Below are 72,089 nucleotides of genomic sequence, written 5' to 3'. Positions count from 1 at the left end.
AAGTTCAAAGTCCTGAATGAAAGATCTGATAATGAATCCTCTCCAAGGAGGATACAATGGTTTCCTTATGGTGCTTGTAAAAGGCTCCTATATATCTGTGCTTCCTTGTATTTCTTCCGGATTCCGGTTGCTTTCTGTGCCCATTTATAAAAATGTTTTAAAAGTTGGGGAAATTGCCCTAACCAGTTTGGCTGAGTGGATAGAGCGTCGGCCTGCGGACTGAAAGGTCCCAGGTTCGATTCCGGTCAAGGGCATGTACCTTGGTTGTGGGCACATCCCCAGTAGGAGGTGTGCAGGAGGCAGCTGATCGATGTTTCTCTCTCATCGATGTTTCTAACTCTCTATCCCTCTCTCTTCCTCTCTGTAAAAAATCAATAAAATATTAAAAAAAAAAAAAGTTGGGGAAATTGAGGCCTGAGCAGGCAGCGGTAGGAATGAGGGGAGACAGCCAGAAAATAGCTGTGTATTGGCAAAGATCCCAAAAAAAGACAACTATGGGGGAGTGTCTGGTGGTCTAAGCCATAATAAAAATAACTAGCACTTAGCAAGCATCTACTATTCCTGAGTACCAGACTCATGGATCGTGTTCTTTAATCTTCACAGCAATGCCACACAGTCATCGTATAATTATATGTGTATTTTACAGATGAAGGAAGGAAATGAAGGGTTAGTGGCTTGCCCAAAGTCACCTTGCCAAGAAGTGGCAGATGAGCAATTTGAACTCAAGCCTGATTCCACGATGCTGGTTTAGCTTTGATGCTTGGCTGTGATGAGGTCCCCAAGGCTGGAGCAAAGCAACTGAATTTCTCCAGCCCGTACATCCAGGAAAAGCCAGAGCCCAGAAGGCTGAGTGTGGAGGCTCCCGTGTCCCTGTTAGGCCTTAAGATGTGGAGAGGAATATATATATATTAATAAAAGAACCAGTTCCTGTGACACAGGAGAATGTGGGGAAGCCTTGCAGACACAATGCTGGGCAAAAGACGCCAGACGCAAACAACACACTTCCCAGGTGATTCCATTTAAGTGAAGTTCTAACGGGGACAAAGCCACTCCTGTGGTAACAACATCAGGAGAGTAGTTGCCTTTGAGGAAGCCTCCTGCATCATAGAAATTGCTCACGTCTTGACTTGGGAGGCTCTGACCCACGTGGACATACGTGGGAAAGGTCATCAAGCTACACACTCCAGATTTGAGCTTCTATTGCATCTAGTTTGTACCTTGATTAAATTAAAAAAAAGAAACCAGAGAAGATTCAATAAAGAGTGGTGATTGGGAACAAAGGGATAAGCTAAGCTCCCTTTCAATAGTAAAAGTGTGGTCCTGGCCAGGTAGCTCAGTTGGTTAGAGTGTCGTCCCCATATTCCAAGGTTGGAGGTTTGATCCGGGTCAGGGCACTGTAGGAGCACAGCTCCTCAGACGCCAGGTATTAGACGAAGACATGAGAAGTCATAGGCACATACAGAAGAGACTTTATTGTAGACCAAGTAGCCATTGCTTTTACAGGAGCCATCAGACAAAGTAGTTCTTCAAAGCAGACCCACAAAGCAGCCCAGCCCAGCTGGCTGGTCAGTAGCAACTTATGTACACGCTCAAACAGAAGAGGCCTCGTGCCAATTAGTGATACACACTCAAACAGAAGAGGCCTTGTGCCAGTTCGTGATGCTCGTGCTACGGTAACAAACAGGTTACATAAGGGTGCGCTTGAGCAGTAGTATACTGCTACTACTGAGGCATTGCCCTCGCACATGCGTAGGGCAAAGGGGCCTTTCACCTAATAATACTGCTGTGTCCTCACCTGCATGCATGCGTATGGCAAACTGGCCTTGATCATCCGGTGTACTCTGATTAGGGTTCCCATAGGCACATACAAGAATTGGCCAGTGAATGCTTAAGTGAAACAACGAATCGATGTTTTTTCCTCTCTCTCTAAAATTAATTTTAAAAACTTTTAAAATTCATTTATGCATTTCCTCGTTTATCTTTTTCGTGTTCAACAGGCTTTTGTAGAGGGCTTGCTGTGTGCCAGGCACCATGCTGCATCCTGGGGATACAGCAGTAAATAATTTGACAAAAACATCTCGTGTTGCTGTCCTCCTAGCCAAGATTGAGATTATTGTTACTTTAAAATAATAAGTATACAGTATGCTTGTTGAAGAAAAACAGGGAAAGGGGTGAGGAGTGAAGGGCAGGTTGCATCTTCAAGTAGGATGGTCAGAGAAGACCCTGAGAAGGTAACATTTCAGCAAAGATTCTGGAGGTGTGCTCCGGGGCGGCTGCAAGTGCATATCCCTGAGACAGGTGTGGCATGTCTCTGGCCCCAGGGAAGCAGTGAGGGGTCAGGGTGGCTGGAGGGTGGTTGAGGGAGAGCCATAGATTGAGGTTTGGGAAGTGACAAAGGGTGAGACCGTGTAGGGTGTTCAGACTTGGGCTCTACCAGACTGAGGTGGGGTTTTGAATGGAGGGCTGAGTTGATCTGGCTGAGTATTTGTAAAGGGAGACCGCTGCTGGCTGCCACCCTGGAAAGAGACTGTAGGAAGGCCAGGAAGCCCGAGGCCAGTTCTGGGCTCCCTCACTGCACTGCATCTCTGCTCTCCCACCTGGGCTTCTCCAGGGGGACCTTGACCTCTAGGCACTGAGAGAAGAGGAAGGGGCCTTGTTGTCCCCTGTGGAGGCCAACAGGACAGGCTAGAAGAGGGGGAGGAGCAGCCCCGCGCCTCTCTGGACAGCGTGTGCGAAGGCCATTGGAAAATGCAAAATGCAGATATGGACTGCTTCCTTGTGATTCTCCTGGAGGCTTTCCAAGGAGGCAGAGGTTGCTCGACAAGGCTCCTGGCTGGAGCTAGAGCAGCAGAGGTGAGATGGAGACTGACATCACCTCAGGCAGGGCCCCCTCCCCCTGCTTTGGGAACTGCTGACCTCACCTCTCCTCCTCCAGGTGGTAAAGGTACAGAGAGGCCCTAGCTGGTTTGGCTCAGTGGATGGAGAGTTAGCCAAAGGGTAACTGAAGGGTCCCAGGTTCAATTCCAGCCAAGGACATATGCCGGGGTTGCGGGCTTGATCCCCAGTGGGGGGAATGCAGGAGGCAGCTGATCAGTGGTTCTCTCTCATTGTTGATGTTTCTATCTTTCTACCTCTCTGAAATCAATAAAAAAAATTTTTTTTTTTTTAAAAAAGAAAGGTGCAGAGAGCCCTGTGGGGGCGGGACAAAGGGATCCCACCTATAGCAAGGCCCTTTCTCCAAGGGCTGGGAGGTGTTCTTTCATAGTGAAGTCTGGATTGAAGGGAGGACCCCTGCATCTGCAGGCCTGGCTCTCCCACCGCCTGCCTGCCTGCCCTGTGGCTTGTGGACATCAAGCTGTGACTGAGCAGAAATTCCATCTCTTTAACATGACCCTTTCTCCTTTCTGTCCATCCCTTCCTTAATCATTAAACCCTAGGACGGTGGTCGGCAAACTGCGGCTCGCGAGCCACATGCGGCTCTTTGGCCCCTTGAGTGTGGCTCTTCCACAAAATACCACAGCCTGGGCGAGTCTATTTTGTAGAAGTGGCGTTAGAAGAAGTTGAAGTTTAAAAAATTTGGCTCTCAAAAGAAATTTCAATCGTTGTACTGTTGATATCTGGCTCTGTTGACTAATGAGTTTGCTGACCACTGCCGTAGGACATCAGAGTCAGGTCAGCATCAAACTATCTTTAGAACAAAGCCTCAGGTCTGTGGACCACAGAAACAGAGCTGTGGTCAAGCTAACGATAACTTCTTGACTTCAGTTGTGTTTCAGCCCAAGGCCCATGAAAGTGGAACAATCCTACGGACCACACCCTCATGAAACCAGACAGAACACTGACTGGCTGACGTGAGACCTGCTACTCCCTACTCTGGCCCTGTGTAGGCAGTTAGACGTGAGCAGAGCTCGGATGATGGGCCAGGTACAGAGGTCACCAGGGTGGAAAGCCCCAAGTGCCTAGCAATGGACAATCAATTGTAGGGAGGACCTCACCCCCAGGGTGACTCTCCCTCCCCTAGCATAACCCTGGTTGTGGGGTTTGGACCCTCTGACATTTCCTCCCTAGAGATAACTAGGCCTTAGTTGAATTTCAACTCCAGGCCCAGATAAGCAACAAAAATCAGCCTCAAGGACCAGCTGCATTGAATCAAGACCCCCTGCCCTGGTGCCGGCCAATCAATCAGTGGAGACCACAACCCTGAAAGGACACACCTGGAAAACTGCTGAATATTCTATTGAGATCTTCCCCCAGAACCTCACCTAAACTCTCTGCCCTTAAAAGCCTTAGGGGAGGACCAGGTGTGCTCTCCCTGCAGGGAACAGGCTCTCTTGCTGCTGCCTTTCCCTTCTCCCTTCCTCTCTCCCTTCCCAGCCCCAGGCACTTACCATTAGTTCCCTCACTCCCAAGCTCCAAGGGCCCCTCCTTTACCACTATAACTTGTTTCCTATGTCCATTTCTTTTAGGAATTATTTTTCTACCGCTATGATTTACCAAATAAATGTTCTTTTACAGTTTGAGTCTTAGCTCTGAATTCTTTTCTAGCCAGAAACCAAGTACCAAGGTTGCTGAACCCAGGGTTGGTCTGACCCCACTGGTCAGACACCTGGTGCCGGTTCACTGCCTCCAACAGCCCCAGCCCATCAGTAGAGCCCATGACCCCAACTCTTTTAACGGTTTAATGGTCTTTCCCCCTATGTAACTCATCCTTTGGAAGCCATCAGGGAACCAGGTCTTTTAGACAGGCTTACCTGTGACTCCAGGCTTGGCACCACTTTCTCAACTAATAAACTACTTTCTTTGCTACAGACTTCTATTTGAATATGATTGGGCTTTGATGCACCCAAGTGATGCACCCCCTTAGTCCGGTAACCAAGCTCCCACTCTGGGCTCTTCTCCCTCCTGCAAAATATAGGGCCTGGCCAGAGTCTCCAGTGTTTTTTTTCTTTCATTTTACAACCGTATCCAGAGAGCCCACTGCACCCCGGTCTCTTCCCTGGGATCTGGGCCTAAAGGAACTCGGTCCAGGTGTGTCCTAGAGCCGAGCCTAGGGTCACCCACTGGCATCTTTCCTGAAGGGTGAAGGGGGAGGCTGTTACCTGCTGTGGGTGTGTCCGGGGTAGGCTGATGTTTTGCCTTATCCTCATGGTCCATGTCAACTCCCCAAGGAAACAGGCCAAGCCTTATATTTGAAGACATAGTAGAGCCCTGCCTTCCAGAGCCCTGAAGTCAGCCCTAACCCCTTGCAGACACACTGACAGGCTCCTGGTGGTCTACGATGTAAAAGCTTGTTTCTATCATCTGGTCTTCATGACCCACACAGTTGAGGCACCGCCCCATCTTTCCTCTTCCCCACCTGCACTCAGCTCTTCAGAACTCTCCTTGGCCTCCTCAACCCTCAGAGGACATCCCTTTCCACCCTCAGCCCTTGCTTTGGCTCTGCCTGGAAAGCCCTCAACTCCACCAGCGAGACATTTGCAAAGTCCTTTATATTGACCTGTTTTACAAAACGTTGAATTCTCATAAAAATTTCATGGATCAAGTGTCACCCCCTCCTTTAGAGCTGAGAAGGTGAGTGATTTGCCTAAAGTCAAACAGCTAGTGTGTGTGGGGCTGGAAGCCACGCCCAGACCTCCCTCCCCACCACCAGAGACTCCAGTGCTGAGATCTTGACCACACACAAGCTTCTCCCAGCTCCTGTCTGCAGGTGGGTCTCTTTGCTCCAATAGACCTGAGTTGTCCGAGGTGAGGCCGGGGCCTCCTTTGGCCTCGGGGTGTGGCCTATGGTTGTCTAGCACATGCTCTTTCCCCAGGGCCACTGGGAGCATTTCCCATTGCCCATCTCAGGGCTGAGAGCAGGCTCTTCCCCGGGCAGCCACCCCGGGCTAGACTGGCTTTCCAGGTGGCCCCAGCCTTTTCTCCATGAGGCAGGTAAGGCTAACTGCTGCCCAGGCATGCAGCGCCCATGACTCATCCACAGCAGGGCTCCACCCCAGCCGCCCCCTGAGAGCTGGGGAAACCAGCTGGGTGGGTCCAGCTGGCAAAGCAGTTGGCCTGCCCACTTTCCCTACCAGCTCAGACCTCAGCCATGTGGTCCTTGCTATTCCAACTGGGACGATGATAAGCTTAACATTTCAATCCATCAAAATCCACCTAACCTACCATGTTCCCCAAGATCATAAGAAAGATTTCCTAGTGAACCAGGCCTCAAATTCCAGGCAGCGCCTTCCTCGTGGATATTAATACTGGCAGCTAACATTAGTCAACAGCTCCCTGTGTGTTTGGCACTGTTCTGAACATAGCAGAGCTTTCGCCTTCCCCTTGATCCCAGGTAGGAGGATAACACAGAGCAAAATTGTGTATCTCATTGTTCAGATGCAACAACAGAGTCTCTGGTGGAGAGGCAGCTAACCTGGGTTACCGTCGGGAACAGAGTGAAGTCTAGCAAACCTCATCTCTGTCTCCACTAGTATTTCCAAGGCCTCAGTCAAGCTGCCTTCCAGAAGCTCAGAGGATTCTGCTTTTGTTTCAGATCAAAGGTTAATGCAAGAGGAAGTTACTGATGTACACACACAGCTTTGATGTTTATGACTTCATCTTTATTAGAAATGGGAGCCAGCCAAGGAGAGTGAGTCCTGGTGAAACCCGAGATAATGAATGTGGTCAGAAAGAGGCAAGAATCCAAGTAGGTTTAGATACAAAAGCCAAGTTAATGTGAATGCCCTGAACGAAAATGCTAACGGAGGTGAGTTGGGGCCAGCGCCACAATTCTCTAGAGTGGTCTAGTGCAGTGGTCGGCAAACTCATTAGTCAACAGAGACAAATATCAACAGTACAACGATTGAAATTTCTTTTGAGAGCCAAATTTTTTAAACTTCTTCTAACGCCACTTCTTCAAAATAGACTCGCCCAGGCCGTGGTATTTTGTGGAAGAGCCACACTCAAGGGGCCAAAGAGCCGCATGTGGCTCGCGAGCCGCGGTTTGCCGACCACGGGTCTAGTGAATGGGGTAGAGCCAGCTAGTTCCCTATGCTGTGTCAGAGCTGATTGTAAATGGCTCAAAAAGCTGGCACTGAAAGCTTTCAGGAGGTGAATGTGGTAGGTGAGCTCTCAGAGGCCATCTCTTTGTGGATGCTGTTTTTGAGAGCCACAGCATCATTTCAGATGTCTACTTTGATTTGCTAATTACACAGGGTGAGTCTTTGTCCCGCGGAGAGAGTCAACTCGGAGAGAGGTGGTTAGAGTGGGAGGCAGAAAACAATCCTGGTTTTCAGCTCAAGGGAGTTTCTGGCACCAGATTCAGAGATTTAAACCTGGAAATGGAAAGGAGTAAAGACAGAACCAGAAGAAGAGTCCCAGGGACCCCAGGAGGGTAGGCCCCTGAGGGCTGAGGGCAGCCAGGCCCTAGAACAGCCGTGGGCAAACTACGGCCCGTTCGGCTGTTCTATCCGGCCCGCGGAGCCGAAAGAGCAGAGGGTTCTCTTGCTCTCCCCTCCTCTCCTTCACCAGCAGCAGTGTTAACATGGCAACGTCGGGAAACACGGCCACATCTCCTTCTTCTCAGTGGGCGGATTTATATCCGCCCATTCAGTAGAAGGAACAACCTCTCAATCTTCCAGAGGCTCCTTGTAATGCCCGCGGACGTGTCCCCCGACATCACCCTGGGAATGCGTAGACATGTTATCGTGGTGATGTAGGGAGACACGCCCCTGGAGAGCACAGTATCAGAGCATTAGCTAAAAAGGAGACCAACAACACTGTTCCCACTGAAGTTGATGTTTTAAAGACCAAAAACCTTTCAACCCAGTCTACATTGCCATCTACATCTACGTCCCAGGCATAATTTGGAAGTTGCACTAAAGAAAATGTTTAATTTACTGTTTACACATTTTGTTCTTTTCTATTTGTTTTAGTTTTAAATTATTTTATTATATTTAAGTTTAATTTGAAAGGCTTTTGTACCTTTCCTTTGTTAGGCAATTTTATTTTGCCTTTGCCATCTTCAATATAAGGTATGTTATTGTGCTATGATTCCTCCATTTTTTGAAGTTTCAAATTATAATAATTAGTGTTTACATTCTTCTTGTTAAAATGTTTGAAATGAATAAAACTATTGAAATAAAAAAAAAAAAAGACCGTACCCTTTTATGTAATGATGTTTACTTTGAATTTATATTAGTTCACACAAACACTCCATCCATGCTTTTGTTCCAGCCCTCTGGTCCAGTTTAAGAACCCATTGTGGCCCTCGAGTCAAAAAGTTTGCCCACCCCTGCCCTAGAAGCTTCTACTCTCCAGTGCCTCCAGCCAGTGGGCGTATTGTAAAACTGCTCCACCTTGTTCTAGATTTAGAAGCTCCTTAAGGGAAGCAGCCGTAGAGAAAAGAGGTCATGGCACAGCACTGAAGAAGCTCTAATGGAGTTGCTCACTGATTTCCGATCAAAGCGCTCTAAGTGATTTTTGGCATCTATAGTATACACAGGAGATACTGCGGCTTCGGTTCCAGACCACCGCAGCAACGCGAGGATAGCCAGCTTAGTTTGGAGGAAGAGAATGGAAGCTGTCAGATTAGGCCTGTAACACACTGACCCTTGGAAAACTTTCTTAAACACAACATATACATACACATGCCCAGGATGAGGCATCGACAAAATTCCTTTTACAGCAGGGAGATGATTACAATTCTATATGCAGGAAGCTGAATCTGGAGAGTTTAGGTCTACTTTGGGGGTGGTGCTGATTAATGTTGGAGCCATTTAAAAGTTTTGAATCTAAAATCAGCATGTAAGAATTTATTTTATTTTATTTTTTTGCATAGGTCCAAGATTGATGTGGCCTGGCAACAGACCTTGAAAAGAAATAATGCAGGATTTTAATTGACCGCAAATCCAATGACTCAACAGCTTACTGGTGTGGAAAGAAAGCTAATACTATTCTAGTCTGCATTAATATTCAACAGCAGCTTTACGGGTCACCTTTTTGTACGAGGCTCTATGAACACAAGGGAAAAAAGAAGCTATGGCTTCTGCCCTAAAATACGCCTCTTCCAGCAGGGGAGACCGTCTTTCCTTCCGAATTCTTATGCCGAAATAGAACTATAGCTGCCACCTCCTCCCGACGTCAAGCAGCTGTTGGTCATTTATGGGAAAGTTGCAAGGCTAAACCCTCAGCAAATACGCAGGTTATTTCTTGCTGTGTTTACACATTTCCTAGCAACGGGAATGCATGGCTTGCTTTCCTGTGTGACAAGCCCTGAGGAGAGGCGAGGAGCCTTGCCAGAGAGCCATCAGGGTTAAACTCCAGGCTCTGCCTTCCTGGAAGATCTAGCCTGCATACCCGCCAGTTCCAACAGCAGGTCCCTGACACACCCAACTTTCTCTACAACAGCACTTGCAAACAATCCGTGACCAAGAAGATTAGAACTTCCTAAATACTTGTCCTTTTCCCTATATTGATTGATGAGGGTTCTTGGCAGATACATTTTAGGTCTGACTAGGTCTGGCCAATGGTCGTTGAAAAAAAAAAAAAAAGAGGGATACACATCACTCCTGCTGAGGCAGTTCATTGCTGGTGTGCCTCCAGATCTAAGGAGAAATGCATTTTTTAATAAAGTCACTATTCTAGAATTTGTCCATGCCAGCAATTAGCACGAAGTACCTTGACTAATACAGCTTCTTCCTCCACCTCCTGCTGACTTTCTGGAGGCCCTCTTTTGTAACTACTCCCCATCCTCCTTCAGTAACTCATCCTTCTTTATCCTCGTTTGCCCCAGAGTTCTGTGTTCAACCTTCTTCACATCCAGATCAAAACAGCCTGGAAAAACTCACTCCTAGTTCCAACTATCGCCCTTGTAATGACAATTCTCCACTCTACTACATCTCTCACCTGGGGCACTTCTGACCCCAGGCCTTAGTTATTAAAAAGTGTGAGGCTTCACAGGACTTACAGAGGAGTTGATAGAAAATGAAGTCGTTAGGTTGTGTAAGTCAGACTTTTCTCCTAAATTAACTTTTTTTAAAGTTTGCAACTTACAGGGATTCTAACAATCATTTAAAAAGTAATTTTAACTCAAGTTCTGAGAGTTACAAACCAGGACAAGCAACTTTGTAATCGAGCCGGTGGAGGGGTGGGGGTGGGAGGGCAGGGTGACAGCGGGTGGGCAGCCCTGGTTATATAGGGTTTTCCCATTTCCCACCACAACTACTTCGAGTTAACATGTCACCAGGTGTTAACAGCCTTCCACTGTCTGGGGCAAACCTTTTGACGTATATGGTTTTTCTGACCACTCCAGACTCAACCAGCAGCATGGTGACAACCTAGTGATTATTCCCTTTTTATAGATGAGAAAACTGAAATGATAGATCTTTACACTTAGGTCTCTTGCCAGTTCATTTTGGCCAGTGTTTCTCACTTTAGTGCTGATTCTGCAGGTCTGGAGCAGGGCATGAGAATTTGCATTTCTAACAAGTCCCCAGCTGCTGCTGGTCCGGCAACTAAGGTAACTGCCCTGGGCTTAGAGTAGTTTAGTGACAAAAAGGCGCCAGCTGGGTTCCGTCCTAGCCCTGCCACTAATCAGCTGTGACCTTGAAGAGGATATTTCATAGGCAGGTCAGAGCTTAAAGATGCAATTATCTTTGTTTACTTGCCATGCATTGCTATTTTCTTGCTTATCCATCTTAGCTTGTTACCACTCTGTATATAGTATCTGGAGACAAAAGGCATAGGGTTGGGTATCTCTAGACTTTGGAAGCTGCAAAATCTTATCAAGGCTCCTGACAATGCACACTTGAGTAAAATTAATGTCTGGAATTTCCCTTCCTGATGCCCAGTTATAAATATAGCACATTTCCCACTAAAGATAGAAATCAAAGATGGACAAGTGGCATTTAAAACATTAGAATATATTTAGACCATAGGAGCAGATTATCAGCCTTAGCATCCAACAGACTTGCTTCAATGTGATTGAACCCAAGGAGTCCTCACCACCACGGATTTGAGGCTGTTTTCACTTTATCCACCTCCTCTGTCCCCACCATTTACCTCATTATCATTCAGATCTCCTTGTAGACCAATAACATTCTCTTTAAATAGACATGGCTGGCTGAGACTTTTACTCTAAACTTGACTTACATACTACTCAGGACAATCTCATTATCTGATAGATGTGAACCTCTAGCACTCACCACCTGTATCACTCATCTTGGCTTTATTACATTATTCACGCGGGTGTGTTTTGCTATACCATTCTTCCAAGATTAGTTTCTTCAAGGTGAGTCTACTAGGCCTCATAAAATCATACTCATCCTTCAAGATGCAATTCTGAGATTATCTTTTCTGGTCTCCATCTGCTCCACAAGTATTGCATTCATTTTGGTAAACATCTCATATTGCATATACCCCAGGGAGTAGCAGTTTCTGGCACCTGAGACTCAGTAAATGCTCCTTAACCACTCATCTATTTGTGAGCAAAATTAATCCCTATCACTGTTTGTGCAGAACTTGCACTTTTGTATATAGGCTAAAAAAATGCATGCTGTCACAAAACTCAAGAAGCAGTTCTTCACTATTTGACAGGGGCAGTGGGGTAAAGGATGTTAAAAATTGTTCAAAAGTATTTATTTTCAGATATTTTTGGGGGTGGACACACAATCCAGAGACTAATTTATGTTTTTGTCTACATCTATACTAAAACACCACTCTTAACAGAGCTGCATGCTAGCACAGTGCAAACCAGTTTTGCAATTAAAAAATATTTACTTAGCAACTGTTGAAAGCAGTTTCTAAAAATATTCATCTCCCCCTTTCTTCCAATCCTAAATGTCTAACGTAGCACTTTATCACCACTATGACTTGTGCCACTGTCCATTGGCAGAGAACCAATGGACGGCTGCCTGACATCCCAGGAATTGTTTCCAATGGTTATTCAAACTATTTTACTTCTTTGAATCAGTAACATTGCTGACTTAATATGGTAATGTTAAGAAAGGCTACATTTTTTTTTTTTACCCAGACATTCTACTCCATAAATGACATTATCATCAGGACAGTAAAGTACTTTAGAACTTGGGGGGAGAGAAGCCCCTTCCAGTATATTAGAATAGCCTATATAATCCTAGTTACATGGAAATGCTCCAAACATGGAAATATTCACAATTGCAAGCAAAATTTGATCAAATTTATCTAGAATACAAATTTTATTAATGCATCCTACTCCTGAATATCATAATGTATCTTAAATTCACCTCATTAAAATTTTTCATCAAGTTAACTGATTAAAAAAAACCTAATTTCAATTTTTATTAAGACTGTGTAGTAGCAAAACTGGCCTTTTTTGCTATCAATATACAGCTGAGTTACTTTGTGATAAGTAGGTAAAGGTTGGCTGACAAATGCAATATAATTGCTCTGGCTTAATGGTGTCACTAAAAATGTTTTTAAAGAAAATGTGAACAGTACTATTTGGCCTGGTGAAGGTCCTGGTTGTGGGAACCTTAACACACCTGTACATCTTTTTGGGCTTTACTTTCACCAACTGATCTCCAAAAGGCCCAAGAAAACAAGATCTAGCATTTAGTCCTAAATGTGGACCCTGACAATCATTTGAGTGGATGACTTATTTATAAAAACCTGCCCATCACATCATCCTATTTGATATTCATTTAAGATACACAGACAATATCTTTTTTTAAAAAATATATTTTATTGATTTTTTACAGAGAGGAAGGAAGAGGGATAGTCAGAAACATCGATGAGAAAGAAACATCGATCAGCTGCCTCTTGCACACCTCCTACTGGGGATGTGCCCGCAACCAAGTTACATGCCCTTGACCGGAATCGAACCTGGGACCTTTCAGTCCGCAGGCTGACGCTCTATTCACTGAGCCAAACCGGTTTTGGAGACAATATCTTTTTTTAAAAAATATATATTTTGTTGATTTTTTATAGAGAGGGAGAGGAATAGTTAGAAACATCGATGAGAAACATCGAACAGCTGCATCCTGCACACTCCCCACTGGGGATGTGCCCGCAACCAAGGTACATGCCCTTGACCGGAATTGAACCTGGGATCCTTGAGTCCGCAGGCTGATGCTCTATCCACTGAGCCAAACCAGTTAGGGTGACAATATCTTTTAAAAGGGCAAAAGTTCTCATTTAATAAACCAGAGAACTTAAGCACCCCCTCCAATCCTGTACTTCAGTATACTTGAATGTAAAGTGGGTCCAGACTTACCTCGTGGAAGCTGAGGATTAGGTAAATTAATACATGTAAAAAACTCAGAAAAATACCTAGCAGATAGCACTGAGTGACATATCACTTTGTATTTTAAATGGTGATAAAAAATAAAAAGGGGACATCATGGTTTTAACTGTATGAACACTTAAGGAAATCAAGGTTCAGTCCTGGCTATGAAAAATTTACCAACCCATCTCAGCTTAAGTAGTCCCACACTTTTCTTGGTTATCTAATGGGAATAACAGTTAACCATTTCTTGCAAGATATTCTATAAAAGCATAGCAATCTTTAAAATGGGGATGATCATACTTCCCCACTGAGAATGAGGATAAAAAAATGTTAATGTCTGAAGCGTTCAGGCCAAGTATTTTTAAGCAAGTCCCTCAATGGCCCTGGTCGGGTAGGTCAGTTGGTTAGAGTGTCATCCTGATGTGCCAGTTTCAGGTTCACAGGTCAGGGCACACACAAGAATCAACGAATGAATGCATGAATAAGTGGGACAAATTGATGTTTCTCCTTTCCTCTCTAAAAATCAATAAAAAATTGTTAAACAAAGAAACTCCCTCAACAAGTAATGTGATGTATAGATATTTTTAAGACAATGTATATGTTCTGCTCATCAAAGTTGTACTTGCTTTTAGGTAAACGATTGTCTGATGCATTATTACATTTACCTTTATTAGCTGACATTCTAAGAGCTTTCCCTTCTCCCCATTTTTTTATCAATACTAGAGGCTCGGTGCACGAATTTGTGCATGGGTGGGGTCTAGTTGGCCTGCCCAGATGGGGGCCCATTGGACTGGGCTGGCGGGGGGCAGGCTGTGGGGCCCCACCCCCAGTTGGGGTGCTGGGGGCCGGCTGGGTGGGGGAGCTGATTGAGGCCGGGATCAGGTTGGTTGGCTGCTGCAGTGCATGTCATAGCCACCAGTCATTCTGGTTATTCCGCCATTCCGGTCGCTGGACTTTTATGTATATAGATGAGAATTTTGGGTTCTCATTCACTGAGTTATGTTACTACCATTATTTGAATAATGCATTTGATGTAGATTTGGCTAATAAGAACCCTTCAAGTGGTTCCCATGCCCTTTGGACATGTACCCATCCTTTTTTGAGATTTCCTTTCTTCCCAGGAACAACAGAATGTTACAGGTTCATCTTGTACTTTCTCTGTCCCGGAATTAAAGTCAGACATTTCTCCAAGAAGCATGGTTCCTTTCTGTATTTAGAAATTGAGATCTGGATATTAGGTGTACTCATTGCTGCTGTAGTTACTACAGGTTTTAGGTCCTCAGTGAACACAGCTGGGAAATAAAACATTACATACACAATCGCAGTCATGAAAGACAAATTAAGGTGTAGAAAAGACCCATTCAACAACTGAACACAATACATGATCCTTGCTTTGGACCCTAGACAGAGTTTGAAACTGAACAGACTGGACTACAAACCTGTGTCAATATTAAAGTGTCCTGATTTTAGTAATTGTACTGACCACACTAAAAATATTAGGTGTTTAAAGGGACAAGATTTGTAACCTATTTTCAAGTGGTTAAAAATTATAGAACAAATGAGACAAAATGTTAAACAGCCTAAGGGAGAACCACTGTACTATTCTTGCATTTTAGTATCAAAATTGAAAGTTACAAAAAGCTTAAAAGCAACTTGTAAACTGAAGGATTACAAACTACAAGTTATTTCTAAGGGTAATGACTCAGATCACTGAGATGGCCTAGTATGAAGCTTATTTGTTTTGTGAAAGTTTGACCCACGATTGCATTCATTATTTAGTAGATTAATGGGGCTATTTATTCTTTCTTCAGAGACAAAAGCTTTTATCTTAACTGAGGATAAAGTTAAAACTATTTATATTAATATTTAAAATGGTATCAAAAGAAACTTTTACATTTTACTACAGGCAGTTTTTGAGAGTAACTGGAAGTAGTTCCATACAGCAGCTCAATTTCAGCCTAACAGGGAATGATCCTTTAAAACTTCCCCCAGATGAGATAACTGAAGTTGGAGAACTGAGATTTGGAACTGAAACAGACACAAACCTCTTTTAAACCCAACTATGATTCTTGTCACCTTCAGCAAAGATGATGCTTTAGTCTTTTTCATGATTTTGACAGAATATGGCATGAGCTGCAGATTCCACCCTGTCCTCTTTTCACTACCAATGGATGAGCTAATCCTCTGTTTTTGTCTAAATTTCCTTCCAAAGGGCACTTCCAATTTTGTCCATCCCTTTAATGGCCTTGCAGTTATTTTATTCTCTTTCTGACATTCTCAGTCCTATCCTTAGTTCAGATTTTTCATCTGCTGCTCTCACCTGTCTAGATTTCTAACCTACTCTTTCCAAAGCCTTAAACAACTTCAAGACTGAGTTGGCTGTCCTTGCTAGGTGCTCCAATAGAACCCTAATACTTCCTCCTTTGCAATGTTTATACTGTAGTATAAAATTGCTCTCTTTTCTACACCGTAAACTGTTAGGATGGGATTGTTTTGATCACTTCTGAGTTCCCTATAGCTGGCACAGCTCCCGACAGCCCAAAGGTACACTGTGAGGCCAAAGCAGCTCACTTCATTTCTTCAAACTCTTCTGCATATATTTACCTATGAAAAAGTACATGCTTGGGAGTGATAAATGACAGTAAAACAGAAAATCCTAAATTTAAATAACTATAACATACACTCTGGGTGGCCACCTCACTATGAAGAATGTGGATCTACTGGTCTAATAAGACTTTCTCCACATCCATTTTATTCTTCCATTCATTCAGAAATCACCCAATGTATCGGGTGCTCTGACTCAGGTATTGGGGTAGTACGGACACCAATTAACTCATCACTGTTCCCAATACTTAAACCAATATTACAAACATTTCTTCATTATTTGATTGTACATTAGCGATAACAGAAGTACCTCAAAAAACCTCTTCAAGGGATCTGGTTAGACAAAGGTAAAAGGCAGACTGAACCCATTCACCCCACCAGGCTGGAAAGGAGCACTGAACCCATTCACCCCACCAGGCTGGAAAGGAGCACTGAACCCATTCACCCCACCAGGCTGGAAAGGAGCACTGAACCCATTCACCCCACCAGGCTGGAAAGGAGCACTGAACCCATTCACCCCACCAGGCTAGAAAGGAGCAGAAACCAAACCAAAAAAATTAAGTGGGAATTCTCAGGTCTCTTAAACTTGCTGAATCTGTAGGACCACAGAATTCCAGTCACTGTGGGTCCACAGTGTCAATCAAAATAAAAGGCATTTGATCAACTTGAAATGTGTCTTGCAGTTACTGTAATAGCTCTGATACTGCTCAATATTTTCATTACATTTTGCATATAGAGTATCCTCATTTCAGAAAACAATCATTTTACTTCAATTATATACTGGTTAATGATTAAATACAGAATGCATAGCCTGATTAAACTTATACTTGACTCACCATCTCTAGCCTTTCCGGATAAAAAGTAGACTAAAAAGTTTGTCATTATTAAATATATTCTAAGGAGGAAGTGGAAAAATTTGTTTTGGGAGTTAATCCCCAAAATGTTGTGAGCAATAGAAATGTGATTAAAGAAAAGCAGTCTCACGAGTCTACTTTAAGGGGAGAGCACATCTGAGATATACCGCAGACTGCTGAAATGCAGGAGCTGAGCTGAAGCGTCCAGGCCACCACTTCTTGAAATTCTCATGGTTCACTCTAGACAAGTTAAGAACTTATTGATAGCTGGTTCAGCAAATATCAGGGAAAACTAGCTCAATGGCTCGGGTTCTAAAATCCTTGTTTGTTCTCTTTTATTATAATGAAATTAAGTTTGTAATTGTTACAGTATACCCTGCTTAAAACATTAAACAGTACTGCAAGGACTGGTAGAGATTAAAATATCTCTTAATATTTGTTGATAAAATATAATAAAAGCAACCCCCCAAGATTCTACTCGTAGGCCTTACGAGCATGAGCACAACCATATGGGGAGGAGATAACCAGTCTCTCCCTTCATATATATTTTTTTATTTTCTTGTTATACCTTCCCAAAACAGAGACATTCGACAGTAGTTAGAATGGCCATCTCCCAACATTAAAAAAAACCTGTACCCACCCCCCCACACCCCCAATGGGTGAACAAAGTAAATAGTAGTAACCTAGAGTTCAGCTGAGTGAGCCATTGTGGAGCCTTAAGTGGTGAGGTCTTCCAATTTCAGAGTGATGTGTCTTCAACTTGTATCATCATTTTAGTGGAAAAACATAATTTAATTTTGGTGAAATGAGATTCATCTCCCAACAGAATTAGTAAACAGCATTCACCGAGTTTCACATTCTTCTTTTGTGAACTGTGAAGAAAATGAATGGTAGCTAGAAGATCAATGGGATTCCAGCTCCAGCTGCAGATGGAATGACGATATACCAGGACAAAAACACCTATATTTTGATTTACAAAGCTAACAGCAGTTATAAATCTGCAACTTAATTACAGACCAACTACACCACAACCTTTTCAAATGGCAAAAATACAAAAAAGTGTTACAAAAATATTTCAGAAAAAGTGCATAGTCTAAGTGCATAGTAAATAAAAGCACTGAAAAATATCTTGCTAGAGGGAGTTCAGCTTGGAAAAGTTATTACCAAAGCTAAACATTTTTATTTTACACAAGCTATACTCAAAAATAGCTTTATGAGACTGATTTCTGGCTAAAAGTTTCAAAGGGTTTATTAGTCAAGAAACAAACACCTTAACTGACATGGGTGGATAGAAAAGAAGCGAAGCTGCCTACCCCACAAGTTCATACTCATGATTTCTGCAGTGTGATGGTGCTAACTTATCCTTTAATAGCAGAATGTAGTAATCACGGAATTATTGCTAAAGTAGTTTTCAAATAAAAAAGAAAAATTAAGCTTGACACAATCTGACCAAACTAGTGTCAATTTACAATTTCAAGATTATTTTACAAAACACCTATATTTTTTTACACAATAGGCTCCTGGCAGCATTTTCAGACGAAAGTACTTTTAAATTTATTCTGACATGCTCTAAATGAATAAATTACAGTTAAAAAAAACTGTCAACAAACCAATCTTTCTCTTGGGTCAGAAAAAGAAGAGCGGCATATAGGATTGAGGGGAGTACAGAAAAACTACAGAAAATGAGTGCGTTAGGGAGGGCCAGTGATCACATTAATCTCACATAATGTGATGTTCTCCAAGGTTAAGAATCAATCTGCTCAGAGCCAATTAACAAAAAATTTAAAGAAAAACTTCATTCTGCAGTTAAACCCTTTAACGCTTTCATTTATTCAGAATCAGTCCCGCTGTTCGTCTGAGGTGCTGGAGTTACAATAACCAAGTCCTAGCAGTGGTAGCACTAGGTATTTGTGCCTGCAAGTCATTAAAAAAAAAAAAAAAAAAAAAGAACAATGCCTTTCTCCTCCAGACCAAAAAAGTTTGAGTAACAGTTTTAACACTAAACCTAAAATGATTTGCAAAGGGGTTTTATGTAACAAGTGGCTTGAAGTAGTCTATTAAAAAATTGGGGAGATTTTGATTTCATAGTGACTCAGCAAGGCATTTTTGTTGTTTAAAAAAAAAAACCCTCATTTCCTTACAGAAACAGTTTTTAGTTTTTAATGAACTTGTAAACAAAAAAGCTCCCATTTCAAAATAAAAACAAAATCCCAGATCATATAGATGTTTACAGTGATTACATTTATCTAAGCAACATACATACATATTCAGTTTTAAGATGTTAACTAAATTTCTGTGACAAATATGCTTTTTTTTTTTTTTAATACCAAGAACATTATAGAGTTAATGCAGAGTCCTAAGGATAATCTAGTAGTCACTAAGTTTTTCTTAAGTCTTCACTTTAGATGCTGTTATTTCTAGCACAGGTAAGCAGGCAGTCTTTCATATGCTCAAACACTGGAATCTTTGGTTGCTACCATATCAGCTGGCTTGCAAACAAGAAGCCAACCATTTTAAGAATGTTTTAAGTGAACAACTTGCAAACCCCAGGGGTGGATAAACCCTAAGAATGCACAATTGTGAGCATTTACAACCATCACAACTGTGGCTGAAGACTGTTCATGCCGTTCTTCTGAAATGAGATCTCAAAGCAGTATAGTTCAAAGAAAAAGATTTTAACAAAAAATTGGCATATGCACAATTTCTCCACCAATTTGTGGTGTCAACCATTTAGTTAACTTTTCCACTTGAAAAAATGCAATAGAAAACTGGACACCATGTTTCACTATCTCAGTTAATATTCACAATTACAGCGGCTACAACTCGGGACACAGCATCACCAATGCTGCCCAGAGCCAGTTTATACTGAAATTAAGTTCTTTACACCAAGTAAATGGTTGTCCACAACCACTGGCTAGTGTACATATGAACTAAAATTTCTAGATTTTGGGAGAAACAAATGCTGCTCCGATCATCTGCACTGCTTCTTCTGTTCCTTGATTCATGCTTAGAAACCTGTTCAAAAAAATAAAAAACAGGAATAAAAGGTTAAAATTCTAAGTTAAAAAAAAAATCTTAAGCCACACCCAAATTAAGGAAATTAGGTAGATCTGAGCCAATGATTACTTTAGAAGTGTGACTGTTGATTTTTATCTATTTGAAAATCATGAGCTCTTTTTAAAAACAAAACAGAAAAACAAGAAACATTTTTGTTCTTGATACTTCTAGGTAGGAATAGTGTGCAGTGACTTAAAGCCTCCCAATCAGCATACAATCCTCAAGCTAGAGAAATAATGGTTATTCCTATAAGCCTGTTTTTTAAAATTTGTGTTTCTAGTACCTAGAACACATTATGTTTACAACTATTTGTCAAATAGATGAAAAACAGATTGCTCAACAAATGGAAAGTATAGTTTTAATCATTCTATGTATGAGTAGGATTTTTCTGCACATTATTTCTGATACAAATAAGGAACAATAAGTTTTAATAAATGTATTCAAGGCATAATTATTTGAGTTATTCCACTGAACACAAAACTGATTATGGTTTTTTAAAAGAAACCTCAGACTCTAAAAATTTTTTTTATCTCCAGCAGTTGCATTAAAAAGGTTAGGTTTTGTCTCTGATTTGAAAAAGTAGACCAATTGCTCTTTTGGCTTTATTTACTTCTCATGCCTTCCCACCCTGCAAACACTCTGCTCTCAGCCACAATTAGACTCTAGGCCAGTGGCCCGCATGTTTGACATGCTTGCTGGGCTTCCACATAAAGGCATGTTACCCTGATAGCCAGCTCTATTTGATCTCTCACTTTCTTAGCACAAACCATGTTTCTGTCAATCACAAACTGCTCCTTTTTTGAAATATTCTCTCACTTGCTAACTAGGAGTTTGTTTTTTGTCTGAAGCCAGAAAGTCATCTTCATTCATTTAATAAATATATTGTGCTAAGGCCTAAGGACAAGATGTCAGTGCTATACTTCCTTGCTCTCCATAGTGCCTTAACACAAGGCTAGGAACAGAACAGATCTTTATTGCCTATCCCAAGTAATATGTTCATAAACCAAATGCCAAAAATAAAAGATAAGAAGCTTTCTGAAAATGTACTTTACCACAAGGAATATCATTATCTGCTATATATTATTAATAGGATTAGCAAGGTAAGCCATTAAAAAAAAAGCTATCAAATCAAACCTGATTTAAAAATCTGACCATATTCTGTAATCTAATCCCAATTTTAAAATAGAGTATTTTAAAGCAAATTAAAACTATGTATGGATTAGCAAAATAAAATGACCTTTTTTGTGATAAGCATTTTGATTTAAAGTACTGCAATTATTGTTAAATGCCATAAAAAGTTTTCACAACTATGAAAATTGTTGGGTTTTCTTTTATCATAGACTGCTTACATAATTATATGGAATAATTACTATGTTGAATATCCAAACAGCTTTAAATGGAAACCATAGTCACTAACAAACTAAAAAGGAAATATGTTACATTGGAGGCAAAATATAAAAAAAAACTTGTGTCTTCAACAGGGATAAAAATTATATCTTGGTAAGAATTTTATCTGTTCATCTTTTAATCTGATTTGAAGAACTGCTGGGTAAATTAATGATTACAATTGTTACAGATTGGTTAAAGGCTAGCCTAATAATATTCCTGGTACAATACAGCAGTCAAATCCAGATTTAACTCTTCAGGTTAGCCGGTAGTAGGTAGGACACTCCATCCAGGGATCAGTGTTTCTCCAGTGAATTGTCCTAAGATGTTACTAAAGTTTGTTCAGAAAAAAAAAACTCTCAATAGAAGCATCCAGGAGGTATCCGACATTCCATCTTCAAGTACTAAGCATTCTTTTCCCCAGTGTGCTTGGTTTTGATCTTGTAGTTTAGGTGGCGTCTCCAGGCTTCTCAAAGTCCAAACCCATCTTCACTGCAACAACAGTTAAAGTAAAAAATGGGTGCCTTTGTTCCTAAAACAAGAGGGGAAAGAAAAGTTAAAACAGGTTTGGAGGGTTAATGTGACAGATTCAAGAGTTAATAGCTATATTTAAGTTTCTTTTCAACTCTGCAAAAGAAAAAATATTTATTTTTATATAACTAACCAGGAGATTCTATCCCTCAATATGAAAAGTATGTATCTGCTCCTATTTGTGAATTAAATTCAGATGTCCCTGAATATTTTTTATAGACCCACAAACTAGTTCAAAGGGATTTTTATGAAATTATAGTAAGGCTTAAAAGTTTATGATGGGCTTTTAAAATTTAAAATCCTTTCACAGTATGACATTAACTTTAAAAATTTTTAAAAAATAATATTCATATTCATCACTATGTAATGTCATTTATATTAATTAACTTTTCCTATAACGTGCTTATGTGGTTTTCTTTTTTTGGTCACACAGAATCAAGCTGACAGAATTTGAAGCAGATTGGCAGTATAAAAGTTAAAAAAAACCTATAATAACTCTCCCTTCTCCACAGAAAAGCATTATATTAGGAAAGATAAAGAAAAAATATTTTATTTTTTATCACTGCAAATAAGATAAATGACAACTTAAGTATACCAGGTATACATCATCCCTAAACTGCATTAAAAAACAGACTGATGATCTGATTTCTTGTCTTCCCTGTCACAGAATTCATTCTGCTACAGATTTCTGAGTTTGCAGAATTTTAAAATACCTGTTACAATTGATTCCTTCCCCAAATGGTAGATGGTCTGCATTATACGCCACTGAGTCACAGTGACACTGTACTCTTCTGGGTCTTCTGAACCGCTGTATCATCCAGACAATCTGACAGGTTGCAAAGTTTGACAGGTCCAGCAAGCCTTGAAGATGTTGGCTTCAAATCATCACAAATCAACTCTTGCACACTCATCTTCATTTCCTGTTCATTTGTGCTAGTTCTCTTCTCTCCAGGTTTATTGTTCCACAGTGAAAAAAGCTGACAAAAATTTCAGCAAGCAGATGCAGCTCCCTGGTACTTCCTTGAACTGAGTGTATTCAGAGCACACCACTCGCTCCAGATATTTCAAGGTCTTCCCCTGTGATTTGGGTTACGTTGCTAAGTGACCAGCCACGTTCCTAGCAGCAATTGGTGAAGTCAGAAAAAGTTAAGCTAGACATAAATGGTAAGTGAAGCCCAGTAAATACTGGAAGGTAATTCAAGGAAGACCATAGATATGGTAGGATAATGTGATGGAAAACCATTTCTAATCTTTTTGAATGCCAACAATTTGACATCCAGGTACTTACGACAAAACTATGCTTAGTACTGATGGCTGGAGTAGTGAACTGACTGATAGATGGGTTAAGGTGATAAGAACAAGTAGACTTGTGTGAGGATCAACCTTTGATTTACTACCTTCTGAAATTCTCCCATCTCTGCCCTTAACTAAAGAAATGAGCAACTTAATTGGACTGGTAATACCTTACAAATATTTCCTTTTTCCTTTACTTTTTAAATGTCTTGAAAAGTACTTGGAAGTGTATCAGAAGTGAATCTTTTCTTTTTTTCTTTAACACGTATGAAAACAATAATTATAATCATGTGATATCTGAGCACTGAAAACTAGTACAGAGCACAGTAGGCATTAGGAGCAACACCTTGTTTCTTATATCATTCTTTTGATGGGCTTTGGAATGGAACATTTCAAAAGATCTTTTCTTTAGCAAAGTGATTAGGATAGAAGCCTGTTACATATAATAAACCTTTCTTAGCTGAATTCCGACTTTTAAAAGTCTTTGGACATTTTTAAGTGAATTGCTAAAACAAGTCATGATAGCTTTCTATGAAGAAACATTAGATATAGATTTTTCAAAAATAAAAATAATCACATAAAATATATTAGTGAATGCCACCATTTGGGGGATTTTTCCAGGAATACATATTCCTGTGATACAAAGCTTTACTTGCTGAAGATTCATTTAAGAAACTGAATTCTCTGATGTGAAAAACTCTGAAAATATAACTCCGTGCACAACAAATAGACAGGATGTATTTGAAAAGCACCTTCTAGCCCTGTCCGGTGTGGTTCAGTTGGTTGGAACATCATCCCATGCACGGAAGGGTCTCGGGTTTTATTCCCGGCAGGGCACATAACCTAGGTTGCAGGTTCAATCCCTGGTGAGGAGGCAGCCAACTCATGTTTCTTTCTCACTATCCCCCAACTAGAGATTGGAATCAGGATTAAGTAATCCAGATCAACTTTCAAACTCCATACTTCAACAATTTCTTAATGGATGGATGACCCAGAAATGGTTGGGGTAAAGGTTAGGGGAATTGGCTCCCTTTACTCATTTCATGTCACCTTCAAACCCATTAAAACCCTATTTTGTGTAAAATTTGCTGGGGCACTAAGTTCTATATCCAAAATAAATGTTTTCAAGAAGTCAAAGATCAAAAAGAATTTTGTTGTTTGTATTCTGTGGAATGACACATTTTAGTTGCAAGCAACTAAATATTTTGCTTGGAGTCAAATTATACCACATGGACATTCATCTCTGAAAGTAGTCAATGACATGTGATGTGTTTTAAGCAAAGTCCATTTTAATGTAACAATTCGTATAACCTCTGTGTCATAATGCTATAAGATTTTTATAAGATTTTTAAGTTGCTTTTTATAAAAAATAGCTACGTACAAAGTAAGGATTAAACTTAAGTTTAATTTTTTTCCCAAGGAAACATACTAACTCAGTGGATCCAACTGCTCATCTTTAAGACCTGGATAGGGCAGGGCAGGACAAAAATTTTACTTGTTTATTGAGTAAGAAACACACAGTAAAACTAACAATGAAACTAGCTCAAAACAAGGTATAATTCTTTCTGAAGGCTGCTGAATGCCTGAAGTGAAATGTTCTAGGTCAGCTGATATTTCAATCTAATTTTAGTTCTAGAAACTGAAAATCATGATGATCCTATTATCCCAGCTAGCTTTAGGCAAAAATTGGTTTAATTTTGTGAGAAAAAGCAAATATACTATAGGTGTCAGATGTAACAAGGTCTCAGTTTAGAGACTCTAAGTTGTCTTACCTAAACAGCATTTCTTCTGGATTCTTGGTGCTATGATTAGTTTTACAATGATTAAAACACTCAAAAGGGGCAATTAAGTCCCAACTGAGATGCACAGGCAGAACACTGAGCAAGCATTAGTGTTTGCTATCGTGAGCTGAAATTTCATCGTCTAAGAACCCTCACTACATTAAAACTTCAATTGTGAATCTTGCCCAATATGGAAGCATCTCAACTTCATTCCTAATAGATGAGCTGCTGGCATGAGGATGACATCAGTTAATTATACTTCTTAAAGGATCCTCAGATTAGAGCCTACTTTTATATTACAAAATAGTTTTAACACAACACTAAAAATATGGATCAAAGAAGACCAAGTTCAGACTAGAGCAGTCATTCAGAAATTAAATAATTAAAGCCCCCAAACCAAACTTTACCTGCCCACTACTTCTAGAAAGTAGGCAGGTGTTAGGAGGTAAGCCCCAGAAAGGAGGGAAAAACAAACAAAAAACATGAAACACAGGAGTCGAACTGTATGACAACAGCAATAAGAAATGAAGCTGTACGCTAACAGTTCTACTCCTATAGCACCAAGAGTGCTGGAGAAAGACAGAAAGAAAACAGACTAGCAGTTCAATGGCATTTGCCCCAGGTTTTTTTTAATTTATTTTTTTTGTTTTCAAATTTGCAAGGCCTAACTGCAGAATTCAATTCCACGTTGGACTCCTAGATGCTGAATTATCAGCATGATTAAAAAAAAACAAAGCCAAAAGCAAAAGATCATTTGGAAATTAAATAACATATGTAGGTAAATATTAGCTAAGAGATTTATGTGTCGAGCTTTTCAGTTATTTGAGCATATAAGAGCTTAAACTAGATGCTCTACAACTGAGAAGATAGACACTTTGGGGGCAATGCCAAACTCAGACTCACCTCTTGAAATCAGATCGTGTTCACAATATTCCATTTTAAATGCTAAAGCATTAACATGCAGAAAAAATTCTTAACACTGTTAGTCTGAAAGAAAGTCAAGACATCATGGCTAACCAGCTTCATTATTAAAAATCAACAAGTGTTAGGTCTAGGATTTTGGATTTATTGACTATACCATATTCCCAACACCAAATGTTTATTTTGGAAAGAGTTAATGAATGAGTAAAAAAGATGCAGTTGTTAAAAATGACCCAAAATCCCAAGAGGAAATGATATAATATACACACATATATGCATATACAAATACATATACATGTATATATGAACAAGGACATTTGGGTTTAAAGTTAGTAGTCAAATTTTCCAAGGACGTTTTTTTTTTTTTTTTAAACAAAGCCAAATTTTTATGTATTTTAAAACCACCTCCTCGATCTAACACTGTTAGAAATGAATGAATTACCCAATTTTGTGTTCAATTTTTTTCCCCTGTAACGTCACTTGGTTCTTGGCTACTAACCTTTCATGTTACTCTTGGTTTTGTCAGTTTGCTTGCCTGTGGGGGTTTGGGCCTGCTGACCCTGCCCACTTGAAGAGGCTGCCTGCTGTGCTGCTTTCTGCTTTAACATTGTCCAATCAAATGTGTAGTCATATTGGTGGTTCAGGGTTCTGGAAAATATAAAATTATATATTAATCCTTCAATAAGACTCTAGTTAATACACAACTGAACTTTTAAGACAGGGCATTTTTTTTTTAAAGGAAATGAGTATTTTCTCTTAAGAGTGATAACTTCCAAAAGATTACTTTCCCTATTGATTTTTTTAACCATTCAGTTAATTAATTCTCACTTTATACATGTCATGATAAAGTGGGAGGAAAATGATGTCACCACATTTCGTCTGCTATATTTGATAATAAATCCTCTACCCTTAAAAAAAAAAGCTGCCTTTAAACTTTCTTAAAAGGGGCAAGAGGGTGGGAATGGAAGGCAGCATGAGTAGCAAAAACACTGTCAATTATCTTGGGGGGATAATCATAACAAGGGGGTACTGCCGAAAACAAATTCAGTAGGAATGAGTCTCTAAGTTTGTGAGAGAGATATCTATGCTGGTGGCTTGGGAAGACTCTTCTGGGGTTAGAGGATTACCTCCAATTCTTATTATATCCAACCCTGTGTACTGTATCTCTCCCCTCTCCCCTTCAAGACCAATTCTGGGTTGCATCAAGAGAATCCTAGAGTTTGGCCTGCCTCCACACTATCAAATACTCTATGATTGATATTTTAATTGCTTTTCATTTTGGTATTGAATAAGGTCCTGTACCAAAGTTGGAGACTTCCATGGGCCACCAATGTCACTTAGATGTAATGTAAAATGCAATTATCATGGAAAAGTTTGATTCTACATTGAGCTTGATTCAACAGTTTATCCATCTCAAACTAAAATAATTTCAAGTACATTAATACTACAAGTGGTAATAAGCCAAACAAAATCAATTTCTTAAAATTTTACTTATGTTGGCTGGGCCCACTTTAATTTTCTACTTGTCAGAATAGATATGTTGAGTAAATTTAACTAATCCCCCTTCACTGGAATTTAGAGTCTTAAACACCTTAAAAACTAACCTGAAAAGAATGCGGAATAGCTGCCTCAGATACATGTAATCTGGGGCTTCCTCAAAGCGCAGCCCACGACAATAGTTTAAGTACATGGCAAATTCTGCAGGAAACCCCTGTAAGTTCAAGAGTAAAACACAAAGTTATAAAACAAACTTATTTCAAGATATGAAAGTAAAATAACTGACTTGGTATCCTCATAAAATTAACAGAAGTTCACAATCTTGACCACCTTATTACTACTTTATCATTTAATACTGGTAGAGAAATATTTTTCCCCATTAACATTATATTGCAAGCATCCTTTTGTTATTTCCAACTGCTTCATAAACTTCTGAGTTGGCTGCATAACAATCGACCTCACGAATACATCATAATTTGTACTCTTTAACTAGACATTTAGGGGAACCCAACTTTATTTTATAAACAATACTAATAATCACATCTGTGGGCATAAACTTTTTCCATGTTCAATTTCCTAAGGAAGATTCTCAAAGATGTTTATAAACATTTTAAGGCTGTAGATAGTAGTCATCAAAAGTATTTTGCCACCAGGAATGTAAATGTGCAAAGCATTAAAATAACAAAAATCCCTACATCTCCTCTCCTTCAGTAAATATGGAAGTGAAGGGAGGTAAGTTAGAAGTTTCTTCGCACAACCTTACGATTTCAATGAATTTCTCACATCTACAACAAGGCAGGATAGAATGGATTTATTTGCAACATTTATTTTTAATAATTGTATTGATATAAACAGTTTTAAGTTTTAAAAGTATTCTTATGCTATTTTATTTTCTAGGGTGAACATCTGAAAATAAAGTCATGAATATATTATACATCTTTGTTTTTTAAACTCTTAACCAGATTTAAAACATTCTCACTATTTTATGGTAATACCTAATACTTCTGTGTTTACTGCACCCTGAATCAATTGTATGTGGCTAATCCAAAAAAGATAGTCATAGCCCACAATTTCTACATCAAAGTTAAGATGCAGTCCACACGTAGAGACTATTATAATCCTTTCTCTTCCAGAAAAACGGCTGACTTTTCTAATGAGCCCAATGAATCTTTCTGTTCCATGGAAATGTAGTCTATAGAAAATACGTTTTGCTTCTTGAAGCATATAGACTTTAAAGTTATTTGGGTGAATTACAACATAAAAACGTTTCACTTATTAACCTAAAATATATTTCAAAAATGAATCCCAAGGTGTCTCAGAAAAGATCATAGTCTCCCACTCCATTAGCTCCTTTATTATAGACTAGAGGCCAGGTGCACAAAGTGTGTGTGTGTGTGTCTCTGTCTCTGTCTCTGTCTCTCTCTCTCTCTCTCTCTCTCTCTCCCTCAGCCCGTCCGGGAGCCCTAGTGCTGCTGCAGAGGCAGGCTGCTGTGCTCACCAGCCGTCAGCCAGCTTGTGGCTTAGCAGCGCTCTAACTGTGGGAGCACACTGACCACCAGGGGGAAGCTCCTGCGTTGAGTGCCTGCCCCCTGGTGGTCAGTGTGTGTCATAGTGATCGGTCGTTCTGCCTTTCGGTCAATTTGCATATTACCCTTTTACTATATAGGTTATGTATAAAAGGGGAAAGCAAATTTGTGAATGGGAAGACACATAAAGATATCACCAATTACCACCCCCCAGAGTACTATTTCAACTCATGCTGATTTCTACTTTCTATCACCCAATTATGTAATTACATACTATTTTCTCATTATTTCAGGTATTCAATAGTCTAAAAGACAACCATGTGGTCTTCTTTCTGTGGGAAACCATGGCTAACATGGTTTTCCACAGAACATCTTTCCATTCTAAACTCATGTGCTTCTCTACAAAGTCTGAGATTTCAGAGAAATAAGCCTGATTCATCTATATTGTCACACATGTGCTATTTTATATTGTTCTGATCTGCTAGCCTTTGTTTCCCTACTCCTTTTGTACCAACTGTTGATGTCCTTTTTTTATTTAGAATATTTTTAAATGTAATTTTTCTCATAAATTAGTGAGGCTCTATTAGAAAAGTTTGCCTGCTCTCTTATTTTCCCTATAATTTTTAACAGATGACAGAGCTCAAAGAAACCAGAAACAGTAAAACAAACACTTAAGGATGTTTAAGTTCCAAAGCTGGCAAGTAAAATGTTTCTTTTTGTTCTTGGATCATTTATATTAAAAACGAAATCAAACATGCATACCTACCTTACATAAAACTTCCACAGGAGTGGACATCTTCTTTTCACTAATTTTTTCATATTTTTGTTTCTTTGTTGCAGCCTGTGGAAAAGAATCAAACCACACAGACATGTTCAGCACTACTAAGATCCTTAATAGTTTAACATACTAGACATAAATGTAAACTTAAGATTCAAGAGATCATAACCTAGATTTAAAAAACCCCCAAAGTAAAACATATTTAAGTCCCCTCCCCCACCAAATTGTTAATTTCTATATGAATTTCTATTTCAATAACATTTTTAGCTATTAAGAGAGGGTGAGTCTAATAGGAACATGAAGATATGTATGATTTAAATAAAACATGGGTGGTCAAATTTGAAATTTCCTTAACCCATAGTTAATAGAAGAACAAAAATATAAGCAAATCAACACAAAAAAAATGAGCCCATCATTTAGTGACATTAATATCTCGTGTTGCCCGGCCAGTGTAGCTCAGCGGTTGAGCATCAAACCAGAAACCAAGAGGCCATCGGTTCAATTCCCGGTCAGGGCACATGCCCGGGTTGCAGGCTTGATTCCCTGTGGAAGGCGTGCAGGGGACAGCTGATCAATGATGTTTCTCTCTCACTGATGTTTCTATCCCTCTCCCTTCCTCTTAAAAAGAAGAAAAAAAAGCAATAAAAAATATATAAAAATAACTGGTGTTAAGTCAAAATACTGTCCTAATGAAAAATATTAATAATGAATAAAGCTACTCACACATAAACACAAAACAATTTCCTAGTCTCAGAGATAACTTAAAAAAAAAATACAGGAACCATTTTCCTTTAAAGGATGAATAAAATATTAACATAGCCATTCAATTCTAAGACAGAGATTTATCATTAATGCACACAAAAGAAATGTTAGGATAATTAAATAATACAGCTAGCTAGTATTACTGGCTAAACCAGTTTTACCGTACAAAAGTATAATGGCAACACATCAAAATGAGAACGTCTCCACCTAATTTCTTAGCCCATGTTAACTTCTATCCAGATAAAGCTTCTGGTTGCCAACGGGTACCTGGCTTCCTGTCTCCCAAAAAATTGTTCTTCAGGTGTGAATGTGGGATTCTATTAGCTTATTCTTACTGAAATGATCAGATTTTATTACCCAGTAAAAATTAAAAATAAAGTAATTCCATTTTAGAACACCTCATATTTGGAAGAGACTTAAAGATTATTTTTATTCTTAAAACAAGAGGGGGTGTGGAGTGGAGAGGGGAATAAAAGGGAAATATCTGTAATACTTTCAATAAAGATAAATTAAAAAACAAAAACTGATCATTTGAGTCTGGTTTACCTTTAATCCTTGCCATGGCAGGCTGGTTCTATTAAAATACATCAAAACATATCCTAATGATTCCATGTCGTCCCGGCGACTAGAAAAGAAAATGTAAATTTATAAGCTGAAATTATTATGAAAAACATGTGAAAGAAAGCCAGGTACACAGAAGAATTTTGTCAAGTGAGGAGAGAGCAATTTGGTGTCTTGTACAAGAAGATACATAGTTAAGGTAATAAAAAAGTTTACTAATGGGTTACTTCTAAATAAAACTCATAGAATCCCCAATTATAAAACCTAACATTGCCTTGCAACTTAATTTTTAGAGAAGAGCAAAAAGGATTTAGCTAAACAACTTTCCAAACCAAAGGGCAGGACTTTTGTTAAGTTTTGCAGAATCTCTTAACTTTATCGAGGCTGAAATAAATTAACAATGTAAACCTAATTAAACATCTATATGATCTCTCTCTCTCCCCCCTTGAACAACACAGGTTTGAAATGCAAGGCTCCACTTTTATGCAGACTTTTTTCAACTGACCACATTCAACAGACCAGACCCAGAGTAGTTCAAACCTGACTTGTTCAAGGTTCAACTATCACATACATATATACATACATACATACATACATACATACATACACACATACATACATACATACATTCAGACAGATCTATATATTTAAGAACTGGTAATACTTTGACCTATAGAAAATGTGAAATCAGTTTAACCCAGGGTATTCAGATATTCATGGATATTTTATAAACTTGGTTTAAGGAGCAAAAGATGATTTATAAAAGATGGAGAACATGAAAACCTAGCACTCAAGCAAAGAAACAGCAGAGATTATGAAGATTTATTCAAACTAGATGCTATTAATTTATGGTATGAAAGAGTAGGACAGAAGATAATCCACCAACCCCTTTTGGTTCATTAGTACTCAGATAACATTTTCCTTGTAAAAATAACCTATAGTCTTCCTCCAAACTCAACTTGCATCACTATAATATAAAAGCCCAAGATCAGCATTAAGAAAATGAGTACTATCTTCAGCTGCAAATATAAACATCATGATAAAATTGCATTTATACATATAACTTTTTATCATTCAATATTTTTCTTCCCAAGGGATGACCTTCAACAAAGAAAACAAAAAGGTCTCATTTAATTGGCTTGTCTGCACTGGCTAAAGCAGCAAGTAAAAGGATTAATAAGCACCCTTCAAATCCTCAGCCAAGAGACATCTTTAGATACTGTAAGAAACTAACTGAAATATTAAAAAAACACATTAATGGCTTTTGCTATGAATTTTATTAACACATTCAATTGTCAAACTCACCTCTGTTCAATACCAAGATGTGCATTGATGCTAGCATATCGGGCAGTGCCAGTGAGATTTTTATCTTCTCTGTATGGTATGTGTTGCCTTGTCCTGTTATCTCTGTACTTTTTGGCCAAACCAAAATCAATAAGGAATAACTTTAAAAGAAAATAAAGACATTATTAGGTTTCCACCTTGTTTAATTAAACTACTTTTTTTTCATTAAATGGCATCTACTTTCTTTGTTCAAATACATCAAAGTATCATAAGTAGAACAGATAATGAACAAACTTAACACTCCAATAAGCTTTTATTAGTCCTCATCAATAAATCAAGTTTAAAAAAACCAGTTAGGTCAAGTATTTGATTCTGTCAACTGAACAATTTCACAGGCTCAGTTCATTCCACACCCAAAAGCCTGTGTGCTGTGTGCCATAATGGAACCCGATATCCAGTTACTATTGGTAAACAAGACAGCTCTCAAAGTTTGGTATTGACAAGAAAAAACAAGATTTTTTATTAACAAAAAATAAGCATTTTTTTAAACAAGCATGCATTACATTCTACTACGTGAAGTGACATTTATGCATGTGATCAGGTTAAACTTCTAGAAACTATAACAAGTTGACCTAAAATCTTTAAAAAGTACTAAATATCAAGGTGGCTTACAATCAGCAATTTAGATAACCTAACCAAACACCAAACTAATATTGTATTATAAAATAAAGTTTAGTGCTCTCTCATATATACGGTACAAAGAGATTAAGATACTCATTTATAATGTTGATTTTTTTTAAGTAATTCGAGTTTACTCCTCATAATTAAAACCTTTAAAAGAGCCCTAGCCAGTTTGGCTCAGTGGACAGAGCATCGGCCTGCAAACTGAAGGGTCCAGGGCTGGATTCTGGTTGAGGGCACCTGCCCGAGTTGCGGGCTCAGACCCCAGTGGGGAGCATGCAGGAGGCGGCCAGTCAGTGATTCTCTCATCATTGATGTTTCTGTCTCTCTCCCTTTCCCTTCCTCTCTGAAATCAATTAAAAAAATATTAAAAAACAACAATACTCGTTTAAAAGAAAACAACAAACAAAACTATTTTTGACAAAAAAATCCAAATATGTTCACATTTACCTAGCTTCTAAAGCAAAATAAACAATATTTACTTAAAAGTGTAGCTTTTATCATAAAATCACATTAAGATTATTAAGCAAAGCAAGTCTACATGCCCTTACACTAACATAGCACTAGACTATTATTTTTTATTAGTTATGCCTAAATTTTGTAGTTCTTTCCATTAGGCTGACGTTGGGGTTCCTTCTGTCACAGTTTATAATTTGTTAAATGCTGGAAAACCTGATTACCTCGTCTGTTAAGGTTTGTGTCAGAAAATAAAGCAAGCTATTGATTTAAATTAAAAAAAACTGACGAAGTGTTTCTCTTAGGAGGATGAAAAATACCTATTTCAGGCAGGCACTGATAACCCAGTCTCAGCTTTAAGCTGGATCAAAAAGACAATGAGGTTTGAGCTTCTGTAACTATGTTAACAATATTTATTTGATTTACTACTATAAAAAATGAAGATTAAATTTTTTAGTAAAATGTAATTGAATAAAGAAAACTCTCTTATAAAAATACTAACTTAAGCAACTGAGTTATAGAAATATGAAGTGTTATAAAACACAAAAAACTCATGCTGTTTGTCTTGTTATGAATATCAGTTTAGTACACAAGTATCAAAATGAGCAAAATATTTCTCTTAGGCAAAACAGAAATTATGACTTAAGCTCTGCAGATTCACACTGAAAATCAATCAAGGGAAAAATAAACACAAAAGGACATCCAGCCTCAAGGTATTTAAAAAATATCCCTAAGAATTATGTGGATTTTGAATAAAAAATGATTAGGACATAGAATCTCCTCTAAGGGCTATTTTCCAGGATTTCTTCGTTCATTACTTCAAAATAGAGAAAATAGGAACATCTCTGACATGATTATATCTGATAGCTTCATTCGTGTCTAAATCGACAATCAGACACTTCAATAACCAGACACTTTCTCACAACTAAAAAGACTGCTTTATAAACTGTTCACTAGAGTATTTTTCCTTCCACAACTCTAAAGGATGAAATGTAATGAAGAAAACAAAAAACATTCAAACACTATCTTCTTAAACATCTCAATCATTGGTATCAAAACAAAATACTACAAAGCAAATCAATTTAAAAATTTCTCTTGTAAAATCTAAGTCAGGAAAAGTAATGTCACTGCCAAACAAAGGTATCCTATTTTAAGAGCAAACAATTGAAAGAAAAACTACTTAAAATTTTAGAAAAGTTTTTAAATCTCTTGGTAATTCATCATTTTCTGGGATCTATTAAGCATCTGTAGTAGCTCTCTATGCTTTGAATTTAAAAATGAATGTAAACATATAATGGAAGTATATACATGAAACCACATGATTCCAAGGATACAAACAGCTGCAAATATGTAAAGATAGAACAAACAAGGAAGTCAATATTTAGTAAGTCATAAGATAATGCATTTTTATAGGTTTATATATGCAAAGAGAGGCCTAATCTCTTTGGTGAGTCAAGCAGATTTTCTGGGTTTTAAAGATATGTATGTTCTAAGTAAAATTTTTGCCTGTCTTAAAGAATACAGCACGATTCTTCAAAGGCATGTGGAAATGAGTTAATGTTGGATATACTGGGATAACTCTATTCAGTAGAGGTGCATTTTCTTCAGAAACACTACTGCCAATTTTAGTTTTTAGTATTTGCAACAATTTCTCCTAACCAGGGTCACACTACCCTGCCCTTCCAAAGACTTAACAAAGTCACTTTTCCTCACAACCCAGCTAACTTATAGCGAATATAAACAATTCAAAAAAATTTAATGGAAATTATTAAATAATTATAGTACAAAATATAAGTAAAATGTGTGAATTAATGAGTAAGTAAAAAAGGAGAACCAAAATTGCCTTACAATGTGCCTTACACACTTACAACACTTCCCTCTTTCCCCAACCAAACCTAGTCACCACAGATGGTACTACTTCTTTGTCCATGAATAAAAATAAATGTAAATTTATGAAACCTTTGTAACATCAGGAGAAGGTGGTCCCTAAAATAATGCTGGGTAGTATGGACAAAAATTAAACATCACTCAGATGATGCATGTGGTAATTAAGGAACTACAACATATGCTCACATATAAAATACAATTTTCTTTTTAAAATTACTCATGGCAATACTTCCTTCTCAGTGTATCTTAAATTGATAAAGACCCATTTGCTCTGGAGCTTCAAAATTTATCTACCTAAATTTTATGATTAAAAAAAACTATTATTTAAAAAGAAAAAACCCCACCTCCTTCCCCTTGTTTGTCTGAAAATTCATCCAGTAAGAAAGCTATCTAATATCTACAAATGTAAAAGATAGTGAAGAGTTCTGCTTATGTTTTAAAAATAGTTAGAAAATTATGAGGGTGTTTAGCCTGCCAAACACTAAATCATCAGATTATATTTTCATTTAATTTGTGCTATTAATGGCAATTGTTTAATTACGTTATTGTTATATTGTTAGAATGCAATGTCTTCTATTTCCAGAGCATATGTTCTGAGGTAAATCAATTCTAGAAACACTAGAACTGAAATCTGACCTACACTTACCTGAAGGTCATTAGGGAAGAGAAGAGAGTTAAGGCATAATATATTCACCATACAGTACTGATGAATTTCATGCATGGAGTTATGCAACTCCAAATAAATTTTTAAAGTAAAAAGTCTATCTCAAGTTTATCACTAAGTAAAGAATTTCCATAGTAGACTAACATATCATTTCCTCAAATGGATGTTAGAGATCTAAACACAATCCTGTTTTCATTAGGTTTTCTCTAAACTTTAGAAGTTTAAGCGACAGCCACAAAGAAACATCTTAGTAATGTTATGTTTGCCAAGTATGTCTGAATAATGCCAACGTAAGAGGTGCTTGAGAAAGATCTACATTCTCCAGAATTAAAACAAAACAAAAATAATCAAAATAAAACAATAAAAAAAGAAAAGCACATGAATTTGGGATTGAGTTTGGAATAGGAGACAGTTTCAGACCTGGTTTAATCCTGAGAAAGATGGGTCCTGAGAAGTACTAACAGTCATGCTTCTTTTCCTCTTCCCCACTGGAGATTCTAAACACTAAACAGACAATAGAGGGTGGCAGTGCATCAAACAGTATTGCTTACATTGCAACAATGGCCGGCGCAGACAGGCAACACCGAGGCATTAGAGAAAGAACAGGGTAGCCAAATGCCATCCTTCTTCCACCAAGCACTGAGCTTCTCAGTTTTCCAAATAAGAATCACATGCTCAAGAACATTTGAATTCTGGAAAATACTCAGGTTTTTAATGCCGCTATAATGTGTCACTGCCTGAAACAGGGATAGCAATGGTGACATTTGGCTCTTTAATTTTTAAATCAAAAATGGGGAATTTGGATTTGTAATCTTTAGTACCATAATCTGCCCTTCTCTCCCCAAAAATTATACAGGGGGGAAAAATCTTCAGTAAGGAAGAGGTAGAAGGCATTTAGTCACCTTAAAATTTATTTTCATAAGCATGCAAGGGCTGATTACTGGAAGAGATGAGCAAATTCACTAAGATAGGAGTGGCCACTCCTAAACATCAAATTCAGAACAATTTTCAAAATAATAAATTTTACTTGAAAAGTCAACCTCAAAAGCTCCCCAAAACTATGTTTTCCAATTAATAGAAAACTACTGGAACAAGCTGACCAAAGAATCCAGTCTCATACAACTGGCATTTTTCAAACTACAATACAGAAAACACTAAAAACCAACTACATAAACAAAACACTAGTCTAAAGTGTTCAAGAACATTTAGAATTTGAGTCTTAGCTAAGTTAAAACACTGTGCTTCTACCCTAGGGGCTCTCTGAATCTGTGTAACAGCAAGTAGCTCCACAGTATCCTATTTAATATCTCTAAAGAGGACACAAAATCCTAAAGATTTTCATCGCTGGGCAATTTGGACTTTCTAACATAGCTATGTGATTAACAAGCTATTCTACAGGGGGGAGGGGAGGAAGCAAAGAGGAATTATCTAGATCCATGGTCGGCAAACTGCGGCTCTCGAGCCACATGTGGCTCTTTGGCCCCTTGAGTGTGGCTCTTCCACAAAATACCACAGCCTGGGTGAGTCTATTTTGAAGAAGTGGCGTTAGAAGAAGCTTCAGTTTAAAAAATTTGGCTCTCAAAAGAAATTTTAATCGTTGTACTGTTGATATTTGGCTCTGTTGACTAATGAGTTTGCCGACCACTGATCTAGATCATAATTTTGTTTAAGGCAAAAACCATGTCCTTCAAAGTCAATATGGATCACATGAGGATAACAGATCTTAGGTGGGGGGGAAAATGGGAAGGAGAGGGCTGGGAAATGCCCAAAAGATTAGGGTCAAACTGACAAAATTGCCCCAAAATTAAGACCAGTAAATTCTTTCAATTATATTACCAGGTTTGGCAATAACAATCAAGAACCTGGATGCTTCAAAGAGAGAAGCAACATAATATTAAAAAAAAAAAAAAAAAAAAAAAAAAAAAAAAAAGATGATGCAATTTGGGAATGGCAAGGTAAGTTATATATAGATTTAAACACCTTTATTTTTTAATGTTTAACTCAGCTTCCAACAAAAAAAATTTAATTTCCTAAAACTTGGTCAGACCAGCATTAATAATGTCTCACACATTAACAAATAACACCAGTTCTAATGGTAATAGCTCCAAGTTGGCATTCATACAGGCAAACAAAGGTAAACATATATAGCTAGACCTAAAACACCAAACATTTCCTAATGGTTTAATAAATCAAATGGGAATCTTCCTTCCAAAAACATAACAAAACAAAAAAACATAAAAAACAAAAAGCCCCCAAGTTGTCCTGAAGTTGAGAATTTCTATCAGATCATTAGATCACAACAATAATGCTTAGTGTATTGCCAATGCTGCCTGTCTGCCCGAGCTCAACATTGAATCAATCGATAAATAAAGCAATTCACTCAATACACTAATAATTGCAGAAAAAGTTAACACAATTTAGTTTCTAACTGCAATCATGCGTCACTAGCTAAAACCCAATCATCCCAAAAAGTTCAACCACCCTGAGACCCCAATGAACACTAATTTTGTTGTATGACTATTCATTCCACTTAATATTTTCCTTTGAAAGGGGGAGAAAGGATAGAGAACCCACCCAACTTGGCACCCAAAAAAATGTCAACTACTTTTGAAGCAGGCCCAAAAGTTATCCTTTTGAATACAGAAATCCAAGGACTGAAGAATGCTCATTATCAACCATGCTCAGTCAGCAAATGTCAACACTATGGTTTCCACGCTGGCACAAGCACATATGAATACAAAATAGCTAAAACTGTTCAATAGTTCAGTAACAGATGATTACATTTCATTATAAAGCCCTTGGGAATTTTATATTTCATATAGATAACTAACCTTGGTTGGGTAAGTTGGAGATGATTTATTTCAAGTTACTAAGTTAATAAGAGTTAGCTGATATTCTTCTAGTACAATATTTTAAAGCAATTATCAACAGCAAATTAAATTTACTATAACTTTTTTAAAAAACGCAAGTTTACCAAAGCAATTCTCGGAGTTTTTACTCTGTGTTCTTTCATGCAAAGAACATTTGACTAACCTTATTACAGTGACGCCCAATACCCATTAGGAAGTTATCTGGTTTAATGTCTCTGTGTATAAAATTCTTTGTATGCACATATTCAATTCTACTGATCATCTGGGGAAAGAAAAAGGGAAGAGAAAATTGAGTCGAATGATTGGAATTAAACAATAAAAGCTATAAATTGTTATTGTTTTAAACTGAAATAGAAGCACTTTATTAATTTTACTCTTGTTTGCTTATTTATTTTTAACTACACATATCCAAAACATTCCTGGAAGTTGGTAGCATACAAAATAAGCATATGACTTTATATATAGGAAGACGTATACATGCTGGATTTCCTTTTTTTTTTTTTTAAACATTTTTGGACCCCCCCCATTTTTTCTACACACTAATATAATCAAATTCAAAACCTGAATTGTTAACATGCCATTCTGACAACTTTTTCTTGAAAATTCTATCAAGTCAAATGGTATAGATCTCAGCATTCTTTAATGGCTACAAATATTCTATGGTATAGATTAAGTTTTCCCCATCATCCCCAACTCACAGTATTGCTAGTTTCCAGTATTTCCCTACTGTAAGCAATAATGCTATTAATAAACTTAAATATCCTACCTACTAGTGCTTTTATTTCTATGGGCTATAAGTCCCACACAATTTCAGAGAGTTGCTGGGTTAAAGGGTATTTTTCATTTTGATAGGTGCCTTTTAAAATAGGTTATTAACAATTCATTTTTCGACTAGGAGTATATGAGAGTATTTTTTTTTCTCCCCACTAGTAAAGTGATTTTTAGTTCTTTCTAAATTTTGCCACTTTGACAATTATTCCCTAACACTTAGTTTGGAAATATGTTCATTTGTACTGATCATTTCAATTTACTATTCTATAAACTGTCAATATATATTTTTTGTCCATTATTCTTTAGACTTGTTCTTTTCTTGTCAATTTTTCAAAAATTCTTTGTATACAATAATCTTTTATCTGTAATTTATTATGTGAATAGATTTGCATTTTTAAAAACCTGTCTTTTAACTATTTATCTCTTCTAAAATAGTTTTTAACTTCAAATGATCAAGTATGTCTACCTATTCTGTAAGAGATACTTAGAAATAGTTTTATTTGACAATGTTTGCCATAGCCAGACTGCCAACATTATCTTTCTACCCATGTTGTTGCTCTTCTCAGTAGTACATGTCAAGATTATATTTTTTTTATTTGTCCTCATTTTCCCGAGTTTTTATTACTATGAATATAAAGATTCTAAAACTTACTCGTTTACCTTGACAAATATCTTTTGAAGCCAAATCTGTAATCTCTGGCTTACACTGTTTATACTCTCAAGGAAGTAGATATATGCAATGTCCAAGTACCACCTTGTTCATTAAGGAAATAAACCATTTGGCTCACTTGATGTACACATTCGTCCTAGCTAAATAATACCCTTCATTAAACTGTGACTATTAACTCACTGGGAAAACACTGGGGAAAAGACAATGGCACAAACTTTAGACTAATTCGAGTGTTGCCTATCATCAAGACTTAGCTGTTACCTGCTAAAACAAATGCTTTCCTGCATCCTGAACTATTCTTTATCCTTCGCAACCAGTGTACCCAGAATATACTTTTTTCACAGAACCTAGAACATAGTATTTTTCCATTTTTTTTCTAATACTAGTAAACTCTAAGCTCCTTGAAGGAACTAGTTATGCTTCTTCATACCCCCTCCCCCCAGTGCTAATTACAGTAGCAGGCCCTAAAATGTTTCCTTATTAATGCCTATGTGTTACTGAGGCTACAGAATATAAAACTTTTATTAGGATTCACTTACATGTTAGTTCAAGCATATTAAAAGGTTTTTAACTTTTTAATGTTTGAGCCCATAATATGCCACAAATAGAACACTGTACTTTACAAATATGTTAAATTTGGGGAATATCAGGCACTGATTACAAAAAAAGTGAGCACTACTTTCTAATCCTTTGAATGTATTTTTTCCTAAAAATCTACCTCAAATGCTAGTTCTGTTTATCATCTCATTTTACTTTCTTATGATATCTGATCTAAATTTTTAAAATGTTTTTCTCTTTCACAGCAATTTTACATATTAAGTTAATGCGACCCAATTCCAACAGTTTCCTGCCCTTAAAGGTATCTTGACCAAAATTTAAAATTATACATATTATCTGTTTCTGACTCCATTCCCACATCTTAAAATTCTTTAACACAAATTTTCTTTCTTATTCTCTAAGATTAAAAAAAGAAAAACCTGCCAAAACCGGTTTGGCTCAGTGGATAGAGTGTCGGCCTGCGGACTGGAGGGTCCCAGGTTCGATTCCGGTCAAGGGCACATGACTTGGTTGCGGGCACGTCCCCAGTGGGAGGTGTGCAGGAGGCAGCTGATCGATGTTTCTCTCTCATCGATGTTTCTAACTCTCTATCCCTCTTCCTTCCTCTCTGTAAAAAATCAATAAAATATATTAAAAAAAAAAAGAAGAAAAAAAAAGAAAAACCTAATCTTTGGCTTTAAAACAATTTAACCTAACACTAGCCAATGCATGGATCGAATTCATGACACCTCAAAAAATGCCAACTTTGCTTAAATTCTACCAATGGCCGAGTGTCCATCACTTTGAAAAACATCTATTTGGCAAAAATAAAAAAAATTTTTTTATTTTAGTGCCTTATTTATTAAAATATAGCTTTCATAAGGTTCCAGACCTAATACATAGCATTCAATCTGTTTAATTTAACCAAAATTTCAATATGTACATTTATCTATATTTATATACTACAATCTGAACCCTTTCTTTAAACAAAATCTTATAAGGAAACTTGCTACATTCAACACTAAAACAAATGCACTTCATCTGATGGAGCACCATAAAAACTACTAGTCTAGAGGTGAGTAGTAAACCAGCATAATCCATTTTTTGTCCTGTACTGATAGGAAAACATCTACAAGTCATATCAGAGTAGTACACTTGAATGAGTACATCCTACTATTTTATCTTATTTGCTGATCCTAAGGTTAAACAATGGTGAACAGTCGTATTCTCATCAAAACTTCACATACCTGGTCAGCTAACATAAGTACAGTTTTCATTGTGAACCTTCTTGAACAGAAATTGAAGAGGTCTTCAAGGCTGGGTCCAAGAAGATCCATGACTAGCACATTGTAGTCTTTTTCCTGACCATACCACCTAACAAAACAAAAAGAGAAAAGGATAAGCAAAGGCATTATGAAAAGCTGATTATCACTTAATATCACCAAATTTTTAAAATTCTTAAACCTTAAGAATAAGTTTTCCCCCTCTGGTTCAGATGATGAACCCACTGAGTAAGTACATTGTTGAACACAAAGTAAGGGTAAGGAGACTTTTCTTCTGTCAAGTGACCCCATGGACCTATTAAGACAAGTCTTGCCTGGCAGCCTTAACACCCCTCTTACGAGGGCAGCTGAAGTTTATACACATCTGCCACTGATTCCTGTGACCTTGGGCAAGTTCTTTAATCTCACCTGGTCTTACTTTCTAATTGAAGAAATGAAGAAGACTATGCATATCAGTCATTTCAAAACATTTCAGAAAGCAAAGATCCCTAATATTATATCTCTTGTCGCATTCCCCACCAAATATTTAATCAATAATTACTTACCCTTTTTCATTAAAGGAGTCACATTTTTTGCTTAGTTTCAGATTACAGGTAATACTATTACCGCAAAGACGAAACTTGTTTTCCATGGGAATCATGTTTTCCTTATCCCATGCTGTATTGTGAAAAAATTTGTCCCCAATAACTCTGCTAATTTCAGAGACTTCAAGGGCTTGGAATCACTGCAATAAATGATTTCAAGTTTCTATCTATACTAATAAAAGCCTAGATGGCCCTTGCGCACAATGTCGTCACAAGATGGCCACACGCCCGCCGGCGGCCATTCGGCGCAGTAAGGCCTGTCGCGGCAGGGGAGGGCAGTTGTGGGCAATTGGGCCAGCAGGGGAGGGCAGTTGTGGGCGATTGGGCTGGCAGGGGAGGGCACTTGGGGGGCAATCAGGCTGGCAGGCAGAAGCGGTTAGGGGCAATCAGGCAGGTGAGTGGTTAGGAGCCAGTGGTCCCGGATTGTGAGAGGGATGTCCCAGATTGGAGAGGGTGAAGGCCGGGCTGAGGGACCCTCCCCCCGCCCCCCGTGCACGAATTTTGTGCACTGGGCCACTAGTATGACTATAAACATTACTGCCCTAACCTGTGTGGCTCAGGCCCAGTTGTTTGGAGCATCATCCCTTGACCAGGTTTGATTCCTGGTCAGGGCACATACCTAGATTGCGGGTTCAGTCCCTAATTGGGATGTGTGCTGGAGGCAACCAATTGATGTTTCTCTTTCTTTCTCTCTCTCTCTCTCTCATCAATAAAAACGTAAAAACTAAAAAACGAAAGTTCATATTCCTTTCTACACTTTAGCTTCAACTGTTCTTGAAAACTTGATACATGAATAACTGCCATCAAACACAGAAGGAATTCATTTCACACCCTCTTTGCAGAAATAGGTATGCTGGTGGGGAAAGTTTCTGCTTAAACTTCTAGAAATCTTGCCTACTAAGCCTAAGAAAAGCAACAGATGTGGCTATGGCAGGGTTGGTCTGCCCTTACTGTACCCAAAACTGTTACTTACAGAAAGTATTCACTTAACATTGCCAACAGATTCTGTGACTTTATGCAAAAATTAAGCAAAACAAAATAAGATATGTTAACTCTTGATATAAACAAGAGTTAAGTTCCTAAGGTATGTCATCAATGTTTGAACAAAATGACATTGAACAAAACATTATTTGAGAACCTGCTGTACAAGAATGTTCTATAATTTTCCCTCTTCCTTCCTTATTTTCCATATGGGAATTCAACACTTCACATTCCTTCAAACATTTACTTGAAGGGAAAGCTTGCAGTGGTGAAATAGGAAGAAGTGAATAAAACATAACAAATAATAATAATATTAAAAGGTAAATGATGAACAAAGTGAGTAGGTTATGTTCTCCTTCCCCTTTTCCCCACCCTTTTTTCCTCTTTTATTACTTAATCGAAGAGGCAAACTTGTGCTAGAGAGCTGTCAGAAACTTCCAAAATCAGTTCTGGCCACTATAAATGCCCAATTAATAAAAACTGTAGCAAAATTTTAATATAAACCTAATTTATTCAGGTTATAAAAAAAGAGAACTTATTCTATACAAGAACACCAAATCCAGTAAGAGTGAAGGCATTAGGGAATAGCACAAAAAGTCAAAGGCAAAAGGGAAAACATAAATTAACTCTCATAAGACCACATCTCCTCTGTAAATCAGCAGATTTGCACCAATGGCTTGCTGACAAGGCTGCAATAAACAACCATCCAAGCCCAAATCCAAACCTGAAATGTAAAAGACACAAATTCTTACTTCGTATATTCATGCAATTAATTACACATAATTTCACACTTTTTGAGAAGTGTTTTAAAATAAAACTTAACAAAATACTCTGCAAAATAAGCCTTAACAAAATACTCTTATAATAGTTAGAAATGAGAATTAGATGAGCTTAAAAAAATCAGGTTTTTTTGCCTGGCCGGTGTGGCTTAGGGGTTGAGCATCTACCTATGAACCAGGAGGTCATGGTTTGATTCCTGGTCAGAGCATATACCAGAGTTGAGGGCTTGATCTCCAGTGGGCAGTGTGTAGGAGGCAGCTGATCAATGATTCTCTCTCATTACTGATGTTTCTATCTCTCCCTCCCTCCCTCTCTGAAATAAATAAAAATATATTTAAAAAAATAAATAAAGTTTTTATTGGGTATTTTTCTTCTTACTTGCTTAGTGTATAAGACATATCCACTATTCTCAATGTGAAGATAAATCAGCCATAAAAAATAGTTTAAAAGTAAATGTTTCAAAGGCATTTCCCCCCCATGGAATAACCATGCATTTCTAAAACAGTTAGATCTTCCTGCTGTGTGTATGTATGTCGGTTATACTTCCTTTTGGTCTCAAGGAATTTATAATATAGCTTATTTCTCTAAAGCTAACACCTCATACCCTCCCCATCTGTGCTTTCCACCTGTCTAACTCATCCAGACATTATTACACACAGATTAGAAGCTAGAAACAGTCTTCTGTTTATCTGAATCCTATTTATTCAGTTTCTACCTTCACCTCTATATTTCCCATTTCTATTCTGGGAGCTTCTATTGCATAAAAAAAAAAAAAAAAATGTACCTTAAGGTCTGAAGAATATGCTAAGAGAAGGCAAGGTACACCTCTTTGTTCTTATCTCCTTTCCCCTAAACCCATATCCAGACTAAATCTAGTTTAAAATATTAAGACACACATAAAAGCACAAATGTAAGATGATACATTCACAAGTCACTGGGGCCGACAAAAAATGTTAACATAAAATGCAGAAGACCAAAACATCACGGGAACAAAATTTGTCCAAAGAAGCCTCATGAAAATGATCTGTTACAGTCAGATCCTGAAGAAGGGACAATATTCTGAAAGGGAAGGTAGAAAAGGGCATGCTAGATAGGGGCAAGAACAAACATATAGAAGGAGAGTCAAGGTGGCTGATAGCTTTGGGCTATATTAGCCAGGCTAAAGAGCTTTTAAATTTTATAAATAACTGGGGGAATTATAAAGTGTGGCTGGAACATAATATAATTAAATCAATATTTTAGGGTTTGCCTTGGCATCAGAATGCAATATGAAAATAGAAAGTAAGGGAAGGAATGACAGTGGCATGGGGACCAACTAGAAGTGTTATATTACATTTGGAGATTTGAGGCAAGTTTTTTTTTTTTTTTTTAAGGATTCTCTATAAAAATGGAAATATCTTAGAAAAGAAATGACTAAAATAATTAAAATAAATAAATAAATTTAAGTGTTGCTATGAGACCTAAGGACTTCCCAGAGCAACAAATCAGTGTAATTATCTTAAGTATGCAGCTCAGATTAAAACACCCAATTATGTTCCATTCCTATGACTAGGACAATAACAACAGAAATAAAATGTATTTGTTTAATGTAGGTCCTCCCCTTTAGAGTACCAACTTGATAGGTGTAATGGTTAATTTTATGTGTCTACCTAACTGCGCTAAGGGAAACTAAGTAAACCATTATTTTGGGGTGTCAATGACAACTAGCACATGAGTCAAGAATGACATTTGAATGACAGACTAAATAAAGATGATCATCTTCTCCAAGGTAAAGGGCCTGAATAGAACAAAAAAGGTGGAGGGAAGGAGAATTCACTCTCTTCATGATACCCACACTCCTGGTTTTCAGGCTTTTAGGCTTAGACTAGAATTAAACTGGTTTTCCTAGGTCTCCAGCTTGCAGACCAACAGATCACAGGATTTATTTCCATAACTGTGTGAGCCAATCCCTCCTAATCCCTTTCAGTATACCTATATATATATATAATCCATTAGTTTTGTTTCTCTAGAAAATCCTAACACACAAAAAAGAAAATCCTAATACAGTAGAGGCAGACACTGTATCTGTCTTGTTCACAACTCTATATTCCCAGCACCCAGCACAATGCCTTATGTATAGGAAGCTCAGTAACATTTGCTGAATTAAAGAATGAAAAGCCAAGTAAGAGCTGTAAAACGCTAAGTGCTTGACTTGACAGATAAGGAAAACAAAAGGAATGCAGAATACTCTGCACTGAAAGTTTAAAGTCAACAGCAAGCACCTATTCACCTTTGATTCAAGTAAGCCAAATAATTACACAACTTTAAAAGTGAAAGTTTTTATAGGCAAATGTCTTTTTTTCCCTATGCCATTTATCTTCCCATCTTTAGGTTATTCATGTCAGTCCTTAGTAAACAATTAAAAAGTATAAGCACTGAATCAGTGCCATAATACCCCCATGTTCACAGCATCTACATTTTCAAGACCCTGTCTCTTAAGTTTACTCTTGACAGGACATCATTATCCAGGCTGCTCTCAGACCATACCATTGAGTCAACTAAATATATTTAGTAAATATATATTTACTAAACATCATTATATACTGGGCTTCATTCCATAGCAAAACCCCAAACCTTTTAAAAATCTCATTTCCTGTCTGTTTCTTGGATGTATATTACCTCTTCCTAAAAACTGTTCTTCTGACTTCAATAGCCCATTATCCCAACTCTCCCCTTCATAAACTTTGAATTCCACCAGTCATTCTCAATTTATTTTCTCTGCTATCTCTTCTATCCTGATCTTGCTGGGATTTAAACCCAGTCCTAATTCCCTGGCCTAAGTTTAGTTCTGTATTTTCTGCTACTAACTTCACTATATAAATGAGCTAAACTTGGGTTACCCTGTCACTTTAAACTCAACATGTCTTTTCATAAAAGCCACCTAAAGGACAGAATAGTGTGTGAGGAGAATCAAAGTTTTGCCACCCCAAAATATGCCTTTGGGGATACTGATTTAAGCTGGTTATTAAAAAACAAGACTCCGAATTAACCTTTCACTCTCCCCCTTACCTGCCTAAAGAAATGCAGATAGAAACTCCTGCTTAAAGGAAGGAAACATATTCTTAGCATCATAATAGGAAATGTGGCAGAGTGGGAGAAACCTACGGTAGCAATGCCTGTTTGAACTTTCTTCTGTATACCATTGTTTCTGGGTGGCCAACAAGAATTTACCATCTTTGCTCTTTCTCATCTACCTGCAAATTGTGGGCTTTAAAATCGCAGGCCTCTGCCCCCATTTCTTTCTCCTTTGTCCAAAAGGGCATATACTGGTAAGAACCTCAACAGCCTAATGCTCCTTTGGGTCTCATATTTTTATGGCACCCCTGCACATACATCCACAATAAATTTTGGATATTTTCTCCTGTTAATCTCTCATGTTAACTTGATGATAAGCTCAGCTAGAACTTAGAAGGTGCAAGAAAAGTTATTTTTTGACCCCCTCCATTATCTGGAAGTATAGGGAAATTAACCTCCTGATGTTGCTGAACTAGAACCAAAATAAATTCCAAAATGCCAACACCACTGAGATGCTAATAGACACCTAAACTGATGAATATCCACAACAGCAAGCCTTTACTGTGAAATTAACAGACACTGGCATTTAATGATTGGAATTCAAACCTAAATACTCTAGTTTACATTTTGTAAACTGGCTGCCAGTTAGTGAGTTCAGCTGAATATTTAAGAAATCCAATATAATAAAAGCCTAATATGCTAAGTGTCCAACCATCATTCGACCAGTCGCTATGATGTGCACTGACCACCAGGGGGCAGATGCTCAGACTGGTAGGTTAGCTTGCTGCTGGTGTCGGGCTGATCTGGACTGGGCCAGACAGATCAGAGCCCTCCCGCGGTCCCTCCCTGGCTGGCCGGCCCCAATCGGGACTGGGCAAGACGGGCGGACACATCCTAGAACTGTCCCGCAGTCCCTCCCCGCCCCGATCGTGCACCGGGCCTCTAGTAGTAAATAATACAGAGATGATGAATATTCCCGGTAGGAACTGGAGTTAATGATGCATGGTACTCCTAAAATTCTATGTGTGAGCCGTAACTTTCTACAGGGCTCCATTAAAAAAGTAAATGCACATAGATAAAATGAATCATGCCTTCTCTTTACCCAGCACTATACTAAGAATTATAAAAGATACTTTCATCAATGAAACACAGTTCTTTCCCTCAAGAAATTTCTAGAATGCTTTCCTGTAGGAATGCATCTAAGTGAACAGGAAAATGATTCACATATTGGTTTTCAGAAATCAAAGCATTTGATAGTATGAGATTACAGTGTACTTTCCAGTACTATGTTTCCTGGTATAGGGTTTCCTGAATTAATCTAATTCATAGGAGGCAGCAAGTAAGAATCCTTATCCATTTGTAGTTCTAAGAAAAAATGGGGGTCGGTGGGTGTGAACAGGGAAGCACTATTATTAATCGGTGAAATATGGTACAGTACAGTGGTTACTAAACTTTGCTGCACACCAGAGCTTTTATAACTTGTGATGACTAAGTCATACCCCACACCAATTAAATCAAAATAAGTAGTTCAGGTTAGCTAGAAGCCAGGTGTCAATATTTTTTGAAGTTCTCCAATATGCAGCACTGTTGGGAAACCAATGGTGTAATTGAAAGGCAGTAAAATCTATTCAAATAACATATTAGCTATGTGACTTTAAGCAAATGAACCACTTAGACTAACAATTTACATGAAACCCCAACTTAGGGGATTGTTGTAATGATTAAATAAGACCAGGACAATGCCTGAATAATGGGCAAGTATTTTTTTTTCTTGCATGAAGACATAAAAAGGAATGTTTAGCCACAATGAAGTGAACGAACTACCCACTTATTTCAATAGTATTTATCAATGTGGCAACCATACGTTAAAGGCAATCATACATTAAAGTTAGAACACATCATTACTACATCAGAGAATGAAAGAGGTATCTTTTATCCTTATCATCCAATCAATTTATATAACGCATTTATAAAAACTGTAAGACCTAGTTGGTCTTACAAAATCCCTTTTATAAATGAAAGCTGACATTACAAATTACAGTCTTCATTTCAGGTTCAAATCTATATGACATCACAGACAGAATCCTAACTCTCATTGTAACTTTTCCCATTTTCCCTTTATACTGAGGACTGGAATATGCTAAACCTTTCTGAACAGCACTTCCAAAGTCCCCATTAAAACAACGCATTCCACTGATACCTTACAGAAAAGAAAAAAAGCAGTAACCTAGTTCTTCAAAAGAGTAAGGCAAAGAGCTCAACTGCTACTAAGCATTCACCACCCCACCTGATTATATTATTAGGTAAGTCTAACAGTATATTTCATGTTAATAAATATTACTAACCTGCAGCCCTGCATAGACAAATAACAAAGTTCAGAAAAAGTAATATGTAACTGTAATCCAAAAGACCAACTTATAAAAAAAAGGAACCTATATTGTCACAGAGAGTAGCTTTATCAAAGATTAGCAGTTTTTTTTTTAATCAAATATTCTTTCTCTCAGTAGGCACTACACCAGTGCATGTATTTGTTAAAACTGACTCAGTGGCACATTAAAACCTGAACATTCACTGTCAATTACACCTCATTTTTTAAAAATCCCATTAAGACATGCATTAGTTTATGTTGTATGATTATTGGTCATTCAAAATTTCAAGGACCACCTGAGATGGTACTGGAAACAAAGTAACAAAAAGCATCATTTAAACTAGGTAATCATTTGTATTATGAAAGCTATTAACGTACTCATTTAACCTCAGAAAAACTTCTGTTAAACTCAAGGACTAATTTTAATATAAACAGAATAACCGTAAAATAGTCAATTTGTAATATGTGCTTCAAATTCTAGTTTTGTTTTTATAGTGTTCTTGACATTAACATTCTTACTATAAATGCTACTTTTAGGTATATTTTGAAACAAACTGATCTAACTCTAAAAATAAACCAAGGTAGTAAAATCCATGTACTATACTACACATGGGTTCACAAATATTTACTCCAATTTAAAATACAAAAAAAGTTTTCATCCTGCAATCCACAGATTGAAAAGGGAGAACAAGAATTATAAGCATCTAGTTAAACAATAGTACAAGCAATACATTTATAAAAGAGCTTTTCAGTTCCTCTGTATGAGGCCAATGCCATAAAGTGAAGGAGGCAAAGTATGGCTCTGCAGCATCAAATGAAAAGGTGTGGGGCATGTGAACTGGCATGACCTGACCTTGGCATAAAGGTGAAAATGGTTCACAGGAAAATTCAGAGTTAGGAGACTCTAGTACCCCTCTGAAAGTCATCAGTCTAATTTCTATTATGAGGTGTTAGGCTGTATCTCTCAGGTCTCCTCCAGTCAAAAATGCTACCTAAGCATCATTACCTCACTCCATAACTAGGAATCCATTATAAGCCAATAAAGCATCTTTAGTATACCGTGGATTCAGTTACCCTATGAGTTCAAATCACATTTCTCATGCATTCAGTGATCTTTCTAATAAAGACATACCCAATACAGATGTCACCTTTGTTCTCTGATAACAGCATTAGATTTACAGGATATATCCTCAGTGCCAAAAAGCTAAGATTAAAATTTAAGCTGCTTTTAAAACTGAAGAGAAAGGATTAATTAGTACTTTAAAAATATCTTCTAGAGAATACTTGACATTCAGAGGGGGAAAAAAAGTTAAAAATACAAGGTAACAATTCTCTTATGCCCTTCCCAACTTCTTTATTCATGATTTCCTTATAAAAGTAGATTCTACTAATTTACTTCCTTCTAAACGATAACCTATGGTTTCCCTCACGGAGATGTCATTTTTAAGAATCTTCAGTGGTGTCTCATCCTATATAATGGAAGGCTAATATGCAAATCGACTGAACAGCTGAAGACTGGTCGCTATGACACGCACTGACCACCAGGGCAGACACTCAACGCAGGAGCTGCCACCTGGTAGTCAGTGCGCTCCCACTCAGCCAAAAGCCCTTAGCCAGGCCCACAGCTGGCGAGCCCAGAGGCAGTAGCGGGAGCCTCTCCTGCCTCTGCGGCAATGCTAAGGATGTCTGACTGCCTGCTTAGGTCCGCTTTCCATGAGGGCATCCCAAGTGCTCCCGGACTGCAAGAGGGTGCAGGCCAGGCTGAGGGACACCCCCACCTCGAGTGCACAAATTTCGTGCACTGGGCCTCTAGTTACTAAAGAGCATTCAAAGGTAAGATCTAAACATGACATCAAACTGTGATGAAATGGTTTAGCTTCTATCTGAAAACAAGTCTTAAAATGTCAGGGCTGAAATTTCTGAGATCAACTAGGCCAGTGACTTTAAGTAGGGAAACTTGTTCAAACAAATCCCTACTCAAAAGCTCATATGCAAAACTTTTTCCAGAAGAGTAGGAAACCTTAAACCTTTCTGTCCGGAACTCTACTTTCCCACTCTAACAAAATTAGAAAATGACTAAGTTGGTAATATCCTTTTTATTTCACAGATGTAAGAAAATGATAGGCCCAATGATAGGCACTGACTAACCCCAGATTACTCAGTCTGCACATGGCAGATCTAGAGCTTGGTTATACCATAACTGTTTCTTTGGAGAACACATTAATTCAGAGTGTCACAAAGAGAGAGAGTGTTGTAACAGAAACACAGTAATTTTAATTGAGTTCCCAGAGGCCAATTCACAAGGTCCAAGGATTCCAGATTCTTAAAAATATCAAGAGACTGAATGTCATCCTCTCACTCTTGCTCTTTACACTGGAAGCTATGTCTCTAGGTAACAATAGATACTTTAATAAGGTCCTTATTAGGTAAGGGGACCTGATTAGGCAGATCTGCTATGTAGGTCAGGTAATTTGCAGTTATTTTTTTCAGATTTATCAAAGTATATTAAAGAAAATGGGGGTTAGGGGGTGGGGTGTCAACACGTCTAAAACAAAGGATAACGTATAGTTTGCCTTATTCAATCTAGCTAAACTAAAGTCAGTTTAATTCACTATTTACCAAATAAATATTTATTGAGTGCATATGTTATGTAGGTAATGTGGGGAAAAACTGCCACCCAAAGAAAGACTTATCTAAGTCTTTCTTAGTCCTTACTGCTTCAGTGGGAAAACAATTCCCATACTTAAAACCAATGAACCACTTTTGTGTCTATGTACTGACTCTACCATTCCTAAAACAAATTTACTCCTTCCCCACCCTCATCCAATTACTACATTTCTGCCTGAGACTACTCCCAGAAGCCACACTCTATTCTTGGATGCCTGCCCCAACCAGTTCACCAAGCTCTCCTAGAGCCAGATCCTGAAATCCCATCTCCTCTCCCAGAAAGCCTTAACTTGAAAGCCAGGTTAATCTCTCTAGCTCTACCCACAGACAGTTTATATCTACCACAACTCTCTGTACACATCTTATAATGGATGCCTATTAGTTTGTTCACAAGTTAATTTCCTTTACTCATTGCTTATTCAAGAGTAATATTAACCATTACTCTTGTTAGGTACCAGTATCGTTATTAAATAAAAGCTACTGGATAAAAGGGCACGTATTTAATATGGGTTTAGCACTGAAAATGCCAGGTGCTTAATGCCTTTTTTTAAAAATGCCTTTTGAAAATGATTCCAGATATATTAAATTTAACCTGATTTGTGAAATTTACAAAATCTCCCAATATGGATAAATTTAAAAAGCATTATGCTAAGTGAGAGAAGCCAGACACAAATGTTACCTCATATACTAGTATGATTGCATTTACATGAAATTCTAGGAAAAACTAGTGATGAAAGCAAATCAATGGGTGCCAGGGATGGACAGATTACATGGGAAGGGAAATGAGTTTAAAATTTTTAGGCTAATGCACTTGACATTTTCTTTGAGAAGGAAAATACGTAGGTATTTAAATCAAAAATTTAATTCTTCCACAGTAACAAACTTACTTTCCCACAAAGCAGGGTGTTTTCCGTTTTTAGGGATGGGAATAATTTAAAATCTCAAATCTGGATCATTTTAGATTTCACATTAATCTTTATCTCAAACGATAAAGCTGGCATTTTCTTTCAAGTAATTTACTTTATCATTTAACAACCAACAAACATTTCATTATTCAATTTCTCCGTTTAAAATGTCTATCAACATTGGAAATTATTTCAGGATAGTGTTAATTTGGTTGTTTCCACATCAGAATGAATGTATGTAATCTAGCTCTTAATTCAAGATTGAATTAAGAGGAATAGAAATTGGAAATGGAAGCCACAGTACATACCAATTCCACTTAATTCTCAACTACCCCTGGATCTTTTTGTTATTTTTGAGTAATTGCTGGAGAATCCCTGGGTTTTAAGCTATCTTTTAGTATCTATTCTAGGAAAGGACTCTTTAATTTCAAAAGCCAAACTATTCTAAAACCCTTTAAACATTTTCCCTGATATGACTGACAACTCAACAGGTTAAAGTTACTTATCAAACTGTGGTTTCGTAATTTTCTTTTAATATAACTGAGATCTGAGTATAAATTTCAACATAGCGCTGCGCTCAAACTGCCTTTGCCATTACCCATAGAAATTTAGTACCCAGACTGAAATGTAGCCAACACTGCCATTCTTGAAAGAGTAATTAACACCTTGAGGACTTCGCATAGTATAATTTAGTAATTTCACGTCGCATCTGCTGCAGAGATCAGACTGTCATTATGCCACCTCCTTTCTTGAACCCCACTACCACCCGCAGCTTTCTTCTTGACTTTTCAAAGGTTTAATCCACTCAGGACTGCTAATGGGGGAATCCAGGCACCTTCACTTGTGAACTCACGCAGAGAAAAGGGCAGGAAAATGCGGTTGAGTCACGTCGCTCCGCCATTTTCTAAGCGGAGGAGGAAGACATGTTGGAACAAAAACACAACAAAAGAGCAGCCATTTCCCAGGCCAGCTCCAATAGCAGCCCGCGCTGGCTGAGCCGGTCCCCTCGGCACCTTCAAATCCACCTCACTGCACAAACCTAACGCATCAGAGGTGCCCGGCGGAGGAAAGCAGCCTCCGACCCTGCCGCGCAGGGATCAGAGCTGACCCGCAGGCTCACGAACCGCAGCGCCTCGGGAAGGACGACGGAAGCTAAACAGAGCAGAGTGCAATCCACTGAAAATCGACATTAAGTTGACAAACTGAAATGTACTCAGTGATGGTGGTGACGAACGGTTCAAAGGAAACCACTGGCTAAAGGCAACCCAGGTATAACTCAAATCCCAGGGCCCGGATGCAGCTGGTCCTGTTAACTGCCTCGGCCACTGCCCCATTCCCGACCCGTGTGCTTGGGGTTCTTACCGTATGTGCGGGATGCCAACCCCACCCTGAAGAATTTTATAGAGTTTGCTCTCGTACAGCAACTGCGGGTGTCTGGCCTTCTGAGACTCTAGCTTCACTGCCACTTCCTGCAGAGGGGAGAGGGGATAATGGCATCAACATCCCTGTGGACTCAATGTCACTCGGAAAGGAAGGGAGACATTAGCAAAGCTCCAACTCGTGACCAGAAGGTGAAAGTGGGAGGCTGGGAAGAGAAAGCTCTCTTTGTCATTATAAAAGGAGGCTCCAGCCTCAAAGGCCTTTTCAGGGGGCAGTGACGAAATCCGCACGTCCTCTCAAGTGCAGGGAAATGATTCATGCAGAAAACGTAATGAGAGGTTATGAAGAAATCGGGCGATCGGAAGCCGTCCTAATTAGAACAAGAAGCCCAGTCGAATTAAAAAATTATATATATATATATATATGTATATATATCTCGCTGAAAAAAGGCTTTTGCCGTTTTCACCTTAAACGACGGTAAAACAGATTACAATACTGGGAAACTTCCCAGTTCACCCAAGCTTTCTATCGTGGTCTTTCCCTTTTAGGGCAAGAGCGTGGGAGAGGTTCCTAAGCGAGGGAATCCGGCTCCCTCTGGACCCCCGGTGCGTGCGGTGGGGGTGGGGTGGGGGCGGAAAGGCCCGAGCAGTTGGGTCGGGGGGTGAGAACAGGCGCAGCGTCGTCGCGAACCCCACCCCAGGAGATTACCTCGCCATTGGTGATGTTGATCGCCAGATAAATGTCCCCGAAGGAGCCAGACCCGATCTTCCGTACCAGTTTGTATTTCCCTCCGACAATGAACTCGGCCTTGGAGCCGCTGCTGCTCGCCATCGTGGGAGACGAAGGCGGAGGCTGGGGCCCAGCCCCGACACCTCGGAGAAGAGGACGCGGGCCTCTGGGCTGGTCCCCTGAGCAAGGCTGCGGAGGAGGGCGGCAGGGAACCGAGCACGTCGGCTTCTGGCGTCACAGGGCCCCGAATCCACCAAGGGGAACCCGATCGCCGCCGCCCAGTCAGGTTTCTTTTTGCTAGGATGCAGTTTAAGCGGGGTTCTCGCGGCTCACAGGCTGGGCCACTTGTGTCCGGGCGGCCGCCACTGCCTCGCTTTCGCGGCGACGTCGCGGGCTGGAAAAGGGGCGCGGTGAGTTAGGGCGGCGATACGGCTGCCACCGCTGCCACCACTGCCGCCGGCTCCCGCCCGGAGGGACCCCTGTCACTCCGCCGACGCCGCCATCTTGTTACTCCGGCTCTAGCCAACGCAAAATGCCCCCAGTCCCCGGGAGCCGCTTCTTCACGGCGCAGAGCACTCTGGGAAAGACTTCTCAGCACTAGCCCCGGAGGGTCGGCAGTGAGAAGAGGGCGGAACCGGACCCGTGAAAGTCGCGGCTCACGCTCCAAGCGTCACCCTGTCACCGCCCAACTGCTCCTGCGTACTACAGCCCGGCTGACTGCGCAGGCGCGTGGTGGCAAGCTCCTCATTCCCGCCCCCCGGCTCATTTTCACTTCCGGTCGTCGGCTGTTCCACTCTTGCTACCTGTTTGTTAGTCACCTCGGCAACGCCCGGTCCCTGAAAGGCCTTGCGGCGCCAGGCCTCCAGAGCAGTTAGGAGTCACCTTCATTTTTCTTGTAAGATGTAAGCTTCAGGTCTTGGAGTTGGGTATTGACCTTTGCTTTCTGAAACGGTTTTAAACCTTTGATCTTTCCGCCACTCCCTCCGCCCTCGACTTAGTCCAGCTCAATTTGTTTTGAAAGGAGCTGTCGCCTCTGGTGGAGAGGTAGAGAAAAGCAGCCCAGGACTGGCTGGGTTTGTTCAGGGCTCTCCAAAAATCAATAGAAACATATATAAAAATAAATAAGTAGCCAAGCCAGTGTTGCTCAGTGGTTGAGCGTGGACCTTGGAACCAGGAGGTCAGGGTTGGATTCCTGGTCAGGGCACATGTCCGGGTTGTGGGCTCCATCCCTAGTAGGGGCGTGCAGGAGGCAGCCCATCCATGATTCTCTCTCACCATTGATGTTTCTATCTCTCCCTTTTCCTTCCTCTCTGAAATCAATAAAAATATATTTATAAATAAATTAAAAAGTAAAATTGTACTTTATGTGGAGGTTTTATAAAATGGTGCTAATGGTAGGTAGCTGTTTTGTTAATATCCTTATTTGACAAAATTAAAGTTGTCATGTTATCTGCCCTCTTTTTTTTTTTTTTTTTTACTTTTACAAGCTTTTGAAATCTCACACTCTGGAACCCATTAGTTTAAATGACTTTTACAAGGCCTTACAACTGAGATTCTATGATTTTGTGTATATATTTGATGTCTCCTCATTTGTTTCCATCACTGACAATACCCAGCAAAATGATATGAGTGGCCATAGCCTTTTCAAATGTTATTTCATTTTATTCCATCTTAAGATTTAAATTTGTCAGACTTAAGAAGGACAAAGGTTGGTTTTTGTTTTTTAAGAAAGTGAAGTTCTTAGGTGTCAACTATGACTCAGCCTTTCCCTTAAAATCATGTATCATTTATGGTAACTTTCAGCCTCAGCAGTTGAAGAATTACCTGTTTTAGGTCCTGCTATTTTAAAGTTACAAGACATTCTGTGCTTATTGAATCAGCAACAGCTTTTTTGGTGTAATGGAAGGGTTCTTCTAAAATGTGCCAAAATGCAATTTCTAACTCCTGGATCAGATGAATTCACTAAAAATATAATCAAAAGTGTAGGCCTAGGGTGGACTGGGTGAAGGAGGGGGGAGCATGGGAAACGGGGACATTTGTAATACTATCTGCAGTTAAAAAGTATAGGATAAAATTTTAGACTTTGAGGGAGATATCACCTCTAATTCAATAATCATATGTTTAAATGCTTTACAATTTCCACATATCAATTATGCCCTACTAGGACAAAAGTGGCTTGCCCAAGATCATACAGATGATATTAGAGGCAAAGAAAGGACTGGAACCCCAACCTCTAACAGAAAGATAAAAAGGAAATTGGGACAGTCATGCCAGAGTAATTACTTCTATGTTCATAGAGAGATCAAGATGAATTGAAAAATAATTTTAAGCCCTAGTGTTTACCTAAGAAAAGGTCACTGGTAACCAGAGTATGTTTTGAGTAAAATGATAAGGACAAGCACCAGAAGTATAGATAGATGTTGTAAGAAGGAAAATAAAACACAAGGGCAGCCTGCCAATTTCTAGAGTTGTTTGGTGCAAATAAGTAGAAAAAATGGAATGCCTTAGAATATGTCACTGTTTCAGGTGTTAACTGTTACACAGCCTCGTGTATAATGGGTTATCAGATAAGTTAGTGGAGTGATAGAAAACATGAGAACATCAGAAATGTCCTTTTGGGTCAGAGTGATAATCCATTCAGCCTGTTTTCCAGTCATTGACTACGACAGCAATTTCTGTGTCCCTTTCTTGTTTCAGTTCCTTCCCTCCTCTGCTGTTATTCAGAAGGTTTTGTGAAAATGGACTGCTGTGTCTATGATAGCAACTTCAAACACATTTGAGATATTCCATGAACATTTCTTATTTAGGTAGTCATTAACCACACACTTATTTCAATCAATTTTATTTGAACTTATGCTTTTGACTCATAAGGCTTCAAGACTCTAAAGATTGATAAATTCCATGTGTATGCTACTCAATGATCATTTAATAATCATATATATATATATATATATATATATATATATATAACATTCACTATTCTTTTCCTTATAAAAATGACATATTCACTTGAAAATTTTAGGTAAATCAGAAAAGAGAAAACAAAAATCTCTTAGAGATAATCAACACATGTTAACATTTTGTGTTATATAAATGTACAGTCTTTTTTCTATGCATATCATGTGTGTCTGTTGTATGTATATGTGTGTGTATATATATATATATGTATATATATATATATATTTGTTTTTATTTCTTAAAACTTGCAACAAGTAATCATAGTGCACATTCAGTTTTGAGACTTGTTTTTTTCACTTAGTGATTTGTTGGAGTCATGTTCCCATATGAGTAATCTTCCAAAATATCATTTTAATGTCTGTATATTAAATATGTATTGTATTGATGGAACAACATTTAACCAATCCCAATTTAGTATTGCAGTTATTTTCAAACTTTTGCTAGTAGTATAAATAATGCTTTAATGAATATTCCTGTAGTAAATCTTTGCTCATATCCAAAATTAATTGGTTAAGGTATATTTCTGGAAATGCTACTGGTCTTAAAGCCCCTTGTATAATAAACAACAACTTCTGGTTCGTTTTGGTACAGTTTGTGATGGATAAAACTATGTTCATGTGTTGTCTTATTCTCTCCTTTCTTAAATTTATCTCCAAATTTAAAGTCTAACCCTTCACTTTCTTAAAAGTGGTTGTTGGATTTTGTCTGACCACCCATTGTTGTAAAACCCAATAAACTTAGAAGAGCTCTTTGCAACTCCCCTATTCCCTTCCCCACACATTTCAAAATCTCAAGAATTTTGCAAGTCTGTGGTTTGTGATGTGCTCATACAATTGAGAATGTCCCTTTTATGGACACAGCTAACAAGACACATTTGTTGGTTTGGCCATTGGTGAAACAATTGTGTTTTATAGATATTTAGATTTAGTTGAAGGAGGGGAGAGGGTGGAGGGAAGAGTGGAGGGATTAGTTTCCTGTAAGAGGTCAACGGACCCTCAAAATCAAGAATATATTTAATCAAGTATGAAAACAATAATCTCATATATGTTCACATCTCACATATTTTGCATGAGCTCAAGTTTCCCACAGAAATAAATGTGCAAGGCCTTAGAGATGGGGAAGAATTCAACTTGTCACTGTTCCAAACAGATTAACCCAGGCTTTACTACAGAAATAGTTTACATTTTGAGTTAGGCATTTCATTGTACTTTGTTAAATGAGAATGTGTCCTTTTCTACCTTTTGTTTACAAATAAAATGTTGCCATCTACATTTAGAGTAGTAGAAAACCAGGAAGTTTTCCTAACTTTACGCAAGAACCCTGGAAACAATACAAGAGTAGTGGAAATTTATTTTATTTTAAAAAAGTAGTTTGGGATGGGAGAGGAGGAACCAAAGTATCGCTTTATTTGGGTATTTAAGGGCTAGGTTAAATGGTGTAAGGAAATATATGCTGACCTAAGTAGTCAAATCTGAATTTTAGCTGTGACTCTGAGACAGGCCAGTAAACCAGGACAAGTGAAACAGGGAAACTGAGACCAGATAGTTAAATAGCAGTGTGCAGCCATCTAGAAAATCCCTGTGTTCCCGAAACCAGGGACATTTGAGAATAAATTATTTACACTTCTCCCCAACAAGAGGGTAAATAGCTTAAATCACCATACTCAGGGAGACAGACAGCAGAAATCCAATTAGTGCCATTTGCCAACCATACCCAAGGACACATGAAGTTAAGAGAATAACTCTGGCCGGTTTTCTCAGTGGTTAGAGCGTTGGCCCACGGACCTAAGGGTTGCGGTATGATTCCTGATCAAGGGCAGTACCTCGGTTGCAGGCTCGATCCCCTGCCTTGGTCAGGACGAGTTTGGGAGGCAACCAATTGATGTGCCCCCAGCCCTTCCTTTTTTCACTGTCCCCTGCTTTAATAAATGTCCTCTAAAACTCACCTGGACTCATGCTGTGAAATTTTTCTGCAGGAAATCAAGAACCCACACACTACCCGCTGGCCCTAGGTGACCCGTTTAGGGCCAGGTCCCCTTTCCAGTAACAACTCTACCTTAAATATTTTTCTAGACTTCAGTGTCGTAATCTTAAAGAAGAAGTCAGATTCTAGCTTTAAAAATATTGTGCTAATGCCTGGCCAGTATGGCTCAGTGTTTGAGCCACGACCCATGAACCGGTCATCTGTTCAATTCCTGGTCAGGGCACATGTCCAGGATGCGGGATCCCCAGTAGGGGGCGTACCAGAGGCAGTCACTTGAACTCTGTCTTCTCCCTTGCTCTCACTAAACTCAATGGAAAAGAAATTATGCTATTTATTGAAGATGACTCGTATACTCTGGACTCCCAAATTAGAAAGGATTGGGAAATACCTTTTAAAAATATTTAAGAAAGGCAATACAGTCATCCTTCAGTAGCCACGGTGGGTAGGAGGATGTTGGCTCTGTAGAAGGCAGTTAGACATGACTAGTATGGAAGGACCCATACCTAGCAAGGGACAATTACAAGGTGAGATGTCTCCTCCAGGGTGACCTTTCCTCCCCTAGCATACCACTGGTCATGTGATGTAGACCCCCAACCCCCACCCCCCACCCCATACACACACCTTTCATGGTCCCGGAGAATAGCCTTCTACTACTTCTATACAAGCCCTTGCACTAGCACTCCCTTAAACGTTAAGCCTTAAAGATAACATCTAGATGTCAATTGTGTTTCAGCTCCAGACCCAGACATGCAGCAAGGCCAGGCAGGGCAATGCCATGGCTGCCATCAGGACTGGCTGCCAGCAGGACCGGCTGCCATGACGAATGACCCCCTGCCCCAGCACCTACCCATCAGTGGAGACCAGGACCCTGAAAGGACACACCTGGAAAGCTGATGAATATTCTATTGAGATCCTCCCCTGGGACCGCCAGATAAAAACCCTCAAGACACGTAAGAAACATTCAAACCTGTGAAGAATTTTTTTGTGAGTTTATTTGAGCCAAACTGTCGACAAATGCTGGGAAGTAGAATCTCAACGGATTGAAATAATGCTCTGGAGAATGGCAGTTTTGCACTTGTTTTATAACTACAATCAAAAGAGGAGATGTAGGTAGGTTACATGAAATCCACTGGTTATCACCAGATTAGGGAGGCGGGAGAAAGCAAAGCAGGGGGTGGGGGGGACTCTCTGGGGTTGGGTAAAAAGTAAAATGATAGACACATACTTCAATGAGGGGATTTGTGGTCTCTGCAGAGCAGTGCCTGTGCTTTGGAGGGGTCCAGAAAAAGAAAAATTACTTTGACATTCCAACGTTATGTTATTGTAGATGCAAAAAGACAATAGGCTCAGTTAAGATGAAGATTGACCTTTGTCAGAAAGGATACCGGCCTAGGACATGACTACCCGCCATAAATTGCTTTTAGTTAAAAAGTTTTAATTTTAGACTATCCTTGTGGTTACTTTAAGTCTCTGAGTTTGCAAGGCCACCACGAAGGGCTTCCCTGAGCTAGTCAGCATGTGGCCCCTTTTCGTCCACAAGACAAAGGTCTCTCTCCGGCACATACCTTTCCCCACCACCTTCTTTCTCCAGGCTAGAGCTCTCTCTGGACCAAGCTGGGATCTTTATCCCTCTCCTTCCCCCAGGCGCATTTTCTTTACCTTTCTTTCTCCTAAGCTCCAAGGACCCTTCTTTTGCCTGTGACTTGCTTCCTGAGTCCAGGCAGCCTAATTGGCTCACTTCTTCCCTGGCTCACTACATTGTGATTTTCTAGATAAACTTTCACTTGTATCTGAGTTCCTTGGCTCTGAATTATTATCTTAGCCAAACTCAAGGACGGAAGTCTAATATCTGGTCCTAATCGCTGCTAACAGTTTCAGGACTCCCAAGGATACCAAAGTCCACAGATGCTCTATTTTCTTACATGAAGTGGTGTAATATTTGCATATAACCTATGTACATCCACTCATATACCTTAAATCATCTTTACATTACTTATTCCTACTACAATGTAAGTGCTGTGTAAATAGTTGTTATACTGTATTGTTTAGGGAATAATGATAAGAAAAAAAAGTCTGTACTTGTTCAGTCCAGACAACCATTGTAGGCCTAACTACATAGTACATTTCAGCAACAACGTAACATCCCCTCCCCCAATATATTTGATATGTTTGAATTCACGGATGTGAATGAAGAACCGGAGATACAGAGGGCCAACTATAATGGTATCTTAGTTTTAAGTACAGCACTCTCTGGAGGAGAGGGAGGGGCCTCACTTAAACATTATCTCTCAGTGTCCATATTCTGCAACTTGGTGATCAGTCAGAGTCTGAGTCCTGTCTTCCAGCTGAGTCTGAACTCCCACAATTTTGAAGGCTGACACCCATCTCTTCCATGGTCCTTGTTAGTCTTAAGAAAAATATCCTTGCTTATTCTCATAGAGAAAAAGTATGAAATGATTTTATTTTTCAACAGTCTTATTCTTGGCAAGGAATGAGATTTAATAGTGAAAATCAAGCAAAGCTAGTTTTCCTCCTCTTATATTACTGTTTCCACTAGCCCCACCCCTGCCTCTTAGAGTTGCATTGAATTAATGCCTACGGCTTTAACTCTTTTGTCTGCAGTGAACATTCTGCAGTGTAATATTTAAATGCCAGAGATATGTCCCGACAGGGAGGAAATTCAAATCATTGATGTTCCATGCACTCATTGAAAAGCCTGCTAAGGCCAGGACTTGAAAAGCACTATAAATGATGTAATTCCTGGGTTTCCCCCGTGTTCCCCAACCCAACTCCATTACCTTGTTCTGGTCACTCTGTCTGACCTGGCACTATTTAGATAATCAAATTGTACTTTAAAATCTCTGTTTTAATCAGATGAACCATTAATTCCTGGAAATGCACTATGATGCATGGCATTTGGGGATATTTGTGCTAGCTATTTTTTTTAATATATTTTATTGATTTTTTACAGAGAGGAAGGGAGAAGGATAGAGAGTTAGAAACATCGGTCAGCTGCCTCCTGCACACCTCCCACCGGGGATGTGCCCGCAACCAAGGTACATGCCCTTGACCGGAATCGAACCTGGGACCTTCCAGCCCGCAAGCAGACGCTCTATCCACTGAGCCAAATCGGTTAGGGCTAGCTATTTTTTTTTAATATATTTTATTGATTTTTTACAGAGAGGAAGGGAGAGGGATAGAGAGCTAGAAATATCGATGAGAGAGAAACATCGATCAGCTGCCTCCTGCACACCTCCTACTGGGGATGTGCCCACAACCAAGGTACATGCCCTTGACCGGAATCGAACCTGGGACCTTTCAGTCCGCAGGCGGACGCTCTATCCACTGAGCCAAACCAGTTAGGGCCTATTTTTATTTGGAAGAATTTTATTAGTGTGTTGAAGTTTTTGCAATTTCTGTCCCCCTTTCTTTCTCAGCCCTGTTCTCTTTCTCTGCATTGTTCATTAGCAAGGGCATGAAACTGTGCTCCTTGTGACTCATTATTACTCACTATAGTAATCTATTCTTCCTCGTGAGACTAAATTTGGAAGATGCTTGAGTTGCCATTCCTGAGGAAAGCCAGTCCTAAGAGCACATCCTGTTAACTCTCAACTCTCCATGCTAAAGCCAGGCATCAGTGATAGAAATCACAGGAAATGGAATAGCTGCTGCATTTGATTCTGGCTAAGCCTAGTATCACCCCAGAAAGACTTTCTACAGTCAACAAAGCCAGGGGTTTGATTGGAAAAAAAAAAAAAGGAACTCTGGATTTTAGGGCCCCAATGCACAAAGCAAAAAAGTCACACTATATTTATATAGCCCTTTACAGTTCATAAAGTATTTTGTGCTGCACTAACTGGTACTCTTCATGACCAGTATTAGAAGTAGGTAAAGCAGCTGTTGTTATATTCATCTTGCGTGTGAGGAAGCAGCTTTTGAGAACTCCCCATCAGCCGCACCACTGTTCTGTGATGTGTGCTTGTTCATCCTCAAAGTTAGTGCGTCCTGTCCAGACCCCAGTGCCGTGCTAGGTCTGAACAGGTAGCGTATTAGCAGTCACCACCACAGTAGACCTACATTCGATTTAAATCACCCCCCTCCAACTGAGTGGCTCAGCTCATCTGCCACTCAATTGATCTCTGTGTCCATATTCTGCAAGTTGGTGCTCAGTCAGGGTCTGGGTTCTGACCTTCAACTGTGTCTGAACTCCCACAATGTTGAGGGCTGACACCCATCTCCTCCATTGCTAAGTCTCAAACCAAGTAGTCCCTGGCTCTAGCTGGTTCCTTGATCCTGGCTTCCTGATCTCAGTTATTTACCTCTATCCTCCTGTCCCCACCAGCCATCCCTCCTAGACAATGCTGCTTACTCCTGCCTTGCCAGTGTTAGTTACTCTTGTTTCTCATCTTTTGAGATTCTGAAGCCAACTCATCTATTTAATAATAATCTTAGCTACCTCCTGGACTTTCTAGACCCTTTTTACTTCCTGTTGGACTCTGAACCTGATCGGAACTCCTAAGAACCTCTTATCTGTTGTGTAGGCCAGGCAAATAATAGACATAGGCCCTTTCTACTTACCTGTCAGCCCCCTGTAATCTATATGAAATTCATACTTTTTAATATTTCGTTGCTTAGAATTTCAAATTCTATTGACCTTCTAAGCCTGTATTTTCTTGTCCAATACAATCATTGATTGCCATAGGTTCTACCCTAGTTGAAATAGGATATCTAAAAGCACTTTGTTTAAGCCATAACCCTTGTACAAATATACTCTACTGCTATTATTATTGGCAATTCAAGCCAAAGGTGACCTTTTTTAACCTTCCTGGTGGAGGGGAAAAGGCTGTTAGCTGAAGTAGGACTTTCACAATTATTGTCCAAAGCCCAAATAAGACAAGTATAACAACAACAAAAAGTGTAATAACTACGATACTACCATAACTGGTTGAATTATGTAGATTGTTCCTTCTGAGAAGGTCCCCATCCTAGGCTTTTAAGATGTGTCATAGGAAACAAATATTCTAGGCCAGTAGTCAGCAAACCGTGGCTCTTTGGCCCCTTGAGTGTGGCTCTTCCACAAAATACCACGGCCTGGGCGAGTCTATTTTGAAGAAGTGGCGTTAGAAGAAGTTTAAGTTTAAAAAATTTGGCTCTCAAAAGAAATTTCAATCGTTGTACTGTTGATATTTGGCTCTGTTGACTAGTGAGTTTGCCGACCACTGTTCTAGGCGATTCTAAAGGTATCAGAACCTTTCTTCCAATCAACTTGAAGATGCTGAGTTTTCATATTGCATCTACACTGATTGGTAATAATTCTACAGCATTTAAAAATACGTTTTTATTGATTTTAGAGAGAGAGGAAGGGAGAGGGAGAGAGAGAGAGAAACATGGATGGGAGAGCAAAACATTGATTGGCTCACCACCACTGGGGATCAAACCTGCATCCTGATATGCCCTAACCGGGAATCAAACCAGAAACCTTTCAGTGCACCGGATGATGCTCCAACCAACACAGGCCAAGGCTATACAGCATCTTTTGTCATAAAAAAATATTGTGGAGAAAGTAATTTCATCGTTTTAAATTTTTAGATAGGACAACTGAGGCCCAGAGATCTTAGTTAACTTGCCCAAGTGCACTAAATGAGTTGGGGATATCTTGTATCAGAACTCCGGTTCTTCTGACTCCCAAATGAACTGCTCTTTCATTTCTCTGATCCATGCATATCAGAACAGTAAGACTTCTGGGGAAGGAAACTGCCCATATATTTCACAAGTAAGTGAAGCTATAAAAACAGGCATCCACTTAATAGATCACAGAATATGCCACTGAGGGGTATGTTTAAGAACCTGGCCACACCCGGTTTTCAATAATTATACAATGCTGCCATCTTGTGGATATGCCCATTTGCTGTTACTACTTTATCCTGCTTCTGTAGCCTGGTATCATGCATGGCCAGAATTGCCTAGTTGAATCTGAACAGTCAAATGGTAAATGTCCAGGAAAGGGCTGGAGTCAGGGAACATAGAATAATATTTGAGCATTCATTGGTTGATTCTTGTATGTGCCCAACCAGGGATTGAACCCCAACCTTGATGTATTGGGATGACATTCTGACCAACTGAGCTACCTGGCCAGGGCCCATCACCAAATCTTAAAAGTTTATGTGAAGACCTTAACTGGGGTCTGTCATGTACATAGGAGGCCTTAACAGAGTTTAGTCATGTACCCAGTCTAGATAGTCTCATCACCACATTACTATCTCAAGGCTGCATCCTTGGGCAGCTTTTATCTAGCTTCAGGGAAGACAAGTAGAGTGCACAGGGCAGGGGGTGGGGAGCCTCCAATTGCCCAGGTCCAGCTCACAGGTCAAACTGGTGGTCATGTCTTCTTGATGACCTTAAAGCCGAATGCTAGATCTGAGGCATTTATTCAATAATGGAGTTCCAGCAAAGTAAACTTAGAGGGACTCTCCTAAGCTTTAGAACTAGGGCATGTAGTAGCTAGTATCTATTTTTATTACTACTGTAGAAATTAGAATGGTAGATTTCACAAAGTTGAATGAAAAAATAGATATGATCCCAAGACTGAAACTCTAAAAGAGGTAGGCAGTTGTTTTTATTTCAGAGAGAGGGAGAGAGAGATAGAAACATCAACAATGAGAGATAATCATTGATCGGCTGCCTCCTGCACGCCCCGCACTGGGGATTAAGCATGTGCTGTGACTGGGAATCGAACCGTGACCTGCAAAGCTTAATTCCTGAGCCACACCGGCTGGGCGAGGTAGGCAGTTTTTATTTATTTATTTTTATTTATTTATTTATTTTTTAAAATATATTTTATTGATATTTTACAGAGAGGAAGGGAGAGGGATAGAGAGCTAGAAACATCGATGAGAGAGAAACATCGATCAGCTGCCTCCTGCACACCTCCCACTGGGGATGTGCCCGCAACCAAAGTACATGCCCTTGACTGGAATCGAACCCGGAACCCTTCAGTCCGCAGGCCGACGCTCTATCCACTGAGCCAAACCGGTTTCGGCGGCAGTTTTTATTTTTTAAAATATCTTTTTATTGATTTCAGAGTTGAAGGGAGATGGAGAGAGAGAGAGAGATAGAAACATCAATGATGAGAGAGAATCATTGATCGGCTGCCTCCTGCATGCCTCCTACTGGGGATCAAGCCCGCAACTCAGGCATGTGCTCTTGACTGGAATGAAACCTGGGACTCTTCAGTCTGTAGGCCAACACTCTATCCACTGAGCCAAACCAGCTAGGGCAAGGTAGGCAGTTTTTAAAAAAATTTATCAGAAAAACAAGTTGGATTCATTAGTCTCATGCCCTGCCCCGCCCTCCCCGCCCCCCTGTTGTTCTGGTAAATACACATTTGGCACAATTTACCTCTTTTCCACCTTTCTTTGCTCTACTCTGCAATTGTGTTTCCAACAGGAAAGAAAAGGAGAGGCTTGGGAAGAAAATATTGGTGTTGTAAAGAAGTTCTTGATAAGCTAAAAATTTTAAAGGGTGAGTAATAACCATGATAGGCACCCCCTCTGGGTTTTTTGTTGTTGTTGTGTTTTGTTTTTTAATCATCACCTGAGGATATGTTCATTGATTTGAGAGAGAGGGAAAGAAAGACAGAGAGAAACATTGATTAGCTGCCTCCAGTAAGTGCCTGACTGGGGATCAAATCTGCAACCAAGTTATGTGCTCAGGCCAGGAATCAAACCGGATAACCATGTTCCAACCAACTGAGCCACCCAGCTGGGCATCTTTTCTGGTTTTGAGAGTTCAGGTCAGGTACTGTATTAAGTACTTTATATAGATTATACTCTAATTCTTTCTGTTTTGGGCCTACAAATTATTAGAAGATTAGTAGCTCAGTGCACGAATTCGTGCACATTGAAAGGAAATTAATTAGAGGAAACATTTTGATATCACTATTCACTCTTTCTTTATAATAGAAATGTCAACCAAATTCACAATCGACAATGACAGATGGAAACCCACACGTGTGATTGGTGCCAGCAAGAGATTTATATGTATCGCGCATGCATGAGTCAACTTAGCCTTTTATATATATAGAATAAACTTGCTTATTAGACCTGCTTTCTGATTTAGCTAAACTTTTTCCAGCCCAGTGAAGCACCCCAACTTCTCTTTCAGGTAATTGTCAGCAACACAGCAGTAAATATCAACACAAAGCACATTATTATTATAGATCACGCAGGGAGAACAAAGGGTAAAATATCTAACTGCAGCAGTGTTTGACTATATTCTGTGCAGTGAGGAAACCTGAAGTCATTTTCAAGGTCCACTATTTCTTCTTTTCAGTCCGGTCAAGTTTCTAAGCTCTCCAAATCTCCGTGTTCCAGCTAATGAAAAGAAAATAGGATTCCACCAAGTCTCCTATCTACCTACTCCAGGACTTCTGTGAGGATCAAATGAGATGAGGCACAGGAAAATGCTTCACAGACATTTGGTTATAGTATAAAGTGTTTGCTCCTGGCTATAAAGCAAGTCGTGTTCCTGGGCTGAAGAAACTTCAAGGAGGTTAGTTGTCACTAGGGAGAGGAAACTGGACGTTGCTATGTGATGTCATTACCCAGGGCCCACAGCGAGTGTTTCCAGGCTGGCCATGGGGTCTCAGCAGTGTTGGCTGTGATTTGGTGGGCTGTTGCTCTGGGGTGGTGGCAGGGCCTGTGTCCCACTTAGGGGAAGCCCAATGTTGCTTTGTTGGCCAGGTCCACACTGCCGTTTCTCTGTAAATTGCAAATGTGCATCACGGCAGCTCCTGCGTTGAGTGTCTGCCCCCTGGTGGTCAGTGCGCATCATAGCAACCGGTCGGAAGGTGGGAGGGACACTTAGCATATTAGCCTTTTATATAGATAGATGACTGTATAGTGGGCATTTGTCATATTTCTGGTTGCCCAGCCCCCAAATTGCCTTTATAAGTTTGGGGAATAAGCCACTGTGTGAGGCAGGACCCTGGTATCAGTTTTTCTTGATCACTGACTGCTTGGGACCCAAGCATGACTGGAGAGCTAATCCTTCCTGGATTGGGTTGCTGGAGATAAAGGCTGAGAAAAGCAGGCAATGTGTAAAATGTATGCTGGTAGCAGTGACATCCAGTATCTTGTAGTAGTGACGGCAGCTGGGTCAGCTATGGCACCCAGTCCCCAGGGCATTGCTAGTGCCCAACAGTAGCATCTCATGGCATGGTTTCCTCTGTGGGTCTAGCCACCCAGCCTCCCTTGGTGCCTGCCTGTATTCCTAGCCTGGCTCTCTAGCCTTTTCATTGATTCTTTGAGCTCCCACTACTCTTTAAAAAAATTTCTTTTCTGCTTTAGTTAACTAGATTCAATTTTTGTTGTTTGCAACCTAAAGACTCTGTCTAACACATAGTCTTTAGGTAATTTTCAACCCAAAAGAGTATGATGCTACTGGATAAAGCCATGGTCAAATTTGCAACTGGGCCCTGGCCAGTATGGCTCAGTTGGTTGGGCATCGTCCTGTACATCGAAGTTTGCCGGTTCGATTCCTGGTCAAGCCATATGCCCAGGTTTCTGGCTTGATCCCAGGTGGGGGGTGTGCAGCAAAGCAGCTGATTGATGTTTTACTTTCACACTGATGTTCCTTTCTCTCTCTAAAAATCAATAAAAATATTTTTAAAATTTGCAACTGGTCTGGGTGTTTTGTCTGAGCTTCCTTTCAACTCATGCACCTCAGGTAAAATGTCTGCTGCCCCACCCTACACCACCTCTTTCTCTGTCTTCCACAACTTCTTAATCCACGCTCACTCAATAAGCACTTATTCAGCACCTACTATATACAAGGCAATATGCCAGAGGACTCCAAGACCAATAAGCTGTAGCTCTGACAATACTTTCAAATTTGAACCCGGTAAATATATTTTCTTTTCAAAAAGAAAATTTAAACATTGACCTCTCTGTTGAGAGTAGAAGTGCCAGGGAACTCTTTTCATCTTTTTTTTTTTTTTTTTAATATATTTTACTGATTTTTTACAGAGAGGAAGGGAGAGGGACAGAGAGTTAGAAACATCGATGAGAGAGAAACATCGATCAGCTGCCTCCTGCACACTCCCTACCGGGTATGTGCCTGCAACCAAGGTACATGCCCTTGACCGGAATCGAACCTGGGACCCTTGAGTCCGCAGGCCGACGCTCTATCCACTGAGCCAAACCGGTTAGGGCGTCTCTTTTCATCTTTGAGTTAGTACAGTGGTCGGCAAACTGCGGCTCGCAAGCCACATGCGGCTCGCGAGCCGCGGTTTGCCGCTCTGTTGACTAATGAGTTTGCCGACCACTGAGTTAGTATCACTGGGGGTAAGGTATGTCCATTTCTTTGTAAATGTTCCAGAAATAAATCCCAAAAGGTAACTGCATTCCTTTATTAGAGGTTTCCAGTAGAAAAAAAAACACAAGTAGTTCTCTAGAGTACTGAGAAAAGAATACCTTTTTAAAAAATTTTGATTTTAGAGAGAGGAAGAGAAACATCAACCAGCCACCTTCCTTACGTGCCTCGACTGGGGATCAAACCAGTAACCAAGGTATGTGCCCTGATCAGGAATCGAACCTGCAACCTCTTGGTGTAAGGGACACACACTAATCAACTGAGCCACCAGCCAGATAAAATAATGCCTCTTCTGAAGTTGACAACTAGATTGCTGCTCATTTGTGATGAGGATGAGAGATAGGGAATTAGTGCCAGTGCATTAGAAATTTAACTCCAGATAATGCAGAGTCCTAACACAGAATCAAAAAAAACACATCATTTTCACATACAAATACTATCTAGTTTGTCTCCTTTTCCTTAAATTACTAAATAAATATTTCTCCAGGGAAGTGGGGACCCTGTTACCTCTGGGACCCCTATAATACAGGAATTTCCCAGAAGGGTTGACACTTGTATCTGAAAACAGAATACTCAGCACAATCAAGGAAGAAGGACACACATTGCTAATGTAAAGTGGGTAAAGCAGATGTTTCCACACATCTAAGGAAAGACTGGTCACATACACCACACTTACTTTACAAGAGCTTGCACAAAACCCTCACCCACAGCAGGATGTTTGATCTAGAAGTCAGACTTTGTTTGGGGGTCAGGTCTGCACTCCTTGGGTGACTTTGGACAAGTCATTTAATCACTATAGGACTCAATTTCCCTTCAGACTTCCTTCTGAATTGGAAGGAAACTTAGAGATGATCTAAATCAGTCCTTAACTTTTACTTGACTTTTCTTTGAAGCATCCCCAATCTGCTTGAATGATGACATTTATTAAAAGGATGCTCACTCTCTCCAGGTGGCAGATATCAATTTTGAAATGCTCTGATTGTTAGAGAAGTTCTTCCTCACATTTGCAATGTGTTTCCCTATAGCTTTTTTTCATGGCAGTAATCTCTAAGGTCAAGTCTAATCCATGGACAGCTCTTTAAGAAAGCTCTCAACTTCCTTTGCTTTTCTCCTCTACAGGCTACAACCACCCCCTCCTCTTCCATTGTTCTCATCCATCACATTCAAGATAACAACACCATTCTGGACTTCATATTTTTATGGATGTGGAGTAGAGGTTCAGACTCTGAGGCCTCAGACAGTCGGAATTTGAATACTGATCCAGTCACTTAACTGTTTGACAGTGGGCAAATTACTTTCATTTCTCTAGCCTGATTTTCTCTCTAAAAGGAGGATAATAAAAAAGATAATAAGCAGCAACATACCTATATCTTAGGGAAGTTGTTAAAGAGATAAATGAAAAAACACAAGTAAAATGCTGAGTATAGTACCT

At 39.2% G+C, this 72,089-nt stretch overlaps 1 protein-coding gene across 8 annotated transcripts; it reads right to left on the bottom strand.

Annotated features, from left to right (window-relative positions):
- Positions 1–18,845: 18,845 nt before the first annotated feature.
- On the bottom strand, positions 18,846–56,368 carry CSNK1A1 (casein kinase 1 alpha 1). 8 transcript variants are annotated; one of them, XM_080675916.1, is made up of 12 exons: positions 55,325–56,064; positions 54,599–54,705; positions 41,862–41,988; positions 38,800–38,898; positions 36,187–36,270; positions 32,100–32,239; positions 30,780–30,858; positions 29,460–29,534; positions 27,275–27,381; positions 26,206–26,318; positions 24,398–24,431; positions 18,846–19,716 (listed from the first exon to the last, which is right to left on the bottom strand). In XM_080675916.1, coding segments are annotated over exons 1-12 (1,089 nt in total). In that variant the 5' UTR covers positions 55,448–56,064; the 3' UTR covers positions 18,846–19,715. The 8 variants fall into 8 exon arrangements, with proteins under 8 accessions (XP_080532042.1, XP_080532041.1, XP_080532046.1 ...); XM_080675915.1 differs by having other exon boundaries at positions 24,402–24,431; XM_080675920.1 differs by lacking the exon at positions 36,187–36,270 and having other exon boundaries at positions 55,325–56,368.
- Between the last annotated feature and the right edge of the window lie 15,721 nt (positions 56,369–72,089).

This window comes from Plecotus auritus (assembly GCF_963455305.1).
Source record: "Plecotus auritus genome assembly, chromosome: 6".
In the NCBI taxonomy this organism is placed as follows: domain Eukaryota; kingdom Metazoa; phylum Chordata; class Mammalia; order Chiroptera; family Vespertilionidae; genus Plecotus; species Plecotus auritus.
The sequence above is the reverse complement of the archived record's forward strand: the minus strand, read 5'-3'. Positions and strand labels throughout refer to the sequence as shown.

Bases quoted from the DNA above. Each gene is read 5' to 3' on its own strand.
- CSNK1A1 (XM_080675914.1), bottom strand. From the start codon at position 55,447: ATGGCGAGCAGCAGCGGCTCCAAGGCCGAGTTCATTGTCGGAGGGAAA. The intron at 54,706-55,324 runs GTAATCTCCTGG...TCCCCTCTGCAG, and splicing joins TCAACATCACCAATGGCGAG to GAAGTGGCAGTGAAGCTAGA. The intron at 41,989-54,598 runs GTAAGAACCCCA...TTGTTTTGTTAG, and splicing joins GTTGGCATCCCGCACATACG to GTGGTATGGTCAGGAAAAAG.